Source organism: Callospermophilus lateralis, unplaced genomic scaffold, assembly GCF_048772815.1.
Source record: "Callospermophilus lateralis isolate mCalLat2 unplaced genomic scaffold, mCalLat2.hap1 Scaffold_45, whole genome shotgun sequence".
Taxonomy (NCBI): Eukaryota; Metazoa; Chordata; class Mammalia; order Rodentia; family Sciuridae; genus Callospermophilus; species Callospermophilus lateralis.
In genome coordinates, this window is record NW_027514398.1 from 7,325,937 (window position 1) to 7,398,025 (window position 72,089).

Sequence of the window (72,089 nt, forward strand, 5' to 3'; positions counted from 1 at the left end):
AAATGCACTTAGTACACTCTGTGTGCTGAACATCATTGCTTAGCCTAACCTAACTTGAATGTCTCAAAACACAGCAGCCGACACTTGGGCTAAATCATCTAACATGAAGCCTATTTTATGATGAAGTGTTGAATATCTCATGTAATTTATTGAATACTATACAGAACAGTATAGAACATAGGTTGTTTATCCTTATGGTCAGGTGAACTGATCAAAGAATTGTGTCTCCCTGGCGCTTCCTCTGGACCAAGAGAGGGTACTCTATCACTTTTCAAAGTGGATGAAACTATCACTTTCATACCCTTGTAAAGTTTACAAATCGTAAGTCAGAACATTGTCAATCTAGGACTACCTATATAAACTTCAGCGAATCCTCATATTGCTATGAGATCAACAATCACCTGTACATTTTTATTTCTACTTTACAGATAAGAAAATTATAACTTAAAGAAGACAGAATATCAGGGCTGGGGTTGTAGCTCAGTGATAGAGCACTTGCCTTGCACGTGTAGTTTACTTGCACTGGGTTTGATCCTTAGCAACACATAAGAATAAATACATGAATAAAAAAGATATTGTGTCCATCTACAATTAAAAAATTTAAAAACAAAAAGAAGACAGAATATTTGGATGAAAATTCCATAACTAATCACTATGAGCTAAAATTACTCTGCTTTGACTTCAAAGTTCTTTCTACTCTGAAATGCAGTAGACTCCCCCCAAACCAGCTATCATCAGGGTCACTGGGAAATTTTGAAGGAAAAACATATTCCCAAATGTTTGCTTGAGATTAATCAGAATTCTGTAAAATTCTGTAGGGCCTCAAGATCTGCAATTTTGAAAGCATGGTATAATACCAATGATCTCCCCAGTTTGAAAATGACCAACCAATTATAATTGAAGTAGAACATAACTGATTCAAAATTATAAAAGGTTCAAGTTAAAATTGTATGGGGAAACTTGGACACTATGAAGGGTAAGTGACTTAAGGAAAAGTGGGTCCTCAAAACTGTATGTATTTTGATTTATATTGAAGTTATTTTCAAAATACATTTTCAAAATGTATAGACTAAGTTATGACCATCTTCAAGTTATGACCAATGTTTGGGAAGAAAATTGTTGCTGATGCTGCAACAGATTTGATGTGGTGTAGCAAGATCATAGACTTTAAGCTCACTAAGAACAGGAATCTTATGTGTATATATACCCAGTTCCTATGATTCTTGATACATAGTAGGTCCTCCCATATGTTTGTTGAATGAGTAAATATTTCCCTCCTCCAGGAAGAACAGCTCAGTTTAATTAAGACCTTTTGTCTCTGCTTCCCCTAAAACAGCATTTATAATAGTATACTGAAAGGAAGCTTTTGCTTGTTTCTTATTTCTTTTCAAGGCTGATAAGTTGCTAAGAGCAAAGGCTACATATCACTTTCTACATGTATTCTCAGTACTTAGATCAGTGCTTGGAACATAAAAGGCACTTAGAAAATGAGCGTAAATAAATGATTTGTAAATGCAAAAAACCTTCTATTTATCCCCTAAGACTGGAAGTGATCTCCCACTGACTTCTGTTTCCCTAACTACTATCATAATCACATATCCTCAGGAGAGTAGTAGAGAAAGAGGTGCATGTTCAAGACAAAAAAAAAAAAAAGGTGTCTGGGAGGGGACACCCTGGGACATAAATGCACATGCAGGATCATCTGTGTGTCAGACACAGGAGCTCACAGGCCTGGGCAGATGAGGAAATGTCTCCCCAGAACTAGACTCAATGCATCAGAAGTTGTCATTTTATATTCGTGTTTTTTCATCATGAAGGACAGCGGCTCTGCCAGGCCAGATGTTTTTTTTTTTTTTTGGCCATGTTCAAAGTCACTGTCCCTATTCAGATCTGAGTCTAGAGTCTGGCATGCCCAGCTTCTCAAAGTGGATTAGGTCCCCGTCCCTCCCTTCCCTAGAGTGTGAGCACGGGCTGCACTCTGGGTTCTCATACCTAAATGCCTGACGATGTTCCCTGAGGACAGGCACCTCTTCAGTCCCTCTTTGTACCTGAGTCATACTCCCTGACCATAGCTCCACGCTCTACTCCAAGCTGTGCAGTCGCCCAAGCCTGTCCTGCTATAACTGTAAGCTTTGCGTCATCACCATCTTTCAGTACATTCTGGAAGGAACAATATAAACAAACACATGGCCAAAGTCCAGAATCAGAAATTGATTATAAGTGTTAAAAACAAAACAATGAATGAGTAAATTAGTCTATGCTGGGAGCCATCAGCCAAGTAGGTATGACAAATTCCTTGCCAGCTTACTCCCATGCTGTCTAGTGGAAGGACTTCTGAAAGGTGACCTTGCTCAAGGACCAGGGCAGGATCCGTGTTTAGGGTGTTCCCCCTTTAGAATAGGGCAGTTTAGCATAATAGGAGATTAGGGTGTTCCCCCTTTAGAATAGGGCGTATCCTGCTGCTGAGTTCCTCTTGAGTGCTTAGGGTCAGACAGTATATTTTGGGAGACAGAAGCCCATGCGGAGTGGATTTTGTCAGAGTAGTGGATTTGGGAGAGAGTGGATTTGGGCAGAGAACATGGATTCCCCCAGAGCGTGTTTGTAGACGGCCGGTGTGAGTTCGGGAATAAAGAATTGCTGTTTGAATCTACAAGCTGTGTGGAGACTCGTGATTTGTGCCCAGCCAGAGACTGTGGCAAGTCTATTTTAAAATATGTGAGTAATTATATGATATTCATCTCTGTCTTCCCTTTGTTAGATCTTTAAAATATCTTAAAATTTTTTGCCCTTCCTGTATACAAATGGGATTATCTTGAAAGGCTCAGTCTTCCAGAAAAGCATTTAGCTAATCACAAAATCCATCTGATATCACTGTCCACGCAGGCCTTCTGCCTTGTTTTAAACTTGCTGAACTCAAAGAAGGCTGCTAGATGCAGTGATCATTTATATAGAGAACAAAGGAAAAAGATAATTACATGAATTTGAAAGATCATTTCTAAATCCAGTGTAAAACCATGGAAGATTAGTCTGAAATTTAGCCTAGAGGGAGGTGGACAATAGCCAAGATGTATTTTTACTCATTCTATCAGTTATTTAATGTGCACATTTCACTCTTTAATAAACTGTCATAGTGGAATATGGAAAGAAGTGAGAAATTGGCCCCAGGGCTTGAAACTTTGTGGTTTGTGGCTCTTTTATACTACTCTCTCTTCCATACCCTTTTTCCTTAAAAAAAAAAAAAAAAAAAAAAAAAAATATATATATATATATATATATATATATATATATATATATCACACATACACACATATATTAAAAATATATATATTACACACATATACACATATATAAAAATATATATTTTACACACACATATACATATAAATATATATTTTTTACAGACACATATACACATTTATAAAATATATGTGTATATATATATATATATATATATATATATATATATATATACATACTTACCTAGACATATAAATACATCTATAGATATGCATTTATATTGGTGAATATGTAACTAGTCTAGGTAAAAAACACAGATGTAGGTACATAGAGAGATATATTGTAAAGCAATACAGTAAATAGGATGTTTTAGCAGGCAAGCACATAGCTGGCTCTTAAGGAGAGATATCCTGTCCAGCTTGTGTGTAATTTCCTATTTATCAATAACTCCTAGAGTTTTTCATTGTAACCTTATTTTTAAGAGAAGGGGTATGAATGTTAAAAAAAAAAAAAGGACCACTACCCAAATCTTTCTGAAGTGTCTACTTAGGGACTCCATCAGAAGGAAGGTTGTGATAAGCCTCCACAGAGGCCCACCAGAGATCGGGTTGTGTGCGCGGGATGCGGGGTAGGTGTAGAGTGCAGTGAGGGGGTTGGCCTTCATAGGGAACCTCAGGAAACAGCTTCTGGCTCCTGGGGGTCTGGGAAGCCCAGAATGTGAGCCTCCTCTGGATCCACTTTCCGTGTCCGTGCTCAGCTTCAGGTCACCTTTGGGGAGGTTAGATCAGGAAGGATCTTAGGGAATCACACTCTCTTTTCTTGGGCAGTGGCAGTGGCTTGCCTTGGAGGCAGGGAGACCACAGCCAACCCTGGCGGCCCGAATCCAGGCTTGGTCCCCGCCCCTGGGGCCCCAGTCCCTGCGCACCCCAGTCCCTGCGCACCCCCGTCCAGCGCGAGGGCAAGGCCCCCAGCGCACGCCCCAGCACACTCCCCTCTGACGTCCGCCTGGGGCCTGAGGTCGCCCCCGTCCGCCGCCCTGTCAAGGGGACTCTCCCAGTACTGGAACCGGTGGCCACCTCGCAGCGCTGCACGCCCTCCCGGCTCCCACACCTGTCGCCTCTGCCCGCCTCCAGGGTCCTGGGGACGCGCGGTGAGGAACAGCCTCCACCAGTGACCCCGGGCGCCAGGCCCGGCCCCGCAGCAGGCACCCGGACCGGTCCCCTCGAGTCCTGGCTGCGCCCTCGCGCACATCCCGCTCAGCTGGCGGGGGGGGGGGGGGGGGGGGGGGGGGACGGGCGGCTGGAGAGCTGCCGCGGCGGAGCGCTTCCTGGCGCCGCGGTGACCCCAGGTAGGAGCGCAGCCAGCGACCCTCCCCGAGCTCTGCGCTGCTCCTCGGGGACCCTGTGAGCGCCGGCTCCCGCAGTTTTAGAGCGAAGGGAGGTGGCTCTTGGGCCCCACGGTGGAGATGCGGGGCAGCTCCGCTCCCAGGCACTTGTGGCTCTCCAGGTGCGGGCTGCTGATCTGGGTGCAGGATACCAGCCGAGGGGTCCAGAAAGGGGAGCAGGGGCCAGGGGAGCTCCAAAAGGCAGCTGGAGAAAGCACTTGCCCACTGGGTTGCTCACAATGGCGCAGCCCACCCGGTCCGCGGAGTTCTTTGCCTCCTTGGGATTGCAGGGAAGTTAGTAGTTCTGGTGTCTCATCACCCCCCTGCCACTTGTGTGCACAGATATCTGAGTTTCCACCAGAAACTTCTGTGTGCGAATCGGGGTGCATGTAATAGCCCAGGCTATGAGACTAACAGAATAAAAGAGAACAAGAATGCCAGGCCGCTAAGGATTTAGCACTTGACATCTGTCTCTTAAGAGTTTTGCGTTTTAATACCCTTGACCCTCTGCTATGATTTTAGGCAACACATTTTTAAATTATTTTCTTATGGATATCACTAATGGGGATGTGTGAAATGAAGGAAGAACAATGGCAGGTAAAGAGGCGGAACCCTTTAAACAACAAGTGCATATTTAGTTCACACAATAAATTTGACCCATAGGAACTTGTTGAAAAGGTGAAGTTGATGCATTTTTAAATAGATTTTCCTAAAGTTTGTCCCCCGCCCCTCCCCATGTCAGATTACTTTTGGAGGCATTTCCTGAAATCTTTTCAAAGAACTAGTAGGAGAATGAACAAATTTTTAAAAATTCTTGGTATATTGCTTGATGATACACTGATGATACTAATAATTCTAGTATAGTAACTAAGTTTTAAAAGGCAAATGCAGGTATGGGGATGTGGCTTGAGCGGTAGTGCGCTCGTCTGGCATGCGTGCAGCCCGGGTCCGATCCTCAGCACCACATACCAACAAAGATGTTGTGTCTGCCGATAACTAAAAAAATAAATAAATATTTTTAAAAAAAGGCAAATGCAATCATAATTTTTGAAAATGATTTCTTGACAGAATTACTGAGTTAAGATTCAAGGTTAATGTTAAATTGAAAAAAATCATGAAACACAAAGTGTTTATGGTTCTATTTGTTAAGCAATATTTCCTTATTTATTTATTTATTTATTTATTTTTGTTTCTTGAAAAGTCAGGACATTGTTAAACTGTTAAATAGAGGTAGGATAATATAGTGGACACTTGTTGGCCATGGCCAATTTCACACGTGACTTCAGTGTACTCTTTCTTTAAGTGGCACAGGTTCGCTCAGGAGCCAGCTGGCTTCTTCTGGCTGCCTGTGTAGGCACAGTGTTGGGCTGCTGTTTCTTAATGCATTACTGTATTTTCTCCACAAGTCTTAATGAAGTAGCCAACTGCGGAAGAATCTGAACCCTTAGTTAAAAATGGCTTTCCACGTGGAAGGACTGATAGCTATCATCATATTCTACCTTCTCATTTTGCTGGTTGGAATATGGGCTGCATGGAGGACCAAAAACAGTGGCAGCGCAGAAGAACGCAGCGAAGCCATAATAGTTGGTGGGCAAGACATTGGTGTTAGTCGGTGGATTTACCATGACAGGTAGGTTCCAGTGCTTGCTTGGTGCACTTCACCCTTGCTAGGCTTCTCTGAATATACAGCATGTGGTCTCAGAGTGAGTGTCATTGCAAACATTGCTCTTTGTCCTTTGGGGATTCTTTAGGTTTGCTGGTTATGTATTTTGAAAATAATGAATATCTGCTTGAAAACAAAATGGTTTCAACTCAGTAGTTCTTGCATAAAATGATTTTATAATAAATCAATGAATCTAATACCAACGAAAAAAGTCTGGGCTTTCTGTTCTGTTTAGTGGGTGGAAACAGTAAAGACAAAGAAGTGGAAGAATGAAAACATGCCCTAGTCTTACAAGTCATGCATTTGTAAATTAATATGATAGTGTTTCTGTGTGTCCAGTAATGCATGCAGGAAGTTGTGACTTTGAGTTATCTTAAATGAAAAATGTCAGTGAATACTAACTAGTGATGGTTTTTAGCCTAAATAAATCCATTTGGAGGCAATACAATAGCAAACTGATTGATCCCTTGCTTGGAAACCTAATTTTCCTATTTAGTAATTAGTTTCCTTAAAGGAAGACAATATTATGACTCCACAACAATGAAAAAGGAATTTCAAGGAAACTTGATAAAAAGGGGAAAAGCCAGGGTGTGTCCTTTCTGGAATCCCCTAGCCACTATCTGTAGCTGTGTCCCTTTCAAGCCTTTTTTGTATTAGGAGGGGCTGGTATTCTGTCTTTGCTTTTCCCAGAGGTGGTTTTGTATGTGGGGCAATTTCTTTCTTTTTTATAGTCATCTTAGTCATTGAAAATAATTCTGAAAAACAACAACTTAAAATTACACTTTCACTGATAACACATCTTATGTGAGTCTTAGTAAACATTTAAACATTAGCAATATAATCTATATTAACAGGAACTCTCAGTTCTCATTAGAAAAATAACCCATTGGAAATCATATCTGAATGATGTCTAGTTTCAATCCTGAAGTGCAATTTAGAAATGATTCACCCTGTATATCAAATAGTTTACCAAAGCACTGTAAAGACAGCATCTGCATTCTGAAAGTCTTGATTTTGTCCATTTGTAATCTACAATGTTCTATATACACACACTAGATTTTACCTTCCAGGCATTTACAGTCTCTTTGTTTAACTCTTCACCAACTATAGATGGATTCATTTGTTTTTTGTAATAGCCTTGTGAAAGGGCTGTGGGGTTAAGTGAAGATCCAGGTTACATTGTTAACCAAGACCAGGGCCAGGCCCAAACCGAGGTCTTCTGATGGCCATGCCCCAGGCTCTTGGTACTATACCACATGAGCTCATTAACTAACCTCACTCTATTTCTTTATAATGCTGCTTATTTTGCAAATCCCACTAAAGTAATACACGAACTGCTGTATATCAAAGTGTTTTACTCATTGCAAATTGTTATTTGCAATAATAATAATACTGTCCTATTACACTAGTTTAATATTCTATCTAATATGGTCATAAAGAAATTTCAGGATTTGTTCCTTTACCATATAGAATAATTTTTTCAGTGTAATACTTTATGAAACTATATAGAATATATTCGAATAACACTATTTCTTATGAAGTGTCATGGTCTAGCTTGGTTTGTGAAGTTCTCTCTCTCTCTCTCTCTCTCTCTCTCACTCTCACTCTCTCTTTTTTTGTGTCAGAAGATTCTTAATGAATATTATAATTCACTTAAAATACGAACCATGTTATTTAACCCTTATCAGATTCATTTACTTATATATATTTCATTTACTTATATATTTCAAAAAAATGTTGATTCTTTAAAAATACAGTTTTAAAATGTTCAAGTCCTCACTCATGAATTTAATATAAAATATACAGGCATGGACAATAAATTATAGCATAGAAAGGACAAGATTGATAAAAAAAATGAAGGGAATTAGTTTAATCATAGTAAGTAATGGAGTCTTCACTTCTGTATTATAATAGGGACAATTGTTCAACACCATTTTTTTTGGACAAAGGACAGGAGAGCTACACAATAAAAAATAACCATGAATTAGCTTTGTGCTTGTAAGACCATCTGATTATTAATTTTATGCAGTAAAATAGTGCTGGTGTGTTAGCAGCTCCAGGTACCTAGCAGGAAGACCAAGTCTCAGGTTCTGTGCCTGTGAGAATTCTTTCTTCTGCCCTTTTTCCATACTCAGTGTGTGTGTATCAGGTGGGGACTCTTTCTAGAATTTCAGCAGGATTTAGAATGAGAAAAGCAAATGATGGTGTTTGCTACTTATTAACACCAGATGTAAAAGCTACTCTGAAGATAGGAGTGTTTGCTAAATACAAATCTTGTCCACATCAAGATTTTATATGTAAATTTTCCATTAAATGTACTTAAAATTACTCTGCAGGAAAGTCTTTTCATATTAATCTTTTAAATAGCAATTTAACCCCAAGACACAATCTCTGCTTTGTGTTAGATTAAAAGCCAGATAAATTCTGGCATGAAAGCAACAGAAGCACTTATCTGTCAAGTACTTATGTATCAAATACACGTAATTATTTTACTTATACTCTATGAGAGTTTAGAAAATTCCTTAAAGTCAAATTTTATTTTCTATGTGATGATTCAGCCTAAATTTCAGTGTCATATCTGATAAGCTTTTTTAACAGCCTTTGACACTCAGAACTTTATATACATTTTACATAAATAGCATTTTGAATATTTTGACTTTTTTTTTTTTGAAGAATATAAGCTGCAGAAATGTAGAGTCCCTTTAACCTCAGTTTTTCAACAAGGATCAAATACTTCATTATCTTTTTTAAAGAAAGCAGTAGTTTGTAGATCATTATTGGCCCAAACTCATTTTAACAGAAACTTGCTTTCTTTCGTTCCTTGACCTCCCTCTTTCAGCTATTATTCTATAGAAATTTCATATATCTGAAGAAAACATGTGTCACAGAATTCCTCAGTCTGGAGTAGCCATATTGAATTACCTCATGGGACTAGTGGCCTGGTGTTGGACAATCAGACCTAGAGTTATGACATGTAAGATAATGTCATATGTCATGACCTCTCTTTTCATTCTATTTCAGCCATGTGGGTTGGAGGAGGGTATATCAATGGGACAGCTGAAGCAGTTTATGTACCAGATAATGGTCTAGCTTGGGCTCAGGCACCAATTAGATATTCACTTAGTCTGGTTTTAGGTAAGTGGAAAGTTAAATCTCCTTGACTCATTCAGTAAAGCCTAAAGAATAAAAGTCTAAATAACAAGTGGGTTAGCAAATAAAACAGTGTGAATAACTATTGTGGAAAAATGTCACCAGATAGTTCTAAGTAGGTGTTACAAGAAATTGATATGCAACAGAATAATAATGCTTAGGTAATCTCTTGATTATGGAACATGTAAATAACAAAAAAAAACATTTGATCTTATAACTTTTAAAACAGTGAATTTCTTAGCATAATCATATTTTATTCTTTCAAAAATATTATGGACATATCATTAAAAATGAATCAACTTTATTGTACCTGACTTTTTTTGTAAATTAAACTTATAAAAGACCAAGAATATTATATAAAATGGTTCCTCTTTTATTTTCTTTCTTATTTTTCCCCCTCAAATTGTTCTGTTGGACCTTGTGCTTTTTCAAATGTCTAAATGTACTGAGTGATACAAATGCACCAAGCCATCTCAATGAACACTATCCAACTCCATATATCTAAATTTCATATGCCTCAATTATAACATTTTGTTGTCCATTGGATACATCTATTAAATGCACTAAGCAATTTATATTAGGTTGCTGAATGCTTCTTGGTAATGCACTCACAGTATATTTCAGACTAGTTCCTCAATATATACAGTGTTTTAAAAAAGTTATTTCCCTTAAGAAATTATAGCATAGTAAAAAGCTGGCAAAGACTATTATATTATGAATTTTTAATGTTCTCATAAACACTCATGTAATTTTTTTAGGTGGTCTGTTCTTTGCAAAACCCATGCTTTCCAAGGGATATGTGTCCATGCTAGACCCATTTCAGCAGATCTATGAAAAGTGCATGGGTGGGCTCCTATTCATTCCTGCGCTAATGGGAGAAATGTTCTGGGCTGCAGCAATTTTCTCTGCACTAGGTAAGCACCAATGGAGCATTGTTCTACCTTCATTTCCAGTTTCCTGAACATCAGACCAATAACCTTACTTTCTTCAGTCTTGGTGTCTTAGAAATTATTAAAACCATATCCTAAGTCATATTTATATTTACAAGCAACCGAAATTCTACATTTACTTGCAATACTGTTGTATAGATTAAGTTCAATCTCAAGTGCATTTGTTTTTAACTTGAATTACATAATTAGAACAATAACCATGAGTTACTTTATAGGGATTCAGGGTTGCTTTTGTAAGTTGTATATGATTTTGAACAAAACGTCATTAATTAAGTAAAACTAAGAGTGCTATTTAGAGTTGAGTTCAAGCCCTAGCACCAACAGAAACAAAAGTGCAGTTTATCTAAAAGAATATTTACTGGGTGCCATGGTGCCTTCCTATATTCCCAGTGGTTTGGGAGGATGAGGCAGGAGGAGTGCAAGTTAAAAGCTAGCTTCAGCAATTTATCAAGGCCCTATGTAAGTTAGTGAGATCCTGTCGCAAAATAAAAAGTTTTAAAATAAGGGCGGGGACACTGAGAATAGGTCTCAGTGGTTAAGTGGTACAAAAGAAAAAGAAAAAAAAAACTACTGTCAATGAGCCAGGTTTAGGGAGAATACTTTTGATGAATAAATTTAAATCAGTTGAGTTCCATTTTTATTTTTTCTAGAAGTCTCATTTATGTGAACTGAGAACTTTTTAATCTTCCCTGTTTTTTCCTTCTGATAACTGCCTTGTTAATTGATGTAAAGCATAAACAAAACTATCTAAATTCCTCAAAGAATAGTACCACATCATTTTTAAAGTATTAATATTTCTAGAGATATTGACTTTTTGCATAAAATATACCTAATCAAAAACAAATATAAAAACAAGTGTGAGTCTCGACTGTAAATAATACTCCCAAAGAAATATTGCCCACCTTCTCATGATGACAAGTAATGTAAGCACAATCGCCTAACTTGAGATATTTTAATAAAATGATATTTGTAAAAAGCACAATGCTATGGTTTATTAGTGGAAAAAATTAAGTGTGGTAGAATGTAGCTTGGACTTGCCTGCTAGGTAAAATATCTTCTTAATGAATAATGAAAAGTTTCCCCACCCTTGACTTCCTCTTCACCTTCAAAGACCTACAGGGGTACCAACTGGGCCAATTGATCATGATTGAGCAGACTGAGGCTGCTGAAGCAGCTAGGAGATGTAGTGCCCACATTAAGGTACACAAACCTCACCTGCTGCAGACCTACCTTCATTCTGCAGGCTATACATCTCAGCTCTAAGACTCATCCTTAATTGTTTGCACTCCTACCTGGTTCCTCCATCAACCACCCCCCACTCAACCCCTACCTCCATCCACCTCTGCCTCTTCCCTGCCATAAGCCAGGCCACTCCCAGCCTCCCTTACCTGTATGTAATGCAGCCATCTCCATGTTTGCAGGTCTGCCCTACTGTGGGTGCCACATGGCAGCCAGACTCATCCTTCTAAATTCTAACCTCATATTTTAATCTCCTCATGTCCCCTTTCTTGCTTAAAACCAAACTTTTGAACAGGGCCCTTAACTATGACCTGGGTCTTCTCTCCTCTGATTATCCCCTGCACCCCACTTGCCGTCTATCTTCTGTCTGAATTGTGGTTTTCTATTGCTTCTTACTGACATGGTGCAAGCACAGGTGTCCCTGCTTTGGATTCCTTTCTCCTCTTTTTTTCCTCTCTCACCATTTGCCTCCCTAAATACCAAGCACCCTGGCACTTACAGGGAGCAGTGCTCCAAACTTGCTAGGAGCCTTTCCTGCAGGCGTTCGTAGGCAGCTGCAATTTTTCCTCATTGGGCTCATCATCTCCCTTTGTATGATAATTTGCCTGTTCACTTCATGCCCAAATTTTTACTGTACATGATGGATTATAAATTTCTTTAGGGCAAGAATCGTGTCCCTTGAATAACTATAATAAATTAATAAATAGTTTTGAGCTCTACTTTTTTGACAAAAGAAGATGAATATTGCTTTTTCCCCCCTCCCCAGTGTAATTCCATTATGTCTTAAATTATTGGGTTGTGTACACATTTAGGGAGGTAGATACTGAGTTTAGACTCAGTAGAGTCTAACTTACGACCCAAGATCAACTAATGCTAAGAACTTGTACTTGGCCTTTGAATTTTCAGTTTCCTTGTGAGATTTAGAAAATAAGGAATTTCAGAGGAACCATGGGAGATCTTCAGGCTCATTTGATCAAGAGCGAATGTGTACCATCCCACTGAGTGCTGAGGTCCTTCTTGCCAATCAGCAGAGTTGGAAGGTCCTCAGCTTTCTTCAGTGGACTATGTTAGTGTTTGCCTTCTGGGCATACATTCATCTAGATGTAATTTCCCATTTTTTTCTTACAAATGGAAATACCACCAAACTTTAAGGGGTTAGAACAAAAGTAAGATAAATTTCCTCCTATTTTGTATGTTATAGAATATAAATCCACCTTCTAGTTTTTATTATTATGATTCCATATGGCCTTCTTTCTCTCCCTTTCTCCCGAACTCCCATTAACATTATTTTCTTGGTCTGTGTAGAAACAAAGTTACTTGATGTGGAAAGAAGAGAATTTGATGGTTATAATATACAGTAATAACTCATGGGAAAATGTCATACTGCACTGGTGCAAGATAATAACACTCCCCAATCATTGCTAAACTTATACCCTAATGAAATTATGTGTAAAAATATACCTCTTTTCCCACCTTGCTCTCATTAGCTGAGAAGAAATGGGAGTTTATTTGTCATTGGTTTCAATACTAGAAAATTTTGGATTTAAGAACAAACTACCTGCTGGGTATTAAAAAAGGAGTGGGCTAAATATCTAACAGAATACAACATGTTCACTCTAACTGAATAAGGATCAATTTATATAACAGTCCTGAAAGAGGAAAAGAATTAATGAGCTAATATTTCCAAAGTATTTTAGAAATAGAAAGCATAGTGGCAAAACTCAGAACTTTATTACAATTAGTTTCTGTTGGATATAAGTGTCTGTGTATGTATTTCAGTATATTCAGTAAAGCATGCTTCTATTTCATGTTGACACATGCATATATGAAATAATATATATTATTGCTTTTGCTTGAAATCTGTGTTGTGGCAGAATATGTACTTTTAAATTATCACCCATATTCTTCAAAAATAATAGCTTGAGTAAGTCAGAGCTAGTGTTTATAAGAAAAAACTTGGGATACTTAAGAATAGACAAGTGTAAAATTTATTATCACCTCACTGTGCATATGCATGGTTTACTGCGGAAATATAAAAGAATCTTTTTTTTTAATGATTACAATGAACACTTATGTAAAGATATGCTACTGCAGACCAAATAATTTTTAAATTGTATGTTTCAAGTATAACCAATTTCATGAAAATACTTTGAAGACAACTGCATTCACAAATGTCAACTATGTGATTTTATCTTTGCCTATTCTTCCCTGTCTCTCTTTTTCTTCTTCCCCCTGAATAACCTCTTTTGGATTTGGTTCAAGGTAGAATTTATCCTTCTTGTATTTTGTCCCTTGCTCTTGAGGCAAGATTCAAGGTCTCATGGTCAAGTTCACTGCCCTCTTAACCTGAAACACCCTGTCATCATAAAGGTTCTCAGGAAGCCTAAGACATCTTTATCCTGATATATCATCCCACATTGATAAATTCTGCAGTTTATTGAATTGGCTTCATGAACCCTGCAGAAATCTCATGCCAGTTTTGATTACTATGCAGCTACTGGCCTAATGCTGATAGAACAGGCATGCTTGCCATCTTGACCTGAGAGCAAAGTTACACCAACTATGTTTGGTATAAATGGTCAACACCTTATACCTTTTAAATGTATACTTCTTCTGCAGATGGCTCAAATTAAGAGATTTTTTTCATAACTTGATTCACAGTGTATTTATTTTCTTATCTACATAAGTAGACTATATTTCTCAGTAGATCTATTAGAATAACTTTGTTTTATTCACTACCATTGATATAATTTTTCAGAAAATATTTTGGATAAAAAACTTAACCCAATCTTAACAGTAATAAACAGAAAGGTAACTTCTCTCAGATCACTAACTTACAACCAAATGATGACATCTATAGGACTGCAAATCTCAGTCCAGTGATTTTTATTCTGTAATAGAACCTCTCATATTATGGGGTGATAACATACATATTATTAAAGTGGAGAACCACACCCAAAGAGGAATGGCAAAGAGTGGCAACTATCAAGAATGGGATTTGAGGGGGAAATAACCTCTTATATATCTATACTGTCATAACTCAGATAATTACCTAAAGTCACTTGTAAATAATTAACCACTCTCCTCTTTTATCCTACAACTCCTTAGTAGAAGTTTCTTTTAATTGATTTTTTATCCAGGAGGATAATGTTATATTATTATCATGGTCAAAATACACACAAAATATATTTTGTATTGATCTCTTGGGTCAAAATACTTTGAATTATTCTTTAGGATGATGGATTCTCATCCATGTAGATTGTAAATATTGTTATGCCAATTAAGGAGAAGGAGGAGAAGAAGGAGATTGTGAGGCATCTGGCTACAATTGATGGTGTAAAAAAATCACAGATTTCTTTTATATCTGCTAGTATACCTATAATTGCCATTAATAATAAGATGAAATATAAACTATATAGTTTTGAAAAAAAATGGAAAAGCAATTAATGAGTTATGAAGCAGCAAGTGAGTTAAGAAGCCATTAGTCCAAGAAATGGGCCAAACCTTCTACACCATTAAATTGTCACTGGAAACATAGGCATTGACAAACACAATAAACAACCTGTAAAGTAAAAGAAACATAAATTTGAATTTTAAGAATATAAAATTTGTTAATGGAAATGACCTAAAAATATGATATTCACCATTAGTGTTCTTCATTATATTGATATCTTAGGAGTAGAACTTGTATATCCCACCAGCAAAATAAAATAAAATGATCCTTCATGACTTTGAGGGAGAAAAAGTTGAAAGATAAGTTTTAAAAATTATATAATTTTCTTCTACAAATTTGTCTTAATTGTTGGCACCTCGGAGGGTTCACCAGCTATAACAGGAAAGCCGAGGGCAAACTAAATGCAAAAGAGCCAATGAATAATCATTGTAAAACTGGAAATGACTGATCAAATTGCTCAGAAAGGCTTATTTTCCTTATGGATGTGAGTAAATACATTGCATATAATTAAGTCAGAATTTCAGAGGTTGAAATTGTGAATTCATGGAATGCAACTGAATGTCTCAGTTGTGCAGGGTGTTCAATGATAGTAAGTTTTGGGTGTCTCTCGTGTATCTGAATATATATAAAAAGAGATATATAGTCAGTTTGATAACATACAAAGGTCTCAATATAAAAATTCACTTTAGCCAAGGTCATGCAGTACAGGGTGTACGACACAGGGAAATATAGCTGCTGTAACAGAAGCCACAGGATGCCCTTGCCAGAACTCACCCCAGACCATGGCCGGGACTCTCACTTCTTTTTTTGTCCCCACAGGAGCCACCATCAGCATGAACATTGACGTTGATGTGCATGCTTCCGTCATTGTGTCGTCCCTCATTGCAACTCTGTACACCCTGGTGGGTGGTCTCTACTCTGTAGCCTACACAGACGTTGTTCAGCTCTTTTGCATTTCTGTAGGACTGGTAAGTGGAGCCTTCCTCAGATTTGCCTCCTGGTCTTCCTCCTCCTCCTCTTTCTCTTTCTTAACAAAAGATCGTGTGGTGTTATATACCAACTCAGCAAAGGAATTAATGTTTTCCATAATGAGTAATACATTGTAAGTTGTATACTATTTGAAATTTTGTATTTTTCTATGAATTGATTAGATTGAAACTGTAGTTATTTCGTTAGAGGTTGACAGAAAAATGTGTGCTATGACTAATTCTTAGAAAGATCTAGGTCTTTGTTTTCTTCATGTCTAGATTTCATGGAAACTTTTGTGTGACACCCTTTGAGAACTGATGATATCACACTTTCTCCACAGTTAAGAAAACTAAAACTTTGATAGTACCCCCACACAAGTTTCTCTCCTATCCTTGTGTTCATTTATCTATGAGACTGTTTATCAATTAAACTCTTCATAGGACATGGAAATTCTATTGAAAACTTATTTTCTTAGAAAAATATCCCATTGAAAAAACTGTAGATTTCAAATTATAATGGTTAATATCTGGGGTCAAAGAAAGGGCTTAATTATATAAGGAATTAACTGTATTATCTATTGTTCTTCAGTCATGGATTAAATTAGGTAATATAGGTTTGGGGCATTAAGAAAGAGTACTATACAATTATGAAATACAAATACTATGCGTCTTATATTAAAAGCATCTCTGCACATCTTAGATGCATTCTAGTCAATGTTGATTCCTTGCAAACTCACATCTTAAACCAGGGAGATTATAATTATGCATATAACAATATCCATCACCTAAGACATGTCAAAAGAAAAATAAAGAAAATGGTGTGGCCACTCTTCTAGGTGTCACTGTGGGTTCACATACATGATCTCATCAAACACATACATTATGTCAGCCACAGACTCTGCAGGGACAGAGCCCTGGTCAATGGCCACAGACAGAGCCAGCCAATGCTGAAGATGAATCATTGTCTGAAAGAGAGTCAAAGCACTCTTCATTCTCCTCAGCTTTCTTTATTTTTTCTTATAATAAAAAGCTTTTCACTCTATTTTACTTTCTACTCTAGACACTTAGAGATGAAGAATGAATCCCATTCCTATTTTTTCAATTTTCTAGCATTTGTAATAATATCCTAGAGGAAAATTTAAAAGAATTAACTAAAATTAGATTTACAGTTTAACCCTAAATTTATATACCCTAGCAAAGATTATATTTCCTCTTTTTCTCCTGGACATTTTATTTGCATTTCGTGGAATGTAATTCAGTCATATTTTAATTGAATTTGAGAATATTTAATTTACTCAATAACTTCCACTTTTTTATTTTTAAATTGCCAGTATCAAGTTGACAGTGCAGAAATTCTGATTTGTACTTAACATCATCATAAACTTTATGAAACAGAGAAAGCAGAAGTAAATCTTCTTTCACTGTGTAGGAAGCAAGGTTCCTTTGACAATGGCAGCTCTCATAACTGATGCACTTGTTATTCCAAGAGACACAGCCCCAGGGGATAAGTCTATTCATCAGTGATGTATGTGATTTCTCATTACATTGCATGATACCAGAACTTAAAATACACCGGTACATAAATCAAGTAAGCAGGTGTAAAGATGGTAGGTCAAATATATGTAGGGATATATGTTAGAATGTTTTTTTACTACAAAATTAAATTGATAAGAAATTAAGATAAGAATTGTTAAGAAATCACTATTGAATTAGCAAATAAGACTAAATAAGCTTTGATTACTGTTCATGCATATGTAATTAATTAATCAACTTATAACTCAAACCATCTTTTCTTCCCAGTTTCTCTAATTCTTTGGACTTTATCATCACTCTGGCAGCTCCAAAGTTATAAATTTTTGCCGCAGTCTCTGGCTGGGCACAAATCACGAGCCTCCACACAGCTTGTAGATTCAAATAGCAATTCTTTATTCCCGAACTCACACCAGCCATCTACAAACACGTTCTGGGGAAATCCACGTTCTATGCCCAAATCCACATCTCCACTGGGCTTCTCTTTCCCAAATATACTGTCTGACCCTAAGAACTCAAGAGGAACTCAGGCAGCAGGATACACCCTATTCTAAACAGGGAACACCCTAATCTCCTATTATTCTCAACCGGGGACACCCTAAACATGAATCCGCCCTGGTCCTTGAGCAAGGTCACCTTTCAGGAGTCCTTCCACTAGACAGCATGGGAGTACGCTGGCAAGGAAATTGTCATACCTACTTGGCTGATGGCTCCCATCAAATTTTAGATTTCCTTTTCAGATTCCTCTGACCTCCATGATGACCTCCTTCTGACCTTTCTCTGTTGACTCTCTTCATTTTCCTGTTCAGTGCCAGTATCTTCCCATTCCTAATGTCACTGCTTTATCCAGGGGCCACTGAAACCATCTATGGCCCTTCCATACTACTATATTCTTCTAAATTTATTTTTAATATTTATGGTGTTAAAATTTAGAGTAAATTTCACTGACTTTTAAAAAAAAAAACTCCAAAGAAATTCTTCTAGCCAGGGACATGGCACATGTCTATAATCGCAGTGACCAGGGGTGAGGTGGGACCATTGCAAATTTGAGGCCATCTTCAGCAATGTAGTGTGACTCTCTGTCTCAAAATAAAATTAAAAAAAAAAGAAAACAGGGTTGGAGATGTAGTTCAGAGGTAGAGCACCCTTACATTAACTTTTTGGGGTGGTGGGTGCCAGGGTGAACTTAGGGGTGAGTACTCAACCACTGAGCCGCATACCCAGCTTTTTTTGAAAGGTATTTTATCTAGAGACAATCTCACTAAGTTGTTTAGTGGCTTGCTAACTTGCTGAGTCTGATTTGAACTCGCAATCTTCTTGTCTCAGCCTCCTGAGCCTCTGGTAATACAGTCATGCAGACACCATGCTGGGCCCCTGGGTTAAATTCTTGGTACCACATAAAATGCTTGCAAATTCCTTGAGCTTCCACTTGCATACAAAGCAAAATATCAATATTTTGGCTTGCAATTCAAGGTTCTTTCCACGTCTATCTTTACTGCTCCCATTTCCCTAAGCTACTTCCATGCCAGCAAACTTTGTCACGCAACAGATGTGGGCATATGCACACATACACAAAACATAAAACTTGTACTGTTAGTCTTCTACTTCCAATGGCTCAACTTGGAAACTTGTGTTTTTGTTTTGTTTTTGTTTTACTTTATTATGGTGCAAAAATGAAGCATGTTCAGTAAAAACCACAATTTTTATTTTGAATTTGGATCTTTTCCTGGGCTACCTAGGCACAGCAAGTGCAGTCTTTTCTCTAGTGGCTGTAGCCATTGCTCCTGGTCAGTTACATAATCATATGGGGAAACAACTGACACTCCACAGTGCACAATGAGGCTAAGCTATGGTGCTTGGTAGGTTGGGTGGATTCAATGCAGCTTTGCAATTTTTTCAGCTTATGATGTGTTTGTTGTTGTGTGATCCCGGGGTAAGTCCAGAAGTGTATGTTTTCTTCCACTCTTTGCTTTGCTTCCTCCAGATGGTCTCCCCCTTTGATTTCTTTTTCTTTTTCCTATTAGTATTTGGCCCATTCTTCAACACTTGTTTTACCAACAAATTTCTCATTTAAACCTTTCCGTGCCACCTTAATGGGTGGATATCTTTCCCTAATTCACACAAAACATAAAAGTGTGTGTGTGTGTGTGTGTGTGTGTGTGTGTGTGTGTGTGTGTCTGTATGTCTTAAATGTAGTATTTTCTTCTCAAAGTTTTCAGGTGACTGCTCCTATAGTTTATATGATATGGCATAATCAAGCAGAAGTAGATAATGTGTTATTTTAGGTTTACTAAATCTGTATTCCATGATGTCCCACAGAGAACATAGTTTCATGTTCTTTGAATAGGGGAACTACTGAGCCATGCCATGTAAAAGAAAAATAAACCAGATGTATCAATTTTGCAATATGTTAATCAAGTTTAAAATCATAGACTAAGACTCCAACGTTGCTCTTTGTTCCAGTGGATCAGTGTCCCCTTTGCCCTGTCACATCCTACGGTCTCTGACATTGGGTTTACTGCTGTACATGCCAAATACCAGGAGCCCTGGCTGGGGACCATTGAGTCCAATGAAATCTACACTTTGCTTGATAGTTTTCTGTTGTTGGTAAGTGATGCTGTGACCTGAGGAAGGTTGTCTAATTGTCAATCAAAGGCATTTTCAAGATTTTCATATTTATCCTTAAATATTTACCTGCTGGCTCATGGCCTTTTCTGTATAAGTACCACATACTGATTTTACCACTAAAGCTCCATCATGGCCATTTCTGAGCTCATCTCCAAAGTGCATTCACAGATTGCTCATACACACCGTAAGCAAAGATGTGTTATGTCATTTAATTAAAGCCCAATATCACATTTAGCTGTCAGGTAAAAATGAGTATAAACAAAATTCTGACATTCTCTCTGACATTCCGCTATATTCTCCATGTTCTTGGGCACTTTGCAAAACAATGTAATGCATTTACTCTTCCAGTAGGATGGAAATTACGAAGCAGGAACCATACCCTTTTCAAGTTTGTGTCATACGACCACTACATGTCTGGTGCAGGGTCAGAGTCTATAATATTTATTGGGTTGTAATGATTCAGATTTCATTTAATACTTTCAGAATCTCAATAATTTTTTGATAGAATTTTTTATGGTTCAAATTTGGGGTGAGAACCAGCTGAGGTCTTCTGCATAGTTTTAAGGCAACTTAAAAATTTAGGGAAAACAAGGATCTTCTTGTCTAATTACTAAGGAAAACAAATTAAAGAAATTTTCCACAATGAAAAATACGCAATAATGTTGTCTTGGTTCTCTTGGGCTACTATGATCAATTATCATAAAGTGAGTGATTTAGAAACAACAGAAATGTATTTCTCAAAGTTCTGGAGGCTGGCAATTGCAAGATCAAAGGGCTGGCCAATTTAGTGTCTGATGAAGACCGTACTTTCAGAAAACTTGTTGTTGTGTTCTCACATAGTAGAAGGAATTCATGAGGGCTTTACCTATGACCTATTCAATTCCCAGGGCTTTACCTATGACTAAATCCCTGTCTAGTACCTGATTTCATCACCTTGGAGATTAGAATTTCAATAGACACATGGACAATAACAAACTTCATATCACAACAAACATAATCACAGCAGCTGAGATTTCTGGCCCTACTTCTGACTATTCTAGATGCAATTGTTATAAATGTCTTGTTTAAAAATATTAATAAATGTGAAATTCCTTCAATTCACTCTGAATCTTTGGGGTTCTCATGCAGATTCTGGGTGGAATCCCGTGGCAGGCATACTTCCAGTGAGTCCTCTCTTCATCCTCAGCCACCTACGCTCAAGTGCTGTCCTTCTTGGCAGCTTTTGGGTGCCTGGTGATGGCTCTGCCAGCCATACTCATTGGGGCCATTGACGCATCAACAGGTAAATAAATCTCTGGGAGCTTCACCATAGTCATCACTTAATTTGCCAGTTCCACCACCGGTTGCCTTCCCTGTTTTTCTTCCCTCTTACCCCCACATAGTGAATGCCTCTTCATTCATGGTTCCTTATGTGCCTCGTATAGCATTCAGCAAATTGCATTGCAGTTCAGCGATCTCCACGTTTTTTGATTGCTTACTTCATTGACAAACATACCTCCTCCCCAATTTTGCTATATTATCAATTGTATCCACTTCCATCCCCAGTGGTTCTCAACCATGGTGCACAGTGACCCCACCTGAGGAGTGGAGAGGGACTTTCTACAAAACATCTACTCCTGGCCTACTCCACAGGGTGTTTAATAATCAAAGATAGAGCCAAACACTAGTGTGTGTGTGTATGTTTGTCTGTGTGTGTGTGTTTGTCTGTGTGTGTGTGTGTGTTTAACAGCCCCCCCCCCCGTTGAGTCAAAGCTAAGCCAAAGTTGAGAGGCACCATCTTAAGAAAAATTCACCTGTCTTCATCATGACTACCCACAGACCACTCTGAACTTCAGAGTCTACCTCTATGATTTCAATAGTTTGTTCAATGTTTTTTCCCCCCTTGGAGAAATAAGTGAGTATGTGTATGGATTAAGATAAGCTAAGAAACTAAATGGTAAAAGAGAAAGGGAGAGAGAAAGAGATAGAACACAATAAGAAATGTTTTTTTTTTTCCCTGTTATCCTTTATGTTAAACACTTTATCCTTTATGGTGAAACTCTCATCTTTAATTTGAACTTAATCGCTCCTCATCCTATGTTCCCTATACGGTGGAAGAGAAAAACAAGCTCCTTTGGGCCTCTTTCGTAAGCACATTGATCACATGCAGGAAGGCTCTGCCTTCATGACCCAGTCTTCGGTCAAGGTCCTGTAATACCTAATCTCAACTCTTTGGGATTAGAAATGAAATAAACTAGGAGGGCATAAACTTCAGACCTTGACTAACATAATGATGGTGATGGAAATTTTTGGCATGTTCAGTGTTTTCCATTTTTTAGAGTCAGACTTCTGACTATTCTAAATGTGATTGCAATGCAACTCTTAAGAGCATTTAAAACACATCAAATTAACAAAATTCAAAAGAGTAACCTAAGTAGAGAAAAATAAAACAGTTAAAAAACAATTTTTCTTTTACCTCATTGTACTTTTTAAAGATGACCCAGGGTGATGCTCACATGGTGGTTCTGACTTTTAACTCAGGAGCTATTTATTGGATCTTTTAGTTTTTGAAAGAGCAGTCATGGTTCAGAGAATACTCTTTTCATTCCAGTTGTTGGTTCATGACATAAATGAACATTCAAAAAGATAAAAAAGTTGTGCAGTGTCTGCCTTTTGGGGGGTGGAAAATTAAAAAAAAATACAGGATTTATTTCACAAGCAGAAGACAGATCTGGAGATTATTTGGAGGGTGGTAGGAAAACAGACTGATTAAAACAGCATAAAGGCATTTTTTTTTCTGGACTGAGTGAAACTTAGCAGTTATTTCTGGTATCATGTCATCTCTGTTAAGGCTTTAGAGTTGGCATCGTTTTAGCATGGCTTTAATGTTGATCATAAAAATGGGGAAAGGAAAAGTAGCAGAATCCAAAGGAATCCACCCTATCATTCTGACATTAAGGAAGTTCAGCAAATAAAAGGAATTATTTTAATATGTGTTTACAGGTTCCTTGTGTTCTTCAACACAGGAAGCAATAAAGAAGCTACATATTCTAAGATTAACATATGCTTCAGTCCTCTTACCTTAATTCAAAAACCTTAGTTCAAAATCCTTCTTAAAAATCTCAGTTTTATGAGTATAATTTTTATTCAGTAAAGATGGTTCAGTCTAGCAAGTCTCCTGCTTCTTGTAGGTAAAATTCTACACAAGATTAAATGAAATTAGAAAAATTATGCCAAGATAGCTCCTAAATAAAGCTTATAAACAGGAAAAATGAGAGGTAACAACAGCCATGCTGTAGTCTCTTGCACACAGATAACTAGGCCTAAGGAAGTGGTCCAGAGAAAATTTTGTGGTTCAGTCTAAGAGCATTTGTTTTCTATGATTCTATGTAATATAATGCCACATTGCAGAAAAGGATTATGTTTGTCATCATCATCATATTCTAAGCAGATGTCATGAATGAGACTGACGGTAATCAATACCCTTTAGAGGTCAGAAGATGTAAGACATTTCCACATGGCCATCACATGGACTTTCCACTTATGCAGGCTCACGTATGTGATGCTCAGTTGGTTTCAAAACTACCTAGTAAACAGCATGACCCAGATGGGTAGAGAAGATATGCCTCCTGGTTGTTACGCTTGTGGTTTCTACTCAACAGACTGGAATGAGACTGCATATGGGCTTCCAGATCCCAAGGCAAATGAAGAAGCAGACATGATTTTACCGATTGTTCTGCAGTACCTCTGCCCTGTGTACATTTCTTTCTTTGGCCTTGGTGCTGTGTCTGCTGCTGTTATGTCTTCAGCTGATTCTTCCATCTTGTCAGCAAGTTCAATGTTTGCTTGGAACATCTACCAGCTTTCCTTCAGACAAAATGTAAGAACGCTTTTTTTTTTTAATTTGTAATTTATGATTATTGTTGCTATTTCTACTGTCATTGTACTTAATGTTTGTAGAATATGTATGCTTATGGATTCCTTATATTCAACTTGTGCTGTAACCAAGCAGTAAAAAAGCTACATATTCTAAGACAAACCTGAACTTCAAGTTATCTTACCCTATCAAGTTCAGATTCAGCATCCCTAATCCAAAATGTGAAATTTGAAATGCTCCAGAATCCGAAACATTTTGATTACTGATATGTTGTTACAAGCAGGAATTTCACACTATGAAACTTTTATACACAAAATTATTAAAAATTCTGCATGTCAGTCTATGTACATAAGGTGTATATGAAATCTAAATTAATTTCTTTTTTAAACTTGGGCCCCATCCCAAAGATCTTTCATTATATAAGTGGATATTCCAAAATCCAAAAATATATGAAATTCATTGCTAATACTAGGCATTTTAGCTAAGGAATGTTTAATCTGTATATATGTGTTCATATCCTATATTAATTCCATTTTCTGTAATTCTATATTCTGTAAGCTTTGATTAGGCATACTAGTTTAAATGACACTGAGCTTACATGTGCTGAAAATGCATATTAACAATACATTTTATCATTCATGTTTTTTCTAAATATTTATTTCTTAGTTGTACAAAACACCTTTATTTTGTTTATTTATTTTTATGTGGTGCTGAGGATCGAGCCCAGAGCTTCACATGTGCTAGACGAGTGCTCTACCGCTGAGCCACAACCCCAGCCCTATCATTCATGTTATACTTAAAGGAACAAATCAATACTACTATTTTCATCATGTTGCCATAATTAAATTTCTTGTCTTCTGACAAAAGATTACTGCATCTTAAAATATCTTAGCAAACCATTTGGTCTGATTAAGCCCAGTGGGAGACAGGAAACACTGGCAGAAGCAGGACACTCTAGGTTATGTTATGCATATTTGTGTAAACTCTGAACTGCTCTTCATTCAGACTCCCAAGTCTACCTTTGTCATGAAATATCCCCTCGATTTAATTTTCTTTACTGAATCGAGTGGTTGCAGAACAGAAGGCTTTTGTAGTCCCGAGGGATCCAGAACACCTCTGGAGAGCCTTTCTTCCCTACTGAGCTTGGTCTCTGTGTTTTTAGGTCATGTTACAGAGTAGTCCCAGTGGTTTTAACAAGGAAAAGTCATGGAAAAGTCCTTTTGTGTGGCACCAGAAGGTGGTCAGTCTTAAAGACAGTAGTACTTCTACAAAGAGAGGAAGTGAGGACAGTCACAGCTCTCTCCGTGCCACATGAAGACTATTCATGAATATATATAAGCAAAATTCTCCCTTACCCCATGGTCCCTGGATGATACCACATTAGCTCATCTTCTTCCCCTGTGCCTTCAGGCAAAGGATGTGGTGATCTAGCTTCATGCATATGGCACTCAGAAGCCCCACTCCACCAACCACCTGGGAGGTCATCAAGATTGTAGCTTCAGGTGTTGTAGGTTAGGTTGGGTTTGCCCACAGAGAAGATCATTTACCCTGGGGGATTCCTTAGACAAGTTGTAAAGGGTAAATAAAGATGCATCCTGGTCTTCACCCACATGAGTCCACATATTGGTGCAATGCTGACCCTCATCAATTTCTTACAGGCATCAGACAAAGAAATTGTCTGGGTCATGTGGATCACCATGTTTGTGTTTGGAGCATCTGCAACAGCCATGACCTTGCTGACAAAGACCGTGTATGGGCTCTGGTACCTGAGCTCTGACCTTGTCTACATCATCATCTTCCCACAGCTGCTCTGTGTTCTCTTTGTCAAGGGGACCAACATGTACGGGGCCAGGGCAGGTTATGTTTCTGGGCTTTTCCTGAGAATCACTTTGGGGGAGCCGTACTTGTACCTGCAGCTCTTGATCTTCTACCCTGGTTATTACTCTATAACCAGAGATTCCCATTTAAAACACTTGCCATGCTCACCTCATTCCTAGCTAACCTCGGTATCTCTTATCTAACCAAATACCTATTTGAAAGTGGAACCTTGCCACCCAAATTAGATGTATTTGATGCTGTTGTTGCAAGGCACAGTGAAGAAAACATGAATAAGACAATTCTGGTCAAAAATGAAAATATTAAATTAAATGAACTTGCACCTGTGAAGCCTCGACAGAGCATAACTCTCAGCTCAACTTTCACCAATAAAGAGGCCCTTCTTGACATCGATTCCAGTCCAGAAGGCTCTGGGACTGAAGATAATTTACAATGACACCATCTAAATAAAATACTGCTTTTGCAAACAGAGCACTATAGTAAGATAGTCCTGGAAAGATGGTTCATGGCACATATAATACATATTAAAATTATAAACAACGTTCAAGAGAACAAAATCCTTGCAAAAAATATGAATATGTACTAAAGGAGGGATTCAGAAAAAGTAATGTGCAATTGCACAAATACAGACTAAACTAGAAGGAAGCAGCAATGAATTTTATTCTATTTTTTGATTTCATTTTATTTCTTATCCATAGTAGTTTATATTTTGACACTAGATAGTTTTGTTAGGAATATAAAAATAAAAATGCCCCAAAGAAAAGATGGCCCAATTAGTTATCATTTTTATGGAAAAATAGTGTGCAGATGAAAGAGCCTAAGAAAGGAAATTGGATGATTTTGATCCAAACTTTGTTAATGCACTTTTTAATGACCAGTGTTAATGCACTGGTGAGTCAGATTGTCAGACTGAGGCTCTGAGAATAACTCACAGCTACTCTGATGAATGATGTAATGAGTTAATCAGTTGATTTTTCTTGATATGATGATTAACCCCTTCTTTCGTGGTCTGAACTAAAACATTTGCTGAATATGCAATCTCCACTCCCCGCCTCTAGCGCAGGGGATCCACCCCAATGTCTTGAGCATCTAGACAAGTTCTCTGCTGCTAAACTACATACCCAGCCCTGTAATCTGTCATTCTTTGAGTAATGGCATGTATTTTTCTGAGCACAGGCAAAGCAAACACACAAAAATTATTTCATAGTGGCACTTTTTTTATGTGCAAGATGATAGAAAAGAGAGATAATTTTGGAAAAAGAACACTGGGATTCTTTGAGTACATCCATAACTAACATGTGTGTAGATAATAATACCTGGAGCATAGCAAAATTATTAGGCAAATTTACAGCAATAAATCAAGAAGGACATTAAACAAAAAGTGATATGAAGAGATAAAAGATACATTTTTATCTTCAACTGAAGTATATACAGTTTTGTTGCATGATAAAAGAAATAGTATTTTGGGTAACTATTCAAATCAGGATTGGAAGTGAAGATGGGCCATGGGTAAGGAGCAGTAGCTATGCAATACCATTATGGTTGATGAGAGACAGACTACTAGATTAACATGTATTAACAGAAGTTCCCAAAACACCTCCTAATAGTAAAATTGGAAAAACAAATCACACTTATTGTTTTATATTCATTAATGAGGTGACCTAGTATTAAGGGATCTGCTCTGTGGCACTTTTTTGCATAAACCAGGTTTAGATATTGGACAGAAATTTTATATTGAATTTTAAAATGTGACCAAAAGTGGAAAGTAAAAATAAGTTCTAAAAGGAAGAAGCCATCAATTTTAACACTTGAAGTGAACATAGTTTTCATGAGGTCAGTCATTATTATTTTACTCCTTGTCTGGAGTTAAAATACATATATATCTATATCTATATCTATATCTATATCTATCTATATTTATATCTATATCTATATCTATATCTATATATCTATATATATCTATCTATATATATCTATCTATATATATAATGGTTTTTATCCATTATAGAATTATAAATTCTTTGACCACCAATCATATATTATTGAAATAACTGAAGCTGTATTGACAAAATCAGAGTAAATTTATGAGCTGAAAAATATTCTGGGAATTCTATTCAATAAAGAAAGCTAGTCTGAATTTTGAAACAGAAGCACTTTTTTCAAAAAATATTCCTTTTTGTGATTCATAAGCAAAATGCTGTTAACTCCATGTCTGGCATTAAGTCTATACAATGAATAGAATAGAATTTTTTTTTAGGTTTCAACTAGAATTATCTCAAAACAAATATTTTCTTCATTATAAAAACAAGTTAAATTCCCAAGGTAGTTTGTTAAATGTGAAATGAAATCATTTTACATATTGTCATGTCCTATATATTTACAGTGCTTTATTGAAACATGATGATAAATATGACAATGCGTTCAAAATTATTTATTGAAAACCATATATACCTAAATGAAGATAATTTTTTATTCATATATTTTTTGAGGATCTACTTAGTACTGTGGAGTACTTGTGAGGGGTATGCTTTTGGTATGCTCTCAGAATCCAAGATACTGAGACATGATTGAGAAGAGAGCCAGGGAAAGGAAGTTGATTAGAAAAAAAAACCAAGCAGATAAAAACATATGACATGTAAAAGTATTGACTAATGGGGACTACAGTTCCTGGAAAACTGATATTCCACATGTACCATGCACCCAAATAGCAACTCTGTCCATTCCATCCTGTAACATTCGCCTCAGCTCATTGAGGCACAGGTATACACTATTAGCATCAGGAAGCACATCATCTACACTGTAGCCTTCAACAGTGGGGCATACTCTCCACAGACATTGCTTTTAACAATTTTCTTGAGTAACAATTGTTCTAACAACCTTATTAAAATTCTGTGAAAAAATAATTAATATTGATAGTAAAATTTCTTCCCATTTAATTCATTTTGTAAAAATAGAAAGGTACAGGGAAATACAAGGTTTAACCTATCCAACTATTAAAACCAGTTAAATAATTTAGGTTAAAAGATAATGGACTTTCATTTAATCCATTATTTCCCATCTGTTCTCAACCTAGGTATATAAAAAACTAATGTATTTTCAGATTTATAAATGCACTAAATATTAGCAAATGATTTTTAAAGTGCCAAAATGTCAAAAGGAATGAAACAATCTCAAGATCTTTATTTATCTGCACATTCAGGCATAAACTCCCCTTCAATTTCCAAGGAAGATGGAGGAGACCGGCTCTGTTTTGTCATCATGGGTAATGTAGATGGTGTTGAATTTTTCCAGCCTCATTCAATGTACCTTCAAACTTCATCCTCAATGAAAATAAATTACCCAGATCATTTTAGACACTGACTATATTAACCTTTGGAGGCAATACCTGTGGCTAAAGCATTAGAATAAAAAACATTTTCATATTTTGCACTGATTGTAACATGTTTCTTGGGTAATTTTAATGCTTTTTTCCCCAACCCACATTCAAAACATCAAGCTTGTTGCTGGACTGATATATAAAAAAAAAAGCATTCAAATACTCAGTGTCAAAAATTAAACTTCATCGGTACACTTACAAGTCATGAATTTTATGTGAATATCAAATGAATGTAAGCTTGAAACAATGAAATTTGATGTAATGGCTATTGGCTATTTTATTTGAACATAATGAATTAGCAATATATTTTAAACATGAATTATGAATTTTTCCTTTTTAGCTTTCAAAAAATTTACTCTGGTATAATATATAATTTATTATGTTTGCTATAATGTATAATTTATTATAAGTTTGCTACTGAACAGACAGATGCATATAATGGTCCTAAATCATATATTTTTGTCTGTCAAAATATTATATCAAGTTATGCTTGAAATAAGATTTTAAATGTAAAGTTTTAAATGTAAATGTATTGTATTAAATTGTGCTGGTGCAATTCAGAATATCCTTGTCCAATTTTGACTTTTTGGGGACCTCTCTTAAAATAAATATAAATGGTGCTTGAAGATAGTCATGTAATGGAATTGAAATGAACCACCTCATTTCTGAGGATAAGCAAATGCTAAATGGAAATAGCACACCTTGCATAGATCTTAGGCAATATACAGTATCATATCTCCTAACAAGATGTAAATTTTCTTTCTTTCAAAAGCTGCTCTACCACTATGCACAACTTTCTTTGAATCAAAGAAATTGGCACACAAAATAACTATTTTATTAACAAAAAGAAGATGTAAATCTTAAAAACCAAATAGCTGTCTGATAGTTGTGGATATAGTACAGAAAGCCAGTCACTAAGTGATGAACTGTTCCTAAGTATGCTATAAATATGCATTGCATATCTCTTATATAACTCTTCAAGGGGGTCTTTAACAATGAATTCATATATACTCTCATACTCTCAAGAGAACTTCAAAGTCTTATGCCTTTATCAAAACCATTAGTGTCTTTGGGTGGAAGGACCAGAATAAGCTTAAGGAGGACAAAAGGAAAGAATAAGTAGTTACAGGAGGGAAACATCACACTCACTCTTCTGTCATTGTGGACATTCTTCCAGGTGTCCAGAGTAAGCATGCATTTTTGCTTTATCACAAATCTATGCTATAGGGGGAATTATTAAGACCCAGGAAAGAGAAAGTATCAGTATCAACACTGGAGATAGTGTATGTTAAACATCATGGGAGAGAGTTTGAATTTGATCATTAGCACTTTCCTAAGATAGACATTCTTGAAAGAGACCCAGGGAGCCCCAGATAAATGATGATGATTTTTCCATTTAAATGATGATGAAAAACAATGATGATTTATAGCATTTAAAATACAACTATCTGAGGAAAAACCCCCAAACACTGAAAATAGTCATGTTGGATTATTTAAGTTCTCTAAAATCAAGGAGTATAAGGTAATTTTGTTTTGAATTTTGGTTGGTAAATTATAGTCACCTTTTTAGAAGAGGTACTGCATGATGTATTTTTGGAAGCAAAACAGTGTTGACTTATCAATTTATGATTTAGAAGCAGTTAAATGGAGCACACAAGCCATGTAGAATTTAAATCTAATGGTAGAACAGTAGGTGGTCTTGAAAGGGATCATGGTGAACAGCCCCCAATGCCCTGTGAAGGCATCTAGAGCAGGCAAACACCAAAAGATGACCAACGAATCTGAGCCTTAATATGGAGGGAGGTTCCTGGGAGAATAATTAAAATACTCAGGATACCACTTTTATCTTTAAGGCTTCTGATTAGATTGTCAAAGTCTCTCATATTTTCAGATTTTGATTATCTTCTTATTTGGAAGCCATTCAAAGAATTGCAGCACAATTTTATAACAGTAGTCAAGAATAGAGCTATAAAGAAAGACACATATGGCCTCCATAGATGTATGCTCTTACCTAAGTCACATGACCATACAGGAAGGGCAAGTACCTGTCATTAGTTAAGTTATATGAGGCATTCAAAGTAATGTGGTAGAAAACGCTTAAAATGTGTAGAGATGTGGAATAATAAATACAGCTCTCCAACTGGGAAAATTGTGGAAAAAACATATGTAGCTATTTGGGAAATCATTTTGACTTTGATCCTTGTCTTTTATCCAACTATTTATCAGCCTAGATTTACATTAAACAGGAAGAAAATGGAGTCACTTTTTAAAGCATATAAATGGAGAGATCATATTTGTTTTACTTGTTTTTTAAAACATTGTTATTAGTTGTTAATAAATTAAATTATTTTATTTTATTTCTTGGTATGTGGTCCTGACGATCGAACCCAGTGCCTCACATATGCTAGGCAAATGTTATACCACTGAGCCACAATTCTAGCCCTTTAATAGTTTTTTTTTTTTTTAGGACATGATTTAACAGAATTCTCATGCTATATGTGCACCCAATTTGTGCTCCATAGTGACTTAGGCAAAGTTTACATCTTAATTTACATTGGATTTTAGAGCAATGCCACCTTCTAAGAGTTCTTTGGGATAAGAGTGAGAAATAGAGGAAATCCATTGGAGATTTGCAAGTTTAGAAAAGTCAGTGAAAATTTTTTTAGTTGTCATGTGTATTTCTGATCTTTTCCTTAAAAAACATAAAATAATTCAAAAAAATTTTTAAAAGGTATAAAAATAACAAGAGATTGCAAGAGTAATTTTCTAAATTTGAAAACTAGCCAAATGGTCCTTTAAAGTTCATAAACCTGTGTGTTCTGGGTCGGGTGGGAAATCAGTACTGAGCCAATCAAGATTTATATGAAATTCAAAACACGAAGGTCAAGAAGTATTGCAAACCATATTACTCTATATAGGTTAAAATGTCCCAGGCATTGATGGCCATCGGCATAGAACATAAGCTATGACTTTAAGGGCAGGGAAAAATGTGGGCTGAACCATGAAAAGCCACTGCAGCACCAAACACATTTGTTTGTGTTCACAGAGCTCAAACACACACAATGGACATTGAATGATCTGCTTTTTGTGAGTCAACATCAAGTCCAAATTTAGCCCTTAAAAAAAATCTAACCTACTTAGGCTTCTATTTTATACCAATTCCCTTTTCATTTCATTTTAGACAACAAAATTTCCATTAAATAAAAATATATTTAGCAAATACTTTCCATATTTCATTTTTTTTCAGAGAAAACCGCAAATACCTAGAAAGTAGGTTTTTGAAATTAAGATATAAAAATGTAACATAAATAAAAACACTTTTTCACCTCCTAATGTTTTAGACCTCTTATATATAAACATTCTGATATTAGTTTCTTAGAAGTGTGGCTAAAAATAGAAAAACAACACTGAAAATAAACAAAATTTTAAAAGTTTTACAAAATGAAATCTTAGGTAAAAGCAAGTTTTCAGCATTCACACTGATGTCCCTTCAGAGTGAACTGTGGAGAGTCCCCTGGCTTACTCCTTAGGTTTGGGGAGATGCTGCATTCAGTCCTGGTTTCTCTCTCTTGTTCGATCTTGAGTGAGTTAATGAATGTTTCTTGGTCTCAAATCATTCTCTGTAAATTATACAAACTTCTGTAAATGATCTTTAAGGCAACTCTCTGGTTTGAAACTTAACACCTGCATTGCTCACATCTGCCCTCCAGGTCACTCCAGACACATTTCATTACTCCTACCAGAACAAATTGAATTATTTCAAGGTCTCAAATTTAGTGTTCATTGCAACTTGAAGTACTCCCACACTCATACCATTGGCATTCCCAGGTGAGTACTGATACCACCTCCCTTAGGTAACTATCCACTTTCTCCTCCTAAGAGTAAAGTGGGATGCATTTTTATAATTAGATAAATAACAAGTCATCTACCCGCTCCAAATCCCACTTACTTACCATCTGAGATGGATAATTTACCTGTATTTGTGTGTTCAGACTATCTCGTGATGATAACAATATACAGTTAAGGCTTGCTATAAATAAACTTCTCACCTTATCTAGCTACTTGGCAAAAATATCAGGCATGGGACAAATCCAAAATCCCCAACAAGTGCCCCCTTGAAACTTTTTTTTTTAAAGAGAGAGTGAGAGAGTGAGAGAGAGAGAGAGAGAGAGAGAGAGAGAGAGAGAGAGAGAGAATTTTTTAATATTTATTTTTTAGTTTTCGGCAGACACAACATCTTTGTTTTGTATGTGGTGCTGAGGATCGAACCCGGGCCGCATGCATGCCAGGCGATCGCGGTACCGCTTGAGCCACATCCCCAGCCCCCCCCTTGAAACTTTTGACCTATCTGAGCACACCCTAGAACATCTGCCTCTCAGCCTATGTTGAATTGTCTAAAATCCATAAACCCTTGAAATACTGTGTTATTTTCTATATGTGTTTCCTCCATTTGTTTATTATTCAACAAATTTTTATTGTACTCCTGCCATATGCTGTTTTAGAACTTGAAGATACACATATGAGTAAAAATGTCAAGGTCCTTTTCTTTAAGCAGTTTGCATTACACTTTGGAGCGGGAATGAGTTCTAAGGGGAGAAAGAGTAAAAAGGTAACTCACAAATGAAGAGAACAAATAGGGTGTAATGGCTGGAGAGATGGAGGAGGAAGGGCACTTTAAATCGTGCAAGCATAGTAGACCTCAGAAAGAACTGGCTTACAATGAAATTTGAATGAACAGAGACAGTCTGCAAGTGTAGAGAATGATGGATCAGGTGGGAGAATAGGAAGAGGACCATCCCTCAGAGGGAAAATGGAAAGTCATTCCAAACTATTGTTCCTCTTTACCAGTGTGCTGCCATCTGGGGGCGCATCCCTGGATTCTGAATACATGTGTATTCTGACAAGCTTCTTACTGTAGTTTGAGTCCCATACCTTATCCCAATCTTTCTAAATTGAACCTCTGATTATAATCAACATATAGCATCCTCCCAAGATTTCCTTTATCTTCCCCTTTCTTCTGTCATACTGACATCTTAGTCTTGGATGCTTCAAACTCCAGGTGGAGAAAGTTGAGAAAATGCATGAAATTGAATGTATGGAAATACAGAACTGAGTAAAGAGCAAGAAAATGAAAGCAGGATACTGGTTGGGAAACAACTATAAAAAGAGACTAAAGGACAGAACAAGGACTGAACTAGGGCAGTGGCCATCAGCATGTACAGGATAGAATGAATTGGAGAGAGAAGCAACAGATTCTCTAGAAGCTTCAGCAGGCAAACTTCAAAGATTTAAACCTATTAGGGTGTGAGCACAATAATGTGTAAGAGAAAGCCAGGAGGAGCTTGTATGGGAGAGTGATTAATTACTTTCCTACATACAGTTTTGACTCAGTATCCATGTGGGGATTGGTTCCAGCACCCCCTCCCCCACTACCCTATGCATACCAAGACCCATGATGCTCCAGTTCTTTATATATAATGGCATGGTATTTACATATAGCATACACATACACACATCCTCCCTTATGATTTAAATCATTTCCTGCTTAGTTGCAATGTAATTGCTGTGAAAATAGTTGTTATACTGTGTTGTTTATGGAATAATAACAAGAAAAATTCTGTACATGTTTAGCACAGACACAATTTTTTCTGCATAGTTGGTTGAATTCATGGTTGTGGAATTGGCAGATAGGAGAGCTAACTCTATTCAATTTTGGCTGTTTATACAAATTCTGTGTAATGGAATATACACAAAGGACTTAAAAACAGAACATTACAGGGACACAGCCATATCAATGTTTATAGCAGCACAGTTCACAATTGCTAAATTGTGGAACCAACCCAGATGCCCTTTAATAGATGAATAGATAGGTAAACTTTGGTATATATACACAATGGAACATTACTCAGCCTCAAAAGAGAATAAAATCATGGCATTTGCAGGTAAGTGGATGGAGTTGGAGAATATAATGCTAAGTGAAGTCAGCCAATCCCCCCAAACCAAAGGCTGAATGGACTCTTTGATATGAGGATGCTGACTCATAATGGCATAATGGTGATAGTCAGAGGGAGCATGGGAGAAATGGAGGAACTCAAATAGGGCAAAAGGGAGGGAGGGACAGGGAGAGGGCAAGGGGTAAGTACATGTATGAAGACACGAATAGTGTGAACATACTTTGTCTACAACCAGTGTCCTGAAAAATTGTGCTCTATATGTTTAATATGAAATGAATTGCATCCTGCCACCATGTATAACAAATTAGAATGAATAAATAATTTACTAAAGACAAAAAAAATATGAATAAATAATTTAATAAAGATTAAAAGTTTAGATTCTAGGCTTATGGAATGAATGAGTCTTTTACCTAGAACACTGGTTCTTAATCCTGGGTTTACATTAGAGACAGCTAGGAAGATTTTGCAATACATTGGGCTAATTGATTCAGAATCTCTGGAAGCAGTGCTTAGCATCACTGTTTTTCAAATGGTTCTTCGCATCATTCTAATATGTAACTAAGTTTAAGAATAACTGGAAATTGACGGAATATAAGCAAGAATGGGCTATCAAAACCTGGAAATTAAAGTGGAGCTGATTTTTTTTAAGGAATTGCAAAGCTACTTTTAATACTTCGGGGTCTGCCCCACAGGAATAAAAAACACGGAATGGCTAATCTCCCTCACGGAGTGGCTCAGGGGGAGAGAGGCTACCTGAGGGTAAGGAAGCACAAAAGGGACTGGGGCAAAGGGGATGCCATTGGTGCTGGGACCTTTGAGCACTACAGGAGGAAACTCAAGCATGGTGGAACTGGCCCCCCAAGCACACAGGCAAAGGGCGAGGGGGTTGGAGACAAAGCCGCAAAGCTACTTGGGTTCCTCCTTCTTCTCATTTGTCTTTTTCTGCTAATGTTGCATGATCTCTGAATCCCCCTGCTTCGGGGTAACACCCAATAGCTAGTCATCTTGGCACTTTCTTTTAACCGAGTTGCTCTGCTTTTTCATATTCTTCTAGCAGGTGGGCAAGCCTACGCTGGTTACTGCGGGTCCTGGTGACAGCAGCTGTAGCTGATTCTTTCTATATTTGACTTACATAATTATAGATTCCAATATAATTTCACCTAGCAAGGAAAATAGACATTGAATAAATGATCTTAAGAGTGAGAAGTGCTATAAAAGGGAGAATGGGTACATGTGGAAATGAATAAAAAGGGGAAAAAATCCAGTCTGTGACGTCAGGAAAGGGTAGCTAACCCTTATTGCTTAACACATTCAAGTGATGAAATTCCATGCATATAATAAGCAATAGTTAACTGTCTTCAGACCACCCATTAATCACCAAATCCAACTAAAGTAAATCAGGACTCTGTAGGGGAAATGGCTGTTTCCACTCTGTGGCAAGAGTTGTCAAGAGGAGCCTAGGACTTTTCATACTAGAGGCCGAACTGCTGAGGTTTTGTCAACAGACAGTAGAGCCAATGATTCTGTGGCAAGAGTTGTCAAGAGGAGCCTAGGACTTTTCATACTAGAGGCCGAACTGCTGAGGTTTTGTCAACAGACAGTAGAGCCAATGAGTGAGATGTGCCCTGTGGAGTGTCTCCCACCCTCCACCTAGGAAGCACCAGGCAGCCAGTTAGGATGCCCTCTGTCCTACAGGCAGCACTCACAGGGCAGCCAGGGGAAGAGCTCTCTGCCCACTCCAGCCTGGCATCTCCACTCTTTCAGGAGTTAGCTGCACCAGCTGCAGAAGCGCATACTCTAGGCACACATGTGGTACTGATAGAGATCAGGTAGGAGCCCCAGTTGTACCCAGCAAATAAAGCAGCCCAGAGGGGTGCTGCAGCAATTAAACACTAAATTGTCATTGAAATCACGCAAGCGAGGCAGGGCATGACCTAAGCTCTAAACCCAGACTACGTGTCTACATGCTAAAATAGATCAAAATGGGACACAGAGACTGAAAGCACAATATTCCAACTGTCCAGGATCCCTTGAAAACTCATGTGTCATGCCAAGAGCCAGGACAATAACAACTGGAATGAGAAGATAAGCCAACACTCTGATGAATGAGATGTTGGAATTACCTGACAAGGAGTTGAACGCAGCCATCCTAAAAGGCTTCCACATGCAAATACAAAATATTCTTGGGGGAAAAAATGGAAAATATGTACAAAAACATAGAAGATATTGAAAAGTACTTAACAACCATTATAGAGCTAAAATTACCACAAAAATGAAAAGACTAGGTGGACCCAATAGCAGAATGAATAATGCAGAAAAAAGAATCAGTGAACTTAAAGATAGAACATTAGAAATGGATAGAATTATGAGACAGAAAAAATGGATAGAAAACTAAAGAAACAGAGTATGAAACCTGTGGGGCGATAATCCATAGATCTAGCACTCAGATCAGTAGAGCCTAGAAGGGGAGGAGAGAATATGATAATAAAAAGTACTCAAAGAAACAATAATTAAAAATTTCCTAAATAGATTAAGAAGTTAAGCAAATCACTCAAAGAAGCTAAGCAAATAAACTCAAGGAAGTTGATGCCAAGACTCATCATTTTGAAACTTCTGAAAACAGAAGACACCAAACAGCTCTTAAGCATGCCCAGGGAGAAATGACATATGGCTATAAGAGAACTTGAGTTCAAATAACAGTAGATTTATCATCTGAAGGCACAAAGGCAGGAGGACGTGGCATGACCTGTCTCGAGCACAGAAGGGAAAACACTGTCAACCACGAATTCTATTACCTGGTGAAAATAGCCTTCAGAAATGAAGGGAAAATGAAAGCATTCTCAGATAAAGGACCATTCCTTTGATTATCAAAGCAATAATCACAACACCATTTGGTGTAGTGCCCACTGTGTAAGGGAAATACATAGGGTGATTACATCTTTTAAATGGAGAGGACGAAGGGACCCAAATAGAAGCAAACTTTCTACACCTATTCACTCTAAGAGGTAAAACACTGATACCAGCACACTGTGATGCCAGTATTCACACATGTATTGCAAGACCTACAATGCCACTTAAAACACTACAGAAAGTAATATAATCAAAGACACTCTAAGTAAACAAAAAAAGAACTCTAAAAAATGTTCAAGTGATCCACAGGAGGGCAGAGACTCTAAGAGAGTTAAAATAATCTAGATGAAGAAGAAAGTGAAAACGTCCACAGGTGTGCCTTTACTGATGGCACAAAAAAAAACTTGGGGTGACAGGTCTGTTCTGTACTTTAATTGTGGTGAAGGTTATACAAACAAACATACTTGATATAGCTGCACAGAACTACTGGGAAATAAAATTTCCTTGGAGAATGTAACCTGGAGAGTGCTCCTTGCTTTCTGACACTACACACCATAACCTCCTACTCTGTGGCCATTTTTTTTGGTGGTGTTGTTATTTGATTTGATTCAGAAGTATAATAAAACTTCTCTTACATCCCTGAGGATGCTAAATGACTACAGCCAGTACTAGGGCTCTCATTATGTTCAAGGGTGTCAGCAACATAAAAGAACATCATCTTTCTTCTTCTTTTTATGTCAGAAATATTGAAGCCACAGGACTCCAACACATCTCTAAGTCTTGAAAGCCAAGACACACAGGGCTATCTGAATTTTGGGTTTTATTTAAATACCAAAAGGGTTAAAATTAGTACCCACACTAATTACCATTCCAAGGAGACTCACATGTTGCCAAAGATAGCTGACTCCTTCCCCGTTATTAAAAAAAAAAAAAAAAAAGAAAAGAAAAGAAAAATCATTTTTGCTCATCTATGGGATGGATGTACAATGCCCAGGAATGCTGTGCCTGTATAGCATCTCCATACCTTCATGTAAGCCATTTGATCTTCTGGCTTATTACAATAATGGTATCTCTCATCATCTGATAGTTGAGCATCTCCAGGGGCACTGTTGTTTTGGGGTCTATGCATCTTAACTGATTGTCAGCCCCTTCCAATAACTGCCTTACCTATGGGGGAAAGCATCACTTGAATTTCTTAGTGATTCTGCACACCCTCTTACTAGCACATTCTTTATAGTTCTGGTCAAGAGTAGATCCTCTGAACCTTCTCATGAAACATTGTTATTATGATGAATCTTTTCTAGGGATTTGGGGCTTTTCCAGGAATATTTTAGCATATTCACTCCAGAAAGCCTATTCCCCCAATTTTTTAACTTCCTCCCTTACTATCTAAGATGACAATTTTGACACTTCAACTCCATTGAGCCAAGTCAAAACATTTCTATGTTTATAGGAGTCATTCTAATAGCAAGTACACACCATCTCCTGGATGAACTTGTTATCAAATTGTGAAGTCCCATATCTCAGGGCATTGCCTCAAGGAGGCATGAAGACCAAATACACAAGATGTCCAGCATCTCCTGCCATCAGCCACTCCAGTGCTGACACAGTAGCAAGTGAATGAAGTGGCACTTTTTAGAGATGGAGGCTATTGACAGGACCAGTAACAAGGGATCCCTATTAGAATGGCTCATCTACACACCACTGCTCAAGCATCTGATCTGCCACTAACAGAGAATAATCCTGAGTCCTGATACAGCATCATTCCTGGAGGAAACCAACAAGTCACCCTGTGGCAAGTCAATTCCATGGGCTCCTTCCATTCTGGAAGAGCAAGAAATCCATTCTGACAAGAATAGATACATACCCCGGTTATGTTCTGACTTTCTTGACAGCATCACTATGCCCTACAGAGCACAGAGATACCAAGGCATGATCCCTTATAAGTTCACGTCAAACCACCAGTGCACTCACTGTACAGCAAAAAAGATACAGGAGTGGGCCTATGACCATAGGATTCTTTGGTCTATAGTGTTGCATCCAGACACTGACTGCCTGTTGCATTAGAAATTGGCTTCTAGAGGGATAAGAGATGCATTGCTTCAGAGGTACCACCTTACAATGATAGGTTCCCGTCCTGTAGATAGAGGTATATGGCTTAGACAATAACTCTATATGGTACTGTGCTTCCAATGGGAAAAACAAATGGAGCCTGGGAATCAAGGGGAATGGCCCTTTCAGCCATCTGTCCTACTGACTCAGTGACAAAATTGTTCCTCATTCCTGTAGCTCTGAGTTCCACAGAACTGGGGATTCTAACTCCCCAAGAAGGAATATTTTTGTTAGTGCAGACAGTGAGAATCCTATTGAACAAAATGCCAAGCTGAATTTTATTAAGACTTTCCTCTCAAAATATACTTCAATTATTCTCCAAGTGTACATTCCCAATACCATAGGTGTGTCTGCCAAATGCAAATGTTAACAAAAAGTGAACATGCTTTTTGTTTTCCAGGTGGGATTCATCCAAGGCAAACCACTGACATCATCTGCATGGTAAAGGACTCCATATCTCTGCATTAATCCTTCCTGGTCACCAAGGGAGCTCATCCATGATTCATGTGGACATTCCTGGTTTGGTCTCTTGCCTGTGGAAAATGCCATCGCTTTCATACTGTTTCAGACACATTTTACTAAGGACTTAAAATAATTCAGGAGAAGTGTCATAATCCCGGAATCTTATAAATATGTCAGAAGTTGAGTTGAATGGAAAGATGGAAGTAAATATAGGATTCCCTGCCTTTGGCTTTTTAATTGTTTATTAGAGATATTTCTGCTAATCTGTGGTAATTAGCAGCAAAACTAAATAATCTGCCATTCTGAATCTCAATTATAAACAGATGTGAAAAGAAGACAACCCATACACCCTAAGAACCTTGTTTTGCTTATGTTAATTTAGTTGTGAGAAAACTTTAAAATGCCTAGAGACTTGTGGACCTCAGATTTCTTTCCTTAATGGGATATTAGTAAGTTCATGGGATGGAATCATAGTTCCATGTACCACCCAACCAGTATATGCATGTGTCATTGCCCAAGGGAAAAGGCCCCTGAGGCTAGTAGGCATGCTTCTGGATTGGTAAGAGAACAAGTCATTTGATTTTATTAGTTTGGGCAACGTATTTATTGGGTAGTCATAAAAATGAAAGATCAAGCAATAGTAACAGTTCCAATTATATTTATCGTAAAGTGGAGGATTTCATTTAAAAAAGCACATTATAAAAATTTTCAAGGGTTGTTACACTAATTATTGAATTTGTTAAATGAATTGCTTCAAAGATTTTGCATATATTCAATTATGATTTTAGAACCATAGGTGATTTTTATATATGCATCCATGTTTGCTTAAAAATATTCATTCATAAGCAATAAGTATAATTTTAGCAACAAATTTGTATTATTGAAAGAAAGGAAAAGCCATCTAATTGAAAAAAATATTATCGTTCAAATAATGTCTTAAAATAAGATAGCAAATTAGTTTCCTTTATTTAAATATTTTGTGAGGTATAAAGGCTAAAACTTGTTAGAAGATATTGTGAATTCTAAACTAGTTATGGGAACTCTTACACTTCCCATCTATTGGTAGGCCAGGGGACTTTACATAATTATCCTATTCATAAATTTAGTATGTAATACCATTCAAGGAGATAAGGATTTGAAGGTTTGTAAGTGTCCTTTCTTAAAAATATTCTGTTAGTCAATCTGTTACTTATCTTGAGAACTCAAGGTTACATTTTGAAATTATTTCCCTTGTTGTAATGATTCAGTGATCTCCTTCACCCAGTTTAAGTGTATAATTCAATAGTTTTTTTTAGTATATTTACAGAATTGTTCATCATCACAATATAATTTTAGAACATTTCTATCAACCTAAAAATCAATTTTACCCAGCTTCTAGTGGCCTTCACTACAAACTCCAGCACCAGAAAACCATCAATCTACTTTTTGAGGTACCTTTGCCTACCTGCACATTTCATAAAAATGAAATTGTATGGTTCTTTATTTTTTATGTGAGTGCTAAAATATTATTATTTATGGTTGATGTACATTGTGATTTTATATGTGAAATAATTTATAGTAAAGAAATACATATGAGATTTAAAGTAATAACATCAATACAAACAAAAAATGCATGTTCTCTTGTAAGTTGAAATTTGGAATCTTTAATAAATTTTTGGTGAATTAAATTTTTTTTTCAAAATTTTCCTTAATTATACCTGTTTGTACTGAAATGCACTGTGTGCAAAATAATCCACAGCTTATTTGTTTTGCTTTCTATAAAATGTGGTATTGTAAAGATCAATTAAAATATCAGAATTAAGGGGTTTTGTAAACTATAAATAATCACATAATAAAAAGCTCTTTTATTACTTCTCCATTTTTTTTCCTTTATGAAAAATGTACTTCAAACTGGGAAGTTGTAATAAACTGGTTAAGAGCAAATCAAAAACCAGGTGCTGATAGTAGAAGAGTATCTTTTTGTTTTACAAGAACAACAACTCAGGGGACTAAAAAGACCCATGAAAGGTCTGCCCTACAAAGCACAACTTTTGAATGATGAGATACAGGAAGCATTTTATCTAATTGAGTTCTGAATCTGACAACATTATAATCTAGATTAATAACTTTTCTTTTCACTCGTGAATCTCATGAACACACATTTGAAAGCACATAAAAGAGAACAAAAAAAGAAAAAGAAAATGGAGGGAGACCTCATGGAAAATCCATGCTTTATTCAGCACCTGAGAGGCACATCTTTGAGGGGAGAATGGCAGCCGGACCTGCATGTGGGTCTGGCTTTTATATGGCCTTAGCAGAGCCCGGTCCTAGGAGGAGCTATTTAATTTTGGCTGGCCTCTTGGCCATGGCAGGGCCCTGTAATGAGAGAAGTTTAGGGTGGGGCTGGAGGACAGGTAGGTGACCATATTCTTCAACATTAATCCTATGCTCACTGTATAAAAATATTTTAGTCTTGCTCCTGGAGTCTAGGAATGTGAATATTTAACAGTTATTTCTGGTAATTCTGGTTATGAGGAGAGTTTGAAAGATGATACCCAGTCCTGTTTATGAGGCAATTTTACTGACTGGAAAAAAAGTCATTCTAATTGCAATATTCTGTGGGGACAAGTGAATGGCGTACTGCATACATGGCATACCTTAAGGGTGTCTGAGCGACCTTGCTCCGCAGCTCCCTCCTTGATTGGTCGCTGCAAGGACAGTTAGCAGAAATTGCATTCGTGGCTGCCTGAGTACATATACATGATAACTGTCAAATAAAATCAGACCTGCTTCCTGCTTGGTCTCCAGAGGTCTTGAATAGCAACTCCGCAGCTACACTCTCCTCTACCCTGTTCTGTGGACCTCCTCTGTGTATGAGAGTGAGCCCACACAATATTCAATGCATTATCATTTATAAAAAAAGAAAGTATATATGTATGTGTATGTGTGTGTGTGTCTTTACATATATATAAAATATGTATGCTCTCTATATATGTACAAATATATAAATGTATATTGTGTGTGTGTGTGTGCATGCTCATAGTACACATATATGTCCTGTCTCATGTCTGGGATGCTAGTTTTATAGAGGAATATTCTCCTTACTTAATCTGAAGCTTTTCATACAATGGTTTCTTAGGAAATTCTAATGTAAAAATCTAATTCTAATGTAAAAACCTAAATTCTAATGTAAAAATTCTAATGTAAAATATTTCCTAAGAAATTCTAATGTAAAAACCCAGAGGCGTAGTTCACTCTGCAGAATTCATAAATAAGTGCCTCCTACTGTTGCCCAGGCATCAGGATTTATTGGTCTCAAATATTTTCACTAACATAGACAACTACCTTTGTGAAACCTGTAGAGTAAATTATAACTTACCCCTTAACAGGCCCACTGAGTCTTCGAGAATTTGAAAAGACTTTCTTTTATTTGGGAGAAACCATCATCAATTAATTGTAAATATAGTTTTTTATTTAAATCATAGTTTAGATACATTTTCTTTTCTTCAAGCTACACGAGTGACAGAGAGTGACTCCGGGTGAATTTTGAGTGACAGTTTTGCTCTTGTAATATACAAACTCTTGTGGAATATTTTACAAGTCCTTCATGTTGGGTGAGAGAAGTGTGAAAAGGAGTGAAACAGCACATGGACATCAATCTCCAAAGTGAAGGCAAGGTCACTGGCACAACACATCACACACAGGGAACTGACACATCACACACCAAACACTCTCTTTCTAAAAATGCTTTCCTCTTTATTATGTTGGTATGGAAATTAAAAACAAAAATTGCAATGAATGCAGCATTGGAAGAGTTTTTCAAAATACACTTTGGAGGCCATCAGGATGCAGGATTTATTTAGGATTCCAGATGTTAGGTAGGTTAGTTAGCCATGTACAGATTTGGAGGGGGGCAATGATGGAAGATAATGAAAGAAAGAGACTAGGCATATGCATAAGGAAAAATTCAGGAGTTATAAATAAAACTGCAACCAGAAATCATTTGGGGAGGGAAACCTGGAATGTACAATCTCCCCAAAGCCGTAGACAATTAAAATCCCTTGAGAGAATTATAATTTAAAATCATGGGGAGCTCTAATTGAAGTAGAGGAGCTTTAGAAAAGTGGGTATTGTATGTCAAAGCACCCCCAGCTATAAATAATTCTAACCCCTCAAGGGAAATTGCTGTTTTCACACCATGTTTCATCATTGCTAATAACCAAATTGTCAGGGCTCTCTCATATAACCCAAACTATGTCACAACCAGATGCTCTGGCAACCTAAAATGAAAAGTTTCTTCAGCAGTATTGAAACTAATTAATGGAGCAGGAAAATTGAAGGAGATTTGATTTTCTTACAAACTTCAATTTGGAGCACACCTGTTAATTCCAGTGGCTCCTGAAGATGAGACAGGAGGATCACATGTTCAAAGCCAGCCTCAGCAATTTAGTGAGGCCCTAAGCAACTCTGTCTCAAAATATAAATTAAAAAGTTCTGGGAATGTGGCTCAGTGGTGAAGTGTCCATGGGTTTGATCCCCAGTTAAAAATAAATAAATTAAAAATAAACAAACAAACAAACAAAAAACTTTCAACTTGGTGAGCACTAGTTTGTTCATACAATTTCTACATATGTAACCTTCACTTCTTGTTCTATTAAACTTTTACTTGCTACTCTGTGTTTCCCTTGAATTCGCTCTAGTGAGATAAAAAAAAAAAAATGGGTGCCTAAGGACCACAGCAGCTGCCTGGACTACCAGCCCTTGCTTTGTGAACAGCTGCTGCTTAAGAATATGAACTCTGGTCAACTTCATCCTTCAAATGCAGTCATCTAGAACAGAGAGCTACAGTGTGTCCAGAGGCTCAAGATACATTTCAAGAGGTTATTAGACTGTTTCATGGATATTTTCACTATCTACATTCCTTCCTTTATCTTTGATTGGCCACATAGTTCCTGCACCTACTAGCAATTTTAATACAAGTTTCCCCACAAAAGAATTTTCACTGCCTTTGCACTATACGGGTAAAATTTCTAAGCTGCTTCTAAGCTGCAAAGCCTGAGTTAAAATGTAAAAGTTAAGTTCCTCTGCTACACCCAGAACCTGAAATTCCTGAGGCAGTTAAGATAACGCCCTACTGGCCATTAAGCTGATTAATAGCCTAGGGCCCTGTGTGATCTTGCACCTAGGCATGGCAGGGCCTGAACCAATCAGTTTGAATGTGTACCCCCTTTGGAACTGACCTATCACCCTCGACCGACCTGTTCCCGCCAATGAATGTGTTAATCATGTCTCAGAGTTGTTGTTCAATTTTCCCATGCCTCATGATGATTTGTTCTGATGTATGCAAAGCCCCTGCCTTCCCCAAAAAGTGTACTTAAGCACTGCTTGACCTCTACTCTGGGCTCTGGGCTGCTCTCCCTTCTTGAGTGAGCCTGGAGCCTCAGCGTGATGAATTGGATCCTCAATAAATCCCCTTCTGCTAATTGCATGAGTCAGTCTCTTGGTGGTCTCTTGGATGAGTCAGTATCTTGGTGGTCTCTTGCATGAGTCAGTCTCTTGGTGGTCTCTGTAAGGGTCCGGGTTCGCCGGACCCTTACAGCACTTCATTCAATATAAGTTCCTGTCTTTTTCAGAACACTGATTCAGAACTTTCTGAATCTTTGAGAGTCTTTCTATGTTTGTAGTTTCTGAGTTTGTATTGACCCAGATGGATATCAAGGACATTAAGCATGGTACTCTAACTGAAAGCTCAGTTCTTGTCCCTCATGCTAATTCAATAATGAGGACATGGTTTTGAAAGTGTAATTGCTTTGTTAGCAAAGGAAGAAACACAGAGGCTGTGACTCTGCCCAACAGGAAGAAAGGGGATTTTAAAGGATCTATTCAAAGGTGACATTCCAGATGTGCACTGACTGGGGATCCCAGGCTGCCCTGACAGTGTGTTAGGATTCACTTGTTAATTTGGGAGATATTCACTTCCTAGATCCTCTGGCAGACACCTCCTTCCTGTGGAATGCAGATAACTCAAAGTAATCTCCCCACCCCAAGTTAGGGAGGGGAAGAGGCTGTAGAGGCAAAGAAAAATGTGTACCTTAAAAAAAATAGCCTCAGAGTTATATTCAAAAGGTGAAGTGGAGGGGTGGGAATGTGGCTCAAGTGGTAGCATGCTCACCTTGCATGCCTGTGGCCCGGGTTCGATCCTCAGCACCACATAATAATGAAGATGTTGTGTCTGCCAAATATGAATATTAAAAAAAAAAAGGTGAAGTGGACCACTCACTGTAACCACTGTTACAGTACCTTGGTTTATAGACAGCCCTTATTAGGGTACACTATGAATACTTTGAATTTCATCTTTTATTTTTCATTGTTTTTTGCTTTACTTTTTATCATAATTTTTTTATGTTGGATAAAGATGAAACTAAAGAAGTTTTATAAAACTTGCAAAATAGTGGATCTTGGAAAATCAGCTATTATAGACTTATACATCTATTTTAAAGCTTAATTTATATGTTTTGAATTTTAAAAGCAGTTTTTTTTTCTTCCTTTTTTGTGCACAGAGTGGAATGATCTGGGTGATGAAGGCTGGAGTGGTTCTACCACTCAAATCCTGACGTGAGGACTTGCTCAGAGTTTCCAGTTTTTTCCCTGCTTTGAGCTTCATTTCCACCTGTATCAAATAAGCATTCAGAAATGCTTGGAATACTGCCTGGCCCATTGCAGGCTCTACTTGTTCTATTCTTTAATTTTCATTACATCTTTATATATACACACAAAGAGATGTCCTTAGAATGGGAAAGTAAAACAAAGAAAATGCTGTTTCCTACTTTGTTTTCTGTGGGGTTGTTGTCTGCTTCATAGAGGTGGATTGTATTGGTAGGGGATAGAGAGATATGGGTGGTCCAGACATGAGGTTAAGAATTAATTCTATAAACTGGGCCAACTGTGCTGGCTTCCACATGCTTTCTTTTCTAAAAAATCAACTTATCTGGAAACCTACTAGTTTAAGTCTACAGATGTGTTACATTTCTCAGCAAACTTCCTGTCTTCTGCGGGAGAAAACCAGGCCCCAAATGCCAATAAAAAGAACATAAGTTTCCCCGAAAGGGGTACCTTTTTTTTAATCTTTTTAATTTAATTTTTTTTAATTTTTAAATTTGTCTTAATTATTTATACATGACAATAGAATGTATTTGTGCACTTTGATGTATCAAACATAGATGGGATAGAATTTCTCATTTTTCCGAGTGTACATGTTGCAGAGTGCTCATGTAGTCACTTATATACAAAGATTAATAATGTCTGTTTCATTCCACAATTTTCCTATCCCCACATCTCCTCCCCTCCCATCCCATCACTTCCTTCTTCTTAATCTAAGGTAACACTATTCTTCCCTAGTGCCCCCCCTGTCCCTTATTGTAAATTAGCATCAGCATATTAGAGAAAACATTAGGCCTTTGGTTTTATGGGACTGGCTTATTTTGCTTAGCATCATATATATCCCACATTTTCTTTATCCATTCATCTATTGAGCGACACCTAGGTTGGTTCCATAGTCTAGCTATTATGAACTGAGCTGCTATAAACATTGATGTGGCTGCATAACTATAGTATGCTGATTTTAAATCCTTTGGGTATAAATCAAGGAGTGAGAAGAAGGGGTACTTTTGTGATGCTTACACTGACCAGATCCCACTAATCATAAAATCTGTAAGAACAGGTTTCAGTTAGAACCAGTTGGCATGAGCCAGTGAGACCTGGGATGCCATGCACATGGGGACTGGAAAATCTGGTGTCATCCTGCTGTCAGTCAAAAGGCAAGAGCTAGACTGGAAACTTCCCTGGGACCTGAAGTAAAACTAGGGGGCAGGAGGGGAACTCTATTGCTTTCCTCTCTTAGAGGACCTATTCTTTCCCTCCTAGTAAACTCATGCCTGTATCTCTGATTGACAAGTCTAAAATCTTTCTGGCTTGATTACAAGAATTGAGATTTAAAGTGGGACCTTCACGCTGCCTCAATTTTGTGTAAGGCCCATGACCTGTAACACTATTAACTCTGATTGTTATCCTAGTCTGTGGTTATAAGGAAAGGTTGGTAAAACACAGTGAGATCTGCATTCATTTCATTGTTAAGGTGATGCTTCTGGTATACCTGTGATTGGATTTTATGTACAGTATAAACATCACCAGAGAATATAACTACATTAGTTTGAGGCAGACTTAGTGGGGTTTCTTGAGTTCAGAATTTTTTTCTTTTGCACAGTGACATATGCCTGTAATCTCAGTGTCTCAAGAGGCTGAGGAAAGAGGATCACAAGTTTGAGGCTAGCTTCAGCAACTTAGTGAGATCCCATCTCAAAATCAAAAGTAAAATAAAAGGACTGAAAATTTGGATCAGTAATAGAATGGTAGAGTGGGTTCAATTCCTAGTACTGAAAAAAAGGAAGAAAAGGAGCAGAAATTTAAGCTTGTTGTTTCTGCATTGTCAAATGTAGATTTATCAAAGCTTCTGCATTGTCATATGCTGTTTTTAAAATTAGCATTTAAAATTACTTTTTAATTGATACATAATTATGCATCTTGATGGGGTACTTTGAGATATTTCAGTGTCTAGCGAGATTGCGTGAAAGACCTAAGCAACCTCATTCTTCTTGGGACCTCATTTTGCTCTGAAACTTAACCTCTGACCTACTGCAGTCCTAAAAGCTCTGTGGAAACAGTTCTCGGAAAAGCCGCAGATGGTGATCACCTAAGATAGGCCAAGATATCAAAATATCTGAAATTCCAGATGGCCCCCACCTAGGTGTGGTGACCAGTATCTAAACTAGAAGCCCTGCAGCCCTTGGCATGTACCCCCCTTGCAACATCCTCAAAATTTAAACCAATCAATTTTAAGTGCATCAACCCCTTGAACTAACCAATAATTCTTTCCAGATTCTTTCCCACCACTTGATAAGCTAATCATGTTTTAGAGTTGTTGTTTGATTTTCCCGTGGTGTGTGATGATTTGCTAAGAGATGCTATGATTTATGTGGGGGGGTCCCTGCCTTCCCTAAAGAGTATATAAAACTGCTGCAAATCCTGGGCTTGGGGCCTCTCAGCATCACCAGTTGCTGGGTGCATGATGAGGACTGAGCTATCTTGCAATAAACACCTTTTTGCATCAATCTGGGTCTCTGGTGGTCTTGTGTGGGTCCCAAATTCGAGCATAACATGGGCACATTCAGGGGTGGTATGGCCGTAGACTTCAGTGTCTGAATACAAGGTGTAGTGATCGATCAGATCAGGGTCACTGCATGTTCTCACTTATATATGGAAGCTAATGTCGATCTCATGCATGTAGAGAACATAAGGATAAGAGTCCTTACCTGCAGCCGGGAAGGGAATGGGGGAGGGGGAAGCAAGAAAGGGTGCTAATGTGCATGGGGGCACAATAGGTATGTGTAATAAGAATTGTAATGCAAAAAGAAGTCCAGTGTTCTTTCAGTGTTCTCTAGCAGAGTAGGACAACTAGGGCTGAAAACAATAGTATATTTCAAAATAGTTACTAGGCAGGATTTTAAATTTTCCCAGTACAAAGAAATGATAAATGCTCAAGATGATTCTGCTCTAGGGCTGGGGTTTGGGCTCAGTGGTAGAGCGCTCACCTAGCCAGTGCGAGGCCCTGGGTTCGATCCTCAGCACCACATAAAATTAAATAAAATATAAATAAAATAAAGGTATTGTGTCCAAGTACAACTAAAGAAAAAAAAAGTGATTCTGCTGCATTTGAGACATCTCCAATTCTATCCTAGCTGGGGCCGGAGGCTGCCTTCCTTGGAGTAAGGAGAGATCAGCTTTATTACCAAGTCAATGACTACACTGTGGGCTCCAGGATTCTTGCAAAGGATCAGCTGTGGTTTTGAAGTGATGCTAGGGAAGGTTCACAGCTACTGCCATTCTTCCTAAGTTTGGGCCAGCAGGACAGTGCTTTGAAAATGCCTGGCCTTTTTAGCATAAAACTCTCAAATTCACTATTAAAAGTGAATGAGAGGCTGTATTTGTAGCTCAGTGGTAGAACACTTGCCTAGCACCTGTGAGGCACTGGATTGGATCCTCAGAACCACATAAAAATAAATAAAATAAAGGAATATACAAAAAGTCAATGGAACAATTAAAAAAACAATAAATAAATAGAAGGAAGACCAGTAGAGTAGAGAATGGGAATGGGGAGAGGGGGGTGGGAGGGAAAGAGGAAGCACTGGGAACTGAAATGGAGCAAATTAAATTCCTATTTCTATGATTTTGTCAAAATGAACCCCACCATTATGAGTAACTATAATGCATCACCAAAAGCATTTTTAAAAACAAAATAGACTTAATTTGAAATTATTGAAATAAACCTTACTTAAAAAATAAGGAAAACCCCAGTTTTCCTTATTTAAATGCTGGGGAAAACAAGTATTTCAGATATTAGATTTTTTTGAGATTTTGGAATATTTGCACATAGATAATAAAATCTCTTGGCAATGGAACCCAAGTTTAAACAGAAAACTCATTTATGTTTCATATACATCTTATACACAGAGAAGGTAATTTCATACAATATTTTTTAGTGCACCTGCAGTTTGATCAACCTTTCACATGAAGACAGGTGTGGAATTTTGTACTCGACTCTCATGTCAGCAGTTTTGAATTTTGGAACATATATTTGGGATATTCAAATTAGGGATGTCCAACATCTGCATATAATTTAATTTAGCTAATATTTGTTTGAAATATGTAAGCACATATTTTTAAGTAACTACAGATAGATATCATTTTTGAGTCAGAATGTAAGCCTGCCCTCTTTTCTTCCCTTCCCCAAGCCTCTAGCATCTGTTTCCATTACCAGTAGCTTATCAAAGTTCCCAAATAAGCCTGTCAGGATTTGATGACCTACACTCAGTGCTAGATGGGCCTGCTGCACACACTTTGGTTGAAAAAATAAATAAAAGTTTTACTCTTTAGTTAAATCTTCAGAAAATATTACAGTTTTCTGCTAGAAATTAAATCACATGCAATACTGAATTAGAATCCTAACAGACACAAGCACTTTGGTCTTAAAAAAACCTTAACTTAGATATCTGTTTCTTCTCAGAACATGTTTGTTTCATTTACAGAGTGGAAAAAGTTGCATAAGTAATCATTGTTTGACACACATAAATTCTGAGTTATTTGGTAAATCTATCAACATTTCCAATTGTAAATAATCTTAATTTTTAGCCCTCTATCAATTTTCTACTATATTAAAATCTCACTCTTTTGGCAGGTAATATTTGCTATAAAAATTGCACACAAAAGCCCTTCCTGGTAGAATTGCAACCACAAACCATAGAAACAAATTTTTATGAGTTTAAATATATTAACATTTCAATATATATGTGTATGAAGTTGTTACCCTTGCTTATTTTCTCAATAATGTGAAAAGATAAAGCTACAGGGGCTGGGGATGTGGCTCAAGCGGTAGCACGCTCCCCTGGCATGCATGCGGCCCAGGTTCGATCCTCAGCACCACATATAAATAAAGATGTTGTGTCCGCCGAAAAACTAAAAAATAAGTATTTAAAAAAAAATAAAGCTACAGATACATACCTATAATAATGTAAATATACATATACATATATAGACTCTGATTGACTATAAATCAAACTGAAGGTTTTGACAATATTTTTTTCACAAAAACAATTTACTAAAATATTGAAACATTCGTCTAAGGGAGGAAATATTAGGGCTATAGCTGCTTCTGTGGCCCATTGTGCCATGATGTTAATTTTGTATGTATTTTTTTGACACTGAGCACATTTCAGAAAAATTGAAACTACTATTGCCTGGTTTTCTGGGATTTTCATACATATGTGCCTGCTTCAGATCCTACTCTTCTGTATTGTGCAGCCCGGACACTTGGAGGAGGCAGGGAACACTAACCCCAAATTAAATTCCAATAATATCTTCAAACCCTTTTTTGAGACAGTAGAGTAAATGTCTTCTACCTTCAAGTATTTATTTCCTGAACTATAGTGCTTTGTGGATTCAGACCTCTATGGATTGTGCACACAGGCCTCCTAGCCTACATCTCTGCATGTACTTATTAAACGACACATTCACCAAACTTGGTGTGGAGATTACAAAAATCAGACAAGGCTAACCTAGACTAGGAGTTTGGCTAAATAAGAGCTGCTTAATTTACATACTTAGCATAGAATGGCAGAGAGAGAAAAACGTTAATTGTTAATCCTTAATTGACTCATCACTTACAGAGGCTGAACGCAAGCCTAGGAACAGACAGATGCCAGAGACATTTATAGGTAGAACTGTTATGGGCATAGCCCTCTTCCTGTGTGACTCCCTAGGACAGGCCCCAAATCCTTTTGCAACTGCTCTCCAGGATGTAGGTATAGCAGGGGAGAGAGCAGGATTAAATGAAGCTAAGTCTACCCTCCCAAAAGCAGCATCTGATATTAAAGAAACCTAAGATAGAAAAAGCAGTTTGGTCAAGGGAAGAAGTCAGCCTTCTTTATTGGAATACATTCCTTCAGGTCAGTAAAAGAATGGATCTCTTAAAAATGAAATTTCTACTGCAGGACATATATCATGACAGTTATATTATGACAGTTTACACACACACACACACACACACACACACACACACACCACACTTTTTTGGGTAGGCATGAAGATCTGTGACTGTGTAAATATACTCCAGGCTCCAGGTTGCTCTCATAATTTGCTGGTGCTGAGGATCGTCTTTCAGGATGCATGTTAATTATATTTGGTATTTGCTTATCCAGGATGTAATGGGCAGAATGAGAAGAAACAGATTGTTGTTGTTGCTGATGTTGTTTTATGCCGCAGTCTCTCGGCTGGGCACAAATCACGAGTCTCCACACAGCTTGTAGATTCAAACAGCAATTCTTTATTCCCGAACTCACACCGGCCGTCTACAAACACGTTCTGGGGGAATCCACGTTCTCTGCCCAAATTCACTCTCTCAAATCCACTACTCTGCCCTAATTCACCTCCATGGGCTTCTGTCTCCCAAAATATACTGTCTGACCCTAAGCACTCAAGAGGAACTCAGCAGCAGGATACGCCCTATTCTAAAGGGGGAACACCCTAATCTCCTATTATGCTAAACTGCCCTATTCTAAAGGGGGAACACCCTAATCTCCTATTATGCTAAACCGCCCTATTCTAAAGGGGGAACACCCTAAACACGGATCCTGCCCTGGTCCTTGAGCAAGGTCACCTTTCAGAAGTCCTTCCACTAGACAGCATGGGAGTAAGCTGGCAAGGAATTTGTCATACCTACTTGGCTGATGGCTCCCAGCATCTCCCCCCTTCTGATTAATTAAACAACAAGTAATGTGGCTTAAGGACCGTGCCTGGTAGGTTGTGCAGTTCAACATATGGCTCTTACCCGTCATTGGAAAACTGACCTTTAGGCGTCAGCCTCCTGTCTTAGGTTGATACCACTGCAACTGGATCATACCCGTCACTGACTACCGGTCCAGCATACAGCCATACTTGTGGATAGGTCTATGCACCAGTGGGGGGGTAAGGTTCTTTGCCTCACGTCTGTTGGCCCCCAAATTTGGCCTTGGTGCCAGTGGGGGAGTGAGGTTAATGTGGCTTAAGGACCGTGCCTGGTAGGTTGTCCAATTCAACATATGGTTCTTACCCGTCATCGGAAAACTGACCTTTAGGCAACTGACCTTTAGGCGTCAGCCTCCTGTCTTAGGTTGATACCATCGCAATTGGATCATACCCGTCACTGACTGCCGGTCCAGCATATAGCCATTGGCCCCCAAATTTAGACCATCACTAGCAGAAGGGAGGAGGATACAGAAATGCCACGACACCAAGCCAATTGACAGTTCCTTTGGAAAAATTGCATCATTGGTGACACCACCAGCAAAGATCACTGGTGACACCATCAGCAAAGATATGCCAGCATTACCACAATTTGCTGCACTAAACGTAGTTACATAGTCCAGGCAAGTTCTGTAAGCAGTTCAAAGGGGAGGAATCTATCAATCTGTCCGTCTCTTCCCAAAGTCCGTTTCCTCCCAAAGTAAGTTGACTCCTTGATTGAGCATACTTGTTGAGTTATATTCATTGGGATGAAGATAGGAATTCTGGCAATGATGCTAAAAAGACATTAACCTGAAAAGAATTATTAAATATAATGAAAAGGAAAGGTGAAAGTAAACAAACAGATCTGTTAACCTTCTTAAAAAATAATCCTTTACAGCTGTTTACCTAATTTAAATTAAGCCATTTAAATCACGTGAATAAAAAAAAATAAATAATTCGGATCCATTTTTTCATGAGCGCTCCTCATATATGAAATATGGACACACAGACATACAACACAAAACACAAATGTGCAAACAAACGTACAACACATAAGATAATAATAAAGGCCTTGTAGCTTTACCTAGGTGAAATCTCCATTGCAATGTTTAAAAACTCTATAGTCAAAAAATAAAACTGATCAGAAAAACATTAACCTAGGTTTGTATGAGCTCAAAAAATAAAAATAGAACCTTATGATGTGGAAAAATGCAATAATAAAATAGATATTGAAAAAAACATCCTGGTTAATCACAGTTGCAGATGTAAGAATGGCCAAGCTGGAGTTCTGGATATCAGCTGTTATGGATTTGAGTCAAATCATCTTCTTTTCGATCTGTAGAAATTATTTCGGTTAGTCTTTCTGGAATCCAAATCGGCTGCTGTTCTTCCTGTGGAAAAACAAAAAGAACCCCGACTCCAGAAAATCACTGGGTCAGGATCTTTCCATTGTCCTGTTAGAATATCTTTCCAAAGTACTTTAGTCTTATGTACATTTTTTGGATACATATGTCTTTCTGCAGCACTAAGTCCTGATGAATCCAAATTTAAAAAGTTTAGAGTAAAAAGGGTTATTTTAAGTTTATCTTTGGGGGATATATACCCCTTTCCAATTTTTAAGATTAACTAGGCTTCGAATGACACAATCTTTTCTCCATCATGAAGGCATCTTAACCACCTTCAAATTAACCTTTTAAAGTCTTACAATTATTATCTATACTGTACTTTTAAACATACTTTTTCACCACCTACAGCTTCACTCTTTTAAACGAGGCTTAGATTCTGTTTAAATCGCTTAATATTAGTTTACATGGCTGCCCTTCAACCAAAGGCCTTTTTTACTCCATTAAGAAGCTTTGTTTCAATCTGCCATGTACAAATACTTTTTTTTTTCTTTCTTCCCTTCTCAAACTTTTAAAGTAAGTCTAGTTTCCTCAAAATCTTTTTAAATGGCATTTCACAACTTTTTACTTTACCACACAGAGATTATCTCATCTAGAAACATTTCTTTTTCTTTTAACCTTCCATATTAAAATATATTTTCACATCTTCAATCTTTTAATATTTCTTTTCTAGCCATTAACCCTTTTTATAAATTCACATTCTGAAATAACGCTTATAAAATTTCTGAATTTAGACAAATTATTCCACTTTAATAACATGAAATGCTTTCATGTTTTTTTATGGTACTATAATACTGTAATTGAAACCCAACTGAAACTTCTTATACTCTTTGTATGTAAATTACACCTGATAGAATCTTAACACTTAGTAACCTTGTTTCAGCAAAGACATAGACCAAAGCAATATTAAACATTTTTCCATTCACCAATTTATGAAAACACACATAATGATTAAATATATTACCTTATGGACTTAATAAGTAAAGAGTACTTGATTTTATATTTAGTGGTTGATATTTTAACACTTTAGCTTTGTAAATTAATTAGATGTCTGTAAAAACCAAGATCTTAGACAAGCGTAGTAAACAGAATTAGCCATCTCTTTATTGTTGAAGAAAAATCCTTCTACAGGATACCATGATGGTCCCATTGATATATTTAACAACTTCTCGTTTAAAAGCCATGGGCTGCATTTTTGTATTGTATCAACATATGCCCTAGCTGTTCTTGGTCTTACTGGGGTGCCTTCTTTCTCTAACAATTTCTCTTCCTCGGAGGCGAATAACTTAAAACCTTGAGTCAACCATTTTCCCCAGTTTGCCTGAGAAAGTTCTAGGAACAGGCAACTTGAAATAAAAACAAAATAAATTAGAACAAGAACACATTGTTTTTTGAAATGCTCACCCATTCTTTTGCTCTCCTTCAGGGGCGAGTAATTTCACTTACCTTCTTTTTAGACGTTCCGCGTAGGGGCCACCAGATGCCGCAGTCTCTCGGCTGGGCACAAATCACGAGTCTCCACACAGCTTGTAGATTCAAACAGCAATTCTTTATTCCCGAACTCACACCGGCCGTCTACAAACACGTTCTGGGGGAATCCACATTCTCTGCCCAAATCCACTCTCTCAAATCCACTACTCTGCCCTAATTCACCTCCATGGGCTTCTGTCTCCCAAAATATACTGTCTGACCCTAAGCACTCAAGAGGAACTCAGCAGCAGGATACGCCCTATTCTAAAGGGGGAACACCCTAATCTCCTATTATGCTAAACTGCCCTATTCTAAAGGGGGAACACCCTAATCTCCTATTATGCTAAACCGCCCTATTCTAAAGGGGGAACACCCTAAACACGGATCCTGCCCTGGTCCTTGAGCAAGGTCACCTTTCAGAAGTCCTTCCACTAGACAGCATGGGAGTAAGCTGGCAAGGAATTTGTCATACCTACTTGGCTGATGGCTCCCAGCAGTTTTATTTTCTGCTCCACAGACCATATAATCAGTATATAAAATAGAAAACAAAATTATGATACATAAATGCTAGCTGTAGGCCTAAGGAATGGTTTTCTCTGGAAACAAAACTGTAAAAATAAGAGTATTTTGTTTATGAAAAAAATATTATTTACATCCTCAAATGTAATGTAGAAATTGATTACATTTTATGGATGTTATTTTAGTTCATGAGAGCTTGCACAATGTTTGCAATCTCTAAGTAGAGTAACAGTTCCCAGACAGATGGCAAGGAAAGGGGACATTTAGAAAGTCAAATTGGTCATGTGCTGTTTTCAGTAAAGGCCTAGGTTAAAAAAGATACTTTAAAGTTATGGGCCATTATAAATTTGGTAGGTAGCCAAGGGAATATGAATTTACAGATGAAAATGTTAGCTAAAACAAAGGCCTAAACTGGCACATTAGGGAAAGTTTAAGAGGCCGTTGATAAAGACATTACTGAATGAAGAGGAGTATAGAAAGTTTTGTCAATTATAGCAACAAGAACAGGGGTTAATAAGAGGAAGAGTTTTGATCTTCAAAGAAAGAAAATTAATTTCTCAGATTTGATCGCATGCAATATATATTAATGTATTATAATCAAGGTATATTATCAATATATATTAATGTCTATTAAACTATCAAATTACATCTCACAAATTTGCACAATTATTCCGGCAATGAAAAATAAAACAAAAAACTCAATAATATTTCAAAGTGGCAATGAATAGTAAAAAAAAAAAAAAAAAAAAAAAAAAAAAACCTCAATTGTGTTCTCTATGTCCCATAACATAAGATGTGAGGTTAATAGGGAGATAGGGAGGTTACAACCAAGAAACCAAAAAAGAGTGTAGGGTCTTTAAAGAAGAACCAGGGTTCATTTTCCAAAACTGTAAAAGATTACAATGGACTCTGAGGGGAAATAAAGTAACTTTAGAAGACACAAAATAGGGGAAGAATTATGGTGAAGAAAGTACAAAGTACCAGAGAATGAGATATAAGATCTGAGAATTTACCCAAGTTGAAATGATTATGTCTGGGAGCCTTTGATCCCAGGAAGAGAGACATGGTTGTATTACATATCTATAAGAGGAGAGGTCTGTCTCCCAGCTCTCCCCAGGAAAGAGGTGTGTGCTCCCCCGAATCTGGAAAACTTTGGAATTTTGTAGTTATGATATTAGACAAGGATTTACTTAGGGAGATATTATCATACATATATTGGCAATTTGCAAAATATATGGGGCAGCCACAGATGACCAGTGCTCACACAACTTTTGTTACTCACTTCATGACTACTGAATTCAATATTAACAAGCACAGTAACTTCAATGAGAAGTCTATCTAATGACATCTGCCAGCCAGGCAACGTGGGCTGTCACCCACACAGCTATAATCAGACCTGGGAAGGACCAAAGCCAAAGTGAAGCTGGACATGCTATAAACCCAGCTTAAAAAGAGTTTGCACTTTGAATTATCATCACTAGAATCTGAACCTGTAGTTCTCAATGAAGAATGTGCACAATAATCACTACTTTTAGAGATTATGTAAAGAGAACAAATCACCTTCTGTGAGAAGACAACTTGGTGTTGTGTTAGTACACTTCTGATTATATAACCTCTTGTCTTTGAGACTGTGCTACAGCACAATTATTTTGGGGTCCATGATGGAATTGCAGCAATTCGTGTCAGGTAAGAGGTCACTAATGCAGAGGAATAGCTCCAAATGGAAAGAAAACCGGGATAGATGAAAAACCAGCCCCTACCTCAGAGCAAAGCCTGTCCAGGAAAGGGGGCGTTACCCTTGACCTTGGAAAGACCCACAGAGCACTCCTAGGCACATTCCCACCCTGCTGAGTTGTTTATCTACAAATAACAGGAGAGATCTGCTGCGACAGGTGTCCCTGACTCAGTCAGGCTAGGTGGGGACCCAGAGCAACCCCCAGCAGCCACCTATCAGCATGAGACAGGAAAATACCTGGGATGCCAGATGAGCCCCAGTAGTTTATGGTGGTTGATAACATGCTGGGAAACCATGTAGTTCAGCACCTACTCCCCTCTTGGCTTAAACCAATCAGTTCAAACGAATCCCCCTCTTGTAGTAACCAATCACCCCTAGACAACTTGTTCCCACCAGTGAATGTGCTAATCATGTTTTAGAGTTGTTGTTTGATTTTCCCGTGGTGTGTGATGATTTGCTAAGAGATGCTGTGATTTATGTGGGGTCCCTGCCTTCTCCAAAGAATGTATAAAACTGCTGCAAACCCTGGGCTCGGGCCTCTCAGCATCACCAGTTGCTGTATGTGTGCGTGGAAGACTGAGCTAGCTCGCAATAAACACCTCTTCTCTGCTTACATCTATCTTTGTCTCTGGTAGTCTTTTGGGGGTTCCAAATTCAATCATAACACTTCCTCAGCCCCATGGTCCTACTTTTAAGCTTACTAACAGACAGACACTGGCCCTGCCTACATAAATATCTTTATGAGTTAAAATCTCACCACCCTGATAATCCCAATGTGACTAAAGATTTTCTCAATCAGTACACAGCTAATCAATGTCAATAAAATCAGTCTCCCTTGCTCTCACTTAGCACTTGAAAACATGAATCAGAACCTTGAGAGTTTGAGCAGGTTACTGTGGACTTGACACCCCCCCCACCTCCCCAGGGTGACTAAGCAGAAACCTCCCACACGCAGGCACAGAGGAAGCCCTCTGGAATCCCAGTTCTCAAAGCTACTTGTGCCATTTACTGTGTGACAAAAAGGTCCCAGTGACATGGATGCTACCAGTTTTCTAGAGGGGAAAAATGGGGTGATTAGAATTGTGTGAGTCCAGAGACCTTGCCCCTATTTTATTCCCATGAGCTTTTCAAGAATAAGCTTGCTTTCCAAACAGTATATCTTAGAAAGCCCTGAGATCCGAGCCGAAGATCACCAAACAAGAATGGCATCTGTAGGGTCAGGATATGCCTTTGAATTGAGGCCACTTCAGGAGAAGCAGCATCCCAGTGACCAATGAGACCCACATGCTGAGGCAGGTATTGAGAAAAATCTTTTTAAGGCAGATGAAACACCATGCCTGAATATAAATAAAGTGGTAGGTATTGCATGATTTCCTAGTAAGCCCTTGTTCTTCAAAATGCAACCCTTGTACTCGAGCAGCACTATGAAATCTGGGAGATGGTTAGAAGTAGATAATCTCGGGCCCCACCCCAGACCCACTGACACACAATCAGCACTTTATGCAGATCCCCAGGCAATATTTGTGAACATAAAAGTCTGAGCAACAGCACTCTAACCCAGTGGTGCTAAAACTTGGCTACGCATTAAAATCAGTGAGGAAGATTTTTTGAAAAAATCGTGATCTGGAACTCCATCCCCAGAGATGGAGTTAACCAATTGTTCTGGGACACTGAGTGTGCCCTGTGATCTTTCAAAGCTCCCCAGTTGGTTCTAATGTGCAGTCAATTTGAGAGCTATGCCTCAGAGAGATGACCCTTTCTACAAAAGAGTCAGTGAGAAAAGCCCGTGGTAGGGGTTGTGATATCTGCAGATTCAAGTAGACAGGTCGGTGGATGGTGGTGCGTTAGTCAATGTTATATTTCTGTGACTAAAATGCTCCATAAGATGAACTTGAAGGAGAAAATATTTATCTTGCCTCATGGTTTCAGGGGTTCAGTCCATGATGGGCTGAGTCCACTGCTTTGGGCCCAAGATGAAGTAGAACACCATGGTGAAAGGGCTGGTGGAGATGGGCTACTCTATTCATGGTGGCCAGGAAGTAGAGAAAAAAGAGAAAGATGAACCTTCCCAGGGTACACCCTAGTGACCTCTCCCCTTCATCCTCATCCCACCTGCCTACAGTGAATATCAGTTAGTCCATTCCAACTAGAATTGAGCTGATTGGGTATAGCTCTCATAATTCAATCATTTTACCTCAATATTTCTGCATTTAAATAAGAATTTTGGGGAGACACTTTATATCAAAGTCATAACAGATGGGATTCCTAGATTCTAGAAGGAAGTGTAAGGGACCCAGGCTCAGGTACACGCACAAAAAATTGACTACTGGTAGATGATCAAGGAAGCCACATAGTACACATAGTAGATAAAAGATGTATAAGGTGGATGGGCAAAGAACAAGACAGAATCTTAGTAAGCAGGAAAGTATTATAGGTCAGAGAAGAAGTATATGCAGTTCTGCCATGTCTCAAGTTTAGAAAACACTGATCTGTTCCAACAGGAAGGATGTACTAGGCAGCAACTTGTGCATAATGCAAATTTTGTGTTTCTTACATATGATTTTGTCTACTAGAAACACTAGATGAATACTGGAAATGGTACCATGATGAATGGGGATATTGAATCAACATAATGCCTATAGGCACACACTAGCAATCTTTGTTCTCTGTGTGCTCATTTCTCAGGTCAAATTTTTGTTCGTTTCTGATCACACTATTTCTGCACTTCACAATACTGCATAAACTGTACCTCTGTGATGTCTACTTCCAACCAGGACTGGGGCTTTATCAATATTTTGTGCCATATTTATTGTGGTGTTTATGTATTTTTTGACTATTGGAAATGTACATATGGTTTCATCATTTTTATTAGATTCTTAATTTTTCATACAGTAGATAATATTTGGAAAATTGACTCCAACTCCACTTTCTATGAGTCCTGTGGAATTTATTGTGTAATTTTACATAACACAGTCAATTTTTGAAATGCATATATTTCATTATGGCAGAACTGACTGTAAAACTAAGGGATTTTGAGAGAGACTCATTTAACTTCCAAACTAATGCTCAGAAAATTTCCACTAAGGACAGGATTCAATAAAGAGGGTAAAATAGGCCAGTCTAAACTCTGGAATGAGAAAGAAGAACGTGTTCTGGAACAGGGAGCCAGGAACATCTTGGAAAGCCTAGTGTGGGCATGGTGAGATGCAGGTTTGGAGGGAAGAGAGTGTTAGCTGGTCTGCAGAGGAAAGGACTCTCTGATGACCTCAAGTTCATAGAGAGAAAAGCCACAAGAAGCCTACAGATGTAGAGTAGAGCTGAGGTCACTAAGAAGGTGAAGAGTTTGCCCTACTGCTATGGTTTCAGTGTGGTTTGTCCCCCAGAGATCCACATTCAGGAATCTTGGTCTCCAATGTGGCAGTTTGGGGAAGTGATGGGACCTTAAAGAGATGGGGCCTGCGGGAAGGTAATTAGGTTATTGAGGGAGCCACCCTTGGAAGGAATTCTTTCAGGTCCTGTGGGACCGTGTTAGCTCCTGAGAGAACGGTTTGTGAACAGGGAGCCTGGCTCATCTTCTCAATCCCTCTTCTCACATGCTGGTCGCCACTCTGACGCATGCTCCTACAATGGTGCTATCCACCATATTATGATAAAACCTTAAGGCCCTCACCGAAACTCAGTAGAGAAATTGATTAAAAGCTCCAGGTTAGAGAATGAATCCCAAAGACCGTCTCATATCCCAGAAAGTGCACTGCACCATGCCCCTCCTGAGCCTTTACCTCCTCAGACTCCACAGGCAGCAATCTTAAAATGTTGGTGGATCCTCAAGCACAGCCTGCTATGCCATGTCTCTGGGCTTTTGAGCCATTGTTCCCTTTTCCAGTGTTGGCTTGCCTTCTCTTTCTTTGACTACAAACTCACTCATAGTTTAGACTTTACTGAAACATCAACCCAGAGAGAATAAATTGCTTGTTTATACTCATGATTTATTTTTCATATAATTTTCTTTGTGTGTGAATCATAGTTTACCTGTCTACATCCTAGACTGGTCTGTTAGTTGCACATGAAGGACAATGTTTGTGCAGCTTCCAGGGCTCTTTACCTTAGTTCCTGTTTCCCTCATGCCTGCTTAGTTCTGTACTCTGGGGGACACAGGCTCTGTTTCCCAGGTCTCTGTAAGCTAGCTTTCCACTCTGCTCATCCAGTGGGAAGCAGTGGAGGGAGATTTAAAGGTGGGAGGTATATCCCACCCCACACTTTTCTGCCTTTAGCAGCTTCTCCAGTAGCACTTGGGTTTCATGCTCCTCCAAGGCAATCATTTTCCTGGGTAGGCTGTTCCATGCAGGACCCCGACCTAAGAGGTCTAACTCTACTGCTTCCTACTTTTTCGATTTCAATCGTCTGTACATGGCAATGACTCCTGGCTTTTGCACTGTTTTCTCTCTGAACTTTCATCTCTTCTATCATCTCTTTAATCAACTCCCTGCAGGAAAGGTCCTTCACTTTAAATGCTCAAAGTGACTTCCATTTTCCTTTTTTGCTGACTTATATAAATATTTTACTCGACTTTGTAACAACACTGAAAGCAAGTGCCAAGTATTCTGTGGGAGCTTAGAAAGTGTTTATGGACTTAAGTAATGAACAGAAAGATGAATTCAGTCAACACAAATTCCTCAGGCAGGACTGAGGAAGGAACTAAATGGGAACAGGAGGAAGAAGAGGTCGAATGCTGAAATGGCAGCATTGTATGTGATACCATGAGTCTACAGGAAGGCAAGTTGACCAGGACAAAGCATGCATCACTGAATACATGTTATTTCCATTAATAAATATTTCAATAATCTATTGCCTCACTGTTTATCTTATGTATTATATGATTTAAAAATTTTAATAATTATTAGAGAAATATTTGGGGCTCCCATATAAAAGAATGGATTTATTTTCTGGACTACTAAAAACCTTCTGTCTCAGTCTTTTTTGTAATTGAGATATAATTCACACTTAATTTTACTTAAATTATTTAAACATTGTTTAAATCAATGGTTTCTGTATATTCACAAACCTGAGCAACCAAAACCACTATCTAATTCTAGAATGTTTTCAACCCAAAAGGAGGCTTATAATCAATAACACCCTCCATTCATTTTAGCCTTTGAAAACCACACATCAATTTTCAGTCTCAATAGATCTGTCCATCCATACAAATTTCATACAAATGGAATCATTCCACATGTGGTGTTTTATATTTATTTGTTTCTAGCTTCTCTCATTTTGTGGTTTTAATAGCAATTTAACATCAATGATTAATTTAAAAATTTCATGAACTGTACAAACTGAAAACTCAGTATAGTCTTGGTAAATTATGGAATATAATACCAGGTGGATGAGGCTTAATGCTAATAAAACTTAACAAAAAATCACATGCTGAGTTCCTCAAAATTGTGGATAATGTCTGGCACTGACAAGATTTCTTCCAGCTGATTAATTGGAATAATTATCTTTATAATTTTTATTTCTCTCTCTGCTTAGAAAAAATAAAAACCATATTAATAAATATATAGTATCTACACATAGCCTTCATGAAAGATTCATTATTTTCTCTTTTCTCCACATTTCAATATACTTTCTTCAAGTGTAACATCCAGTCCTCCTCTTAGGATCTCTTCAAGTTCTAGTTCCACAGAGCTGCAACTCATGCTTTTCTCTAGTTGTCAGTAGCTCTTTTCTGGATTCCTAACATCTGAACATGACTACAGGTATAAGGAAAAACAATGTTCTTATTAGTATTATATTTCTTTTCATGTAAGTAATAAGAATTCCAAATCATGTAATAAATGTGAAAATGTATTGATTTTTCCCCCTAAATCATGCTTATTAGCACAACTGGGCTCATGTCAATTACCCTCAAATACTCATGTTCTAGCCTAGGGCACTGCCTAGAGACAGTATTTCTTTCATCTGTGGAACAGAAATCCAGATCTCTGAAATAAAGATATAGTCTACAAAAGCAAAAATAATGAAAATTGTATGCTATGGTTTGGATGTGAGGTGCCCCCTAAAGCTCACATAAGACCATGAAAGAAGGTTCAGAGCAGAAATGATTGTGTATAGTAGTCTTAACCCAATCAGTGATTTAATCCTCTGATAGGGATTAACTCAGTGGTAACTGAAGTTGTGGCTTGAGGAGGTGGACATTGGGGCATGGCTTTGGGTTATATATTTGTATCTAGTGAGTGGAGTCTTTCTCTCTGCTTTCTGATCAATGTGTGGGCTTCTTCCCTCTGCCACACTCTTATGCCATGAGGAAGAAGAGCTGTCTATGGATTGAGACCTCTGAAACTGTGAGCCCTCAAATAAACTTTTTCTCCTAAAATTGGTCTGGTCAGATCTTTTATTCACAGAAGTGGAAAAAACTGACTAAAACACTGTACAACATTAATATATGTATCTATCAATGTGTTTAAAATGCTACTTTACATATATCAAGATAATTCAAGCAAGCTACCAAGTACAATCACATAGTTATTATATGCAAAGCCAAATGCTAGATTTTCAGTGACACAGGGCTGAAGTAGATTCTATAGCTGCACTCAAGAACTTTAAATGCTACCCTGTGTAGCTTCTAATTCTAGTCAAGGTGAAGTAAGGTTTCTTGATCCTATCTCTGTGTGTGACTATAGATAAATTTTTTGAGGACTCTGAAAAAGTAAATGAGAAAAATAATAGCATTTGAATTGGAGAAGGAAATAAAATCTCATGAAAAGTCAATATGCAATGTTTGTAGTTTCCTCTCATATCTCTAGGCATGGATTAAGTAAGATGAGTTCTCTCCCTTGTCAGAGGATCTGGAGAGGGTGCCTCAGAATAAGGACAACAGTGGTGAGAATTGACTCTTTATAAAAAGTTAATTGGGTGAGTTTTATGTCTTAAAGGAGTTAGTCAAGGGACAAGTCAATAAATTAGATCAGTTGTTCATAAAAATTATCCAATATAAACATTACAGACCAAAAGATTGAAAATAAATGAACAGGGGCCTGTGTAATATTTTTAAAAGCTCTAACATTCATTTCATCGCAGTACCAGATAGAGAAAAATGAGATTGGTGGTGAAACTGTTTTTGTACATTATAACTGAAACCTCAAATGATAACTGCAAATTTTCCAAAATTCAAAGGAACTCAGTAAACTCCAAAAGAAATAAAATAAAATTTCAAAATCCATATCTTATCACATTATAATCAAGCTACTGAGGAACTAAAGGTGCATTTAAAAAGAGCACTAAATGATAAATAATGCATTACATAGAGGGAATAAATGAAATTAATAAATGTAGATTTCTTATAATAAACAATGGAGCTTGGAAATGACAATATAAAAATATCAGACCCCTGAAGGATAAGAACTGTCAATGTGGAATTCTATGTGCAGAAAAAAAATATTATTCTTCAAGAATGTGTAAAAAATAAAGTTACTCTCAATGGAAAGAAATTCAAAGAATTTCTTGCTGCTGAACTGTAGACTAAAAGAAGAAAAGGAAGCTCTTCAGGCAAGACAACAAAACAAAATAAAAACAAACAACAAAAAAACAAAAACCAGAGGAATCTGATAGTTTTTGAATGAAGAAAGACCAAAAGAAGTGGTAAAAATTTGGTTAAATATGATAAAAGGAGATGATTTATTTCTGTTATTTAAAATGCACATCAAGGTTGACAGCCAAAATTATACCTTTCTCTGATAATATTTTCAATGTGTGTGGATGGATTATATATGGCAATTATAATTAGAAAGTGAGGACAAGGGACACATGGGATCACAATGTTTCTGCATTGTACTGGTAAATATTACTTCTAGGTTGGGTGTGGAATGTTGTTTATTGTAATCCCTTAATCAATTGTTACAGATATTGTAAAAAAAAAAAGATACAAATAGCCAATAGAAAAATTCAAAAGGAATTAAATAATGTGAGACATCATAAAAGTACAAGTACAGTATAGAAAAATAAAAGAATTAAAACTAAATAAATAGACCAGGTGAATTGGCAGGTGCCTATAATCCCAGTAGTTTGGAAGGCTGAGGCAGGAGGATCATGAGTTCAAAGACAGCGCTGGTAACTTGTTTAGGCACTTAGCAACCCAGTGACACCCTGTCTCTAAATTAAATATAAAAAAGGGCTGGAGATGTGGCTTAGTGGGTAAGCACCCCTGGGTTCAAAACCTGGTACTCAAACCAATCAATCAATCAATAATCTAAACACACCAGTCTAATTAAATGTGAACCAACCATAAAAATCAACTCTATCCTGTACTTGTTAGTATCCCAGTGAGACACACTATTAAACACAGCTCCTGGTCAGAAGCATCATTGTTTGCCAATTAATAAAAGTCCAGGAATAGTGGTTCCAAGAACAGAGATAGATATAAGTGGGAAAGTAAAATGTGTCCATTCATGAAGGTTGCTATGGTTTGGATCCAGAATGTCTCCCAAAGCTCATGTGTTGGAAGCATGATCACCAATACAGCAAGGTTTAGAGATGCACCATTCAGGCAATGATTAGGGCTCTGATCTCATCAGTCATTAAGTGGGTTAATCCACTGATTGATGAATGGAGTAAGATGAGGTGGCACTTAGTTGGAGGAAAGAGATTCCTAGGGGTGTGCTCTAGAAAGGTTGATCTACTCCTCACCCGCTTTAGCCCCCTTCTGCTTTCTGGCTGCCGTGACCTGAGCAGCCTTCCTCAGCCATGCCTTTCTGCCTGAAGTTCTGCATCCCCTCAGCAGCAAAGCAATGGAGTTGATCAGCCATGATCTGAGACCTCTGAAATCATGACTCAAAACAAATTTTCTCTCCTCTCCGTTGTTCTTGTCAGGTATTTTGGAAACAGCAATCAAAAGCTGACTATCAAAAAGGCAATGAATTGGGGTCTAACAGGTTCAGCAGCAGCCTCCATGGGATCGCTGTTTCCCCCAGAGGATGGTACCTGTGTGAGTGCTCAGTATGTTCTCCTGTTGGGGTACACCTCCCTGACTTCTGCTACTGTACCCCATTTCCAATCCCAAACAGAAATCATAGTCAAGACTTTCAGAAATCAAAATTTCACAACAGGAATTTCATGGGACAGTCTTCATGCCTCTCATTCCCACCCCCACTTCCTCTTTCCCTTTTTCTTCTTAAATTATAGAATCCTGCTTTTTTTTCTCTCCCTTTGCTTTTTTATAAACACGAGAAGTTATTGTGGTTTATACTATGTTGAGTGAGAATAAATATTACTTTGATTTGGAATTGTATTTAACGTTATTCTTTTTGGAAGTGGGTTGTCCTAGGGATTTAATCTAGGGGCAATTTACCACTGAGCTACATTCTCAGCCCTTTTTATTTTTTATTTTAAGACAGGGTCTCACTAAGTTGCTTACAACCTTACCAAGTTGCTAAGGCTGGCTTTGAACTTGTGGTCTTCCTGTCTATTCCTCCTAAGCCATTGGGATTCCAGGAATATGCCACCACATCCAGCAAGTCATTCTCTTTTGAGTATGCCCATTTTATGTATTTCTATGCATCATATTCCATTTTTAAAATTTTGTGTCCAGCTATTTTTAATCCATGGGATGATTTGAAATTATCAGTCATCAACACTATGAGGTTTAGTTATGGCAGAAACTCTAAAGCCTCTAACGTTCAACCTATAAACACCAGTCAGTAAATAAAATGAACTTTCTCATTATCTGTGACTGGTTCTCTTTTTTATTATTAAGAATAAATCTGACGCCTCTATCACAGGTACCTAGAATTCTTCTGGCATTCCATCAAAGAATTGTGTTGGAAGTCAATCCTCAGGGAGTGTAATAGAGCAGAGCTAAGTAGCCATGACTGGGGAGGCTGATGGTGTTCACAGCCATTTTGGGGAAGGATGACTGTTTTGTTATTTCAACTTGGTAAAATATTGCTATTTTGTTTCCCTGGGAATTCTTCAAATGATAGAAAGCATGCATGTTGCAGCTACTTTCCTGTTGTTGCTTCAACAGGAGAAAAGGTAAAATTCAAATGCACAAATTAGATTCTTAACTCCCTAATAGTCTCATCACTGAAGAAATAAATTCTAAGTTTTTTAATGACTTGTAAGAAGTGCAAAAAATTGTCAGCCTCGATGTTTTGGATGGTAATGAACATGTGATTAACCTTTCAACACAAGTAGCCAACAGCTTGTGTAAAAGAAATGGGCTCTGGGTAGAAGTGATGTTTTTCACCCAGTAGGGTATTCCCCATTAAATTAAAAAGTTCAATACTTCTGCACATGTTAGCTTTACTAATTGAAACTAATTTAAGGCTCTCAAAAGGCTTAAAAGAAAATTTGGAGAAACACAGGAATTTAGAGGATTTTACTGACTGATTAGTAATGTGTTTCTGTAAACAAGTGGCACAGTGATTGGCCTGTCTGGTGGCATACCATTAGACCTTGATGAAAGATGTTAATTTTCATTTGTGTTAATGGCTTTTGATGTCAACACCTCTCTGGCCTTCTCACTGGGAACGGATGCTGGTCTCCCTCAGGATGGCTTGCCATTTGCATTAAGTATTCATCACAGAGATAAATAGTCATTGCCTGGCACAGTGCAGATTATGGACTTGGAGAAATCCAAGCAAGTCCTTGGGAGTGAAGACGGAAGCAATGGTAGACTTTTTTTTTTTCACAGAATTCAATGGAATCTTTGCCACACTTCGGGGTGATCACCATTTTTGGGTGGTAACATTGCAGAAAGACTATGCCAAATTGTGCATCCTACCATGTCTACTTGTATACACACACACATACACATTCAGTATCCATTAATTTATTTTGGATTTGTTTTTTTAATCCAGGTTACTAGCCTATGTCTCTTGATTGGTGAATTTAAGCCTTTAACATTTAAGGTTATAATTGAAATATGGTTTGAACTTCCAGTCATGTTTATTTATTTATTTATTTATTTATTTTAGATTGGCTAGTTTTCCCTCTTTGGTTATTTTTCTCCCCCTTTACTGAGATACTTCCCACTGTTAGTTTTGGGTGCTATTTTTCAATTCCACTTCTTGTAATATTTTGCTCAACATGCTTTGCAGTGCTGGTTTTCTGGCTGCAACAGAAAACAATATGCTGCCTTCAGGAGACTCATATGATAGGAAAAGATATACACAGACTGAAGGTGAAAGGTTGGGAAAAATCATACCACTCACATGGCCCTCGGAAGCAAGCAGGAGTGGCCATTCTCATATCGAATAAAGTCAACTTCAAACCTAAGGTAATCAAAAGGGATAAAGAAGGACACTATATACTGTTAAAAGGAACCATTCACCATCAAGACATAACAATTATCAATTTGTATGCACCAAACAATGGTGCTGCAACGTTCATAAAACAAACTCTCCTCAAGTTCAAGAGTCAAATAGACCACAACACAATAATTATGGGGGACTTCAACACACCACTCTCGCCATTGGACAGATCCTCTAGACAAAAGCTGAACAAAGAAACTATAAAACTCAATAATGCAATCAATAACCTAGATTTAACCGATATATATATAGAATATATCAACCATCATCAAGTGGATACACATTCTTCTCAGCAGCACATGGATCCTACTCAAAGATAGACCATATATTATGCCATAGGGCGACTCTCAGTAAATATAAAGGTGTGGAGATAATACCATGCACCATGTCTGACCATAATGGAATGAAGCTGGAAATCAATGATAAAAGAAGGAAGGAAAAATCCTGCATCACCTGGAAAATGAACAATATGTTACTGAATGATCAATGGGTTACAGAAGACATAAAGGAGGAAATCAAAAAATTCCTAGAGATAAACGACAATACAGACACAACATACCAGAATCTATGGGACACAATGAAAGCAGTTTTAAGAGGGAAATTCATTTCCTGGAGTTCATTCCTCAAAAAAAGAAAAAACCAACAAATAAATGAACTCACACTACATCTTAAAACCTTAGAAAAGGAAGAGCAAAACAACAGCAAATATAGCAGAAGACAAGAAATAATTAAAATCAGAGCAGAAATCAATGAAATTGAAACAAAAAAAAATTGAAAAAATTGATAAAACTAAAAGTTGGTTCTTTGAAAAAATAAATAAGATCGACAGACACTTAGCCATGCTAACAAAGAGAAGAAGAGAGAGAACGCAAATTACTAACATACGAGATGAAAAAGACAATATCACAACAGACACTACAGATATACAGAAGATAATTAAAAAGTATTTTAAAACCCTATATTCGAATAAAATAGAAGATAGTGAAGATATCGATAAATTTCTTAAGTCATATGATCTGCCCAGATTGAGACAGGAAGACACACACAATTTAAACAGACCAATAACAAAAGAAGAAATTGAAGAGGCCATCAAAAGACTACCAACCAAGAAAAGCCCGGGACCAGATGGGTATACAGCAGAATTCTACAAAACCTTCAAAGAAGAATTAATACCAATACTTTTCAAGCTATTTCAAGAAATAGAAAAAGAAGGAGCTCTTCCAAATTCATTCTATGAGGCCAACATAACCCTGATCCCAAAACCAGACAAAGACACTTCAAAGAAAAAAAAACTATAGACCAATATCTCTAATGAACTTAGATGCAAAAATTCTCAATAAAATCCTGGCGAATCGAATACAAAAGCATATCAAAAAAATTGTGCACCATGATCAAGTAGGATTCATCCCTGGGATGCAAGGCTGGTTCAATATACGGAAATCAATAAATGTTATTCACCACATCAATAGACTTAAAGAGAAGAACCATATGATCATCTTGATAGATGCAGAAAAAGCATTTGACAAAGTACAGCATCCCTTTATGTTCAAAACACTAGAAAAATTCGGGATAACAGGAACTTACCTCAATATTGTAAAAGCTATATATGCTAAGCCTCAGGCTAACATCATTCTAAATGGAGAAAAACTGAAGG

General features: G+C 37.5%; 2 pseudogenes; one reads left to right on the forward strand and one right to left on the reverse strand.

Annotated features, from left to right (window-relative positions):
• The first annotated feature begins 6,075 nt into the window (after window positions 1-6,075).
• On the forward strand, window positions 6,076-26,331 carry LOC143388862 (high affinity choline transporter 1-like; annotated as a pseudogene).
• Window positions 26,332-36,131: 9,800 nt separating this feature from the next.
• Window positions 36,132-36,269, reverse strand: LOC143388872 (small EDRK-rich factor 2 pseudogene; annotated as a pseudogene).
• Window positions 36,270-72,089: the final 35,820 nt, after the last annotated feature.